Below are 72,089 nucleotides of genomic sequence, written 5' to 3' on the forward strand. Positions count from 1 at the left end.
CAGTCATGCATAACAAAGTTCCATGTTATTTCATAACAAGCCACACACAATTTTTTTAACAACATAACTCTTTAATGTTCAACATAGAGATCCTCAATTGTTATAACAGTTAAACCATAGAATTTTAAGCACCACAACAATCCAACTAGATTTCTAATAATCATCAATAATCCCACTAGTAAATTTGTAAATTACAGAATACGTTAACAATTATAGGTATCCACCTTCCCCTCATATCATGAGAACATTTACACAAATAATCTCAATGTAACTTCACATGAAACCACATTCCTTAATTAACCATGTTGACACACACCCTTTGTTATATAACAACATTTCATATTCAAGTGCAACAAGTATACAAGTAAACAACTTATCTCAATGTTTTTAAGTGACTAGCAACTGAGGGAGGGACTTCAACTCTCCACCCAAACATAGGCCAACTACACTGAAATATGTAGACTTGCAACTCACCACCATGATAAATTCGGAGCCTAAGGAGTTAATTGTTCAAGGGTATTTACACCAACACCATCGACACAATAAATAAGAAAGGAATCCATTTCCCAGGTGGTTTATAAACTTCCTTTAACAGTAAGCACCACAATGGCTCCCAATTCATCCAAATTCAAGTCACAGACCAACAGGGAGAAGATCCCACTGTGTAGTTGGTTTATCAACTATCTCCAGTATTAAGCACCATAGTGGCCTCTTCCCTAATAGAAAATAATCACAGTGAATTCACCCAAAGCTCAATTAGGTATTTTTCAATTCCAAAAGAAAGAATGCATCACATGGGTGGTTTATTAGTTGTTCCTCTAATTTGGCAATGTAGGAGTCAAGAGCCCACTATCCAGTTGGTTTATCAGCTTACTTATAGCAAGCACCATAGTGGTTTATCAGCCCTAATGCAATCACTGGGTGATTTATCGAATCATTTTAGCAAGCACCTGGGTGTCTCAGCCTGACAATGGTTTATCAGCTTACTTCCAGAAAACACCCTAGTTTTTCATTGGCTCTAAGGAAATAATAGGATGATTCAACTCCACTAAACTCTAACTATACAAACAAATCAATAGGAACACACACAAGCATTATCACATGCAGGGAATACCATCGCTAGCACAGAACATAGGCTAGAAGTGATATTCTTCCAGGCAGATTTATGTCCACTACCCTAACTCAAGCTCTGTGTTCTCTTGCATTGCATACCACATAGTTTTTCCCTATGCATATGCTAAAAATTCTCTCTCCATGTCGTTGGTTCTACTCTCTTTTCTCATAGGACCCTTTTTTTCATGCCTTTCTCTTGCGTATTAGTCATGTCAACACAATCCTCGAGAATAGGACTACATTCTTGTCCAACTTTCAAGTAGTCCATAAATTCAATAGGGAGAGAGGTGGTGAAGTAAATGTAGTGCCTTGGGTTTACAAGAAACTCCTCCTCCTTAGACCTCTAAATCTGTTTCCACTTCCCTTAGCCAATCAATGTTTACATTTCCACATTATTTACATATATTACAATTCTTAATAATATTTACAAGAGCGATAACAAAAATTATTTTCATAGGTGGATTAAGAATTTTTTAGGATATTACATCCATTTAGGCATTCAAAAATACAATTTTAGTAATGAAAAATTGCAATTTCACCAATAATTACATCATTGGATTCTAGTAAAAAAATTCTTTAAAAATTCTAGAAAGTTAAAAACATCAATGCTTAAACATATCCATTAAGTGTTTTTGTCTTTCTAAACTTTTAAAGTTTTGCTTCACTCACCTCTTAAGTCTATATGATTGAATACTTAGTCTGTTCTTGCCTTGGAGGACTAACCTTTGGATAAAAAATCATGATCCAAGGGTAGCTAAGCCATCAAAATCACCTAGACGTTTCACCTGTCCTAGGTCGCACCAACCCTTAACATGGCTAGATTTTTTGTACCTATGGGGTTCCAAAGTTGTGACCTTCTTACAAAGAGTTCCTTAACAAAACACCCCCGTGACTGGTCATTCTACATCTTGTGGATTTAATGGGTATTTTTATGTTAGATCTAAGAATTTTGTGATCCATAATGTAGATATAAGTCTTTCGGATTAATCATAGCATTAGGATTTGGTCGATGTTTCAAACCAACTAATGTGGTTAAACTTGAGGACAAGGTGAGAAATCAATCGATCTGAAGGAATAAATACCATGGATGCATCATTGCCTAGAGTTAGTCGTTAGGATTGCAACCAAACTAGACATTGAATATAGATAACCCATAACATAGTAAACATACGAAAAAACAAGAGAAATATCATATATTATGACTACAATCTGAAACTATTATGACCCTTTTCAATCTACTTATAAAATTACAAGTTCTTTTGCATTGCATTTAGTAATGTGCATTGTATTCCTCTTATGGCTTGTCAACTTATTTTGAGGAATTAATCCAAATTGCAACATCGTGTGTGCTTTATTTGTTATATACTTTAATATATCTAAAATATAATGTAGAATAAACCCTTAACTTTAACATGAAATCATTCACACACAAAATGAACACCTAGATACACTACACAATGCTTGTTTTATAATCACTACATCTTGAAGCTCCTCTATTTCAACTTGAATAACATTAACCAAATGTCAATTCTTAATTAAAACAATTTTTAGAAAAGTCAAATACATCCCTTATCTCTTATGTTCATGTATATAATTGAGTTAATTGGGAAAATGTCTCCCCCTTACTTGTGTCATAGTTGAACATCATGAAATATGGTAGTGATAGTAGCTCTAATTTGGGAATCATGAGCTCCACTAGAGACATGTCTCCTCTTAAGTATCAAAATCCTCTTTGAGATGAGTTATTTGTTCTTGGATATTTTAGATGTCTCATTTTGTTATCACATTTTGAGCATCAAACCCGTACAATAATCCCTAAGATTTTGATCAAAGTTACTCTAAATGTGAGATGTGGAAAGTAAAATAATAGAGGATGGAATGATGGTTCCAAATGGGCATTGATTAAGTAGACTTTGAGTAATCCAATTGAGAAATGAAGATCCACATAATGGCTTCCAAGGTGCCACAATGAGTGTATGAAGGGAGGAGCAAGCTTGATGTGATTCACATTGCAAATAATGATATGAAAGAGAGATAGGAAAGAGGATTTCATACCCTATGAGGAGATGGAAATGCTCAATCTCTTTGAAGATATGGAAATGTTAAGCCTAAAAAATATGGTTCCCATCCAAATATATATCATGCTTTATCAAATCCATGTAAACAAGATAAGCATCACAAATCACATCCATGTGAGTACTTCTAGGGTGATATAAATGAAAAGGGGGAATAGATCTAGGTGAAACACATATACGATGAAGGAGGAGAATTGCCAAATTCCAAGTAATAAGATAGGCTTGAAATGCCCAAAGTAATACATAGCTTAGAAAGGAAGGCATGTCCCTTCATTTTAAACTATCAAAATACCCTCCTTAGGCATCATGTCTTGATTTACAAATTTATTTTCTTGGGCATTGAATTCCCTACAAAAATGAAAAAATGAAGAATTTACAAAGGAAAAGCAACCAAAGTCTTGGAAGAATTTTAGCTATGGAGAGGATTTCTTATTATCACTAATATAAAATCCTTTAATTTCATTTGATAGTAATGCATATATTTCCACTTTGTGATCAAGGCCAAAGCTTCTATGATGGCCTTTGCATTCTGCCTCCTTGTAGTGGATTTTGATAAATTCTTAAGGTTGCCTAGAAGTATAATTTCATTTAGGCTTCTAAAATGAAGATGGTTTTGGAGGCATTAAATGAGCGGAATATGAAATTCGGTATTGATATATTGGTGAAAGAAGCAAGCAAACTCTTGTAATAATTCTTGCTATGGAGGGCCCTTTTTTCCTTGTAACTAATAGAAAATCATTTAATTTCATTTGATAATAATGCATATATTTCCTCTTTGAGATCGAGGCCAAAGATTCTAGGACGGTCCTTGCATCCTTCCTTGTTATAGTGGATTTTGATAAATTCTTAAGGTTACTTGATTTAGGCATCTATTATGAAGAGGGTTTTGGAGGCATGCAATGATGGGAATATGAGATTAGGCATCAACACAGTGGTGAAAAGTTTTTTGGAGGCATGTTGTGAGGGAAATATACAATTAGGTGCCAATACATTGATTATTACATGTCACTAGTTAAATGAAGTCATAGTTTAGATTGAAGAAATAGAGTATTCTGTGTTGTATATGGAACAAGTTTGTAATGTCCCTTAATAATAAATAATAAATAATATAATATAATATTAAATAAATAATAAACAATAAATAAAAAATAGTAATAGTAAATAAATAACAAATAATAAATTAATTAATAAATTAATTACATGCTTTAAATAAATATAAATAAGAATAAACAGAAAAATAGTAAAAATCAGTAAAGTTATCAAAAATTAAAGACAAAAGAATAAAACAAGAAAGCAGTAAAGTTGCATGTTGACACATGGAGTGTGTGCATGTGGTTCCCCTTCCAATGTTTGCTCTATTTAATAGATGGTGAGGAAGATGAGAGGCATTCCATCATCCATTCTCTTGGGAAAATAAGTGTTGTGAGACAAAGGATACCCTGGCAGTAGTACGTTTGTTGAGGGCTCGGGGGTGGCCAGTGGTAGCAAGATTTTGTGCAATTGAGCCTACTCATGGGTGGAGAGTCATCCCCAAGACTTTGTTGCCGTTAGCAGAATTCAACTAGCGTTCCACAGGTAAGTTGTCTCTCCTCACATTTCTTTTGAAATTTAATGTTAACTAGTTGATAAATTGTGTGTTGATTATATATCGCTTGATTAATCTAATTAATTACGTGTTGTTATTTCGGGGCTGTTACATATGGTATCACATAGAAAGCGTTCAACCTATAATGGCACCGACTTACAATGTTCCAATGACTTTGCTCTTTATGTAATTTTAACCATTATTTGATACCCTATCTACCATTATTTGATACCCTATCTTTATCATTCAGTGTTATATCATATTCAAATCATTTTGGCCCATTATCATATCCACATCCATGAAATGATATTCTCGGACGAGATCATTCCCGGAGAGCTCAGCTCGAATCTACATTCGTATTATTCCCTCTTGGAAATGGCTCAATAAACGCACTGTAATTTCTGAGTTTTGTTGAGTTTTTCAGTGAGATGTTTTGTCAAACAGCTTATAGATGCATTGTTGTAGGTATATTTTTTTTCTTGCCATTTACTTGAACACAGTTATACAATGACCATAGGAATAGCGTAGAGTATTTAAATCACAAGCATGAAACATATATTGTGCCCAGAAATGGTTCAGCCCCAAAAATACTCATTTATATCAGTCATAGTCATAAGATACCCACTTAGAATATCTTAGAAATTTCCACAAAGAAATCTAAGTTTACTTGTTTGGTTCACTGTGGTATTATATCAAAACAGTTGGTAGACAGTGTATTGTCAATGTTTCTCATCCAAATTGTGATTAAAATAACATGCACAGTACTAAGCATACATAAAAGAGATATTCGAGAACAACTGATATACACCTTGCATCAAATTTAAAAGTGCACACACCACTGAAAGTATACAGTCCAGCAATAGTATGATTTCCGAGGTTCGAAATGATGATTGAGTATCAAATTTATCCAACCTAAAAATCATAGGTTCGGTTGCTCACATTGTTGTCACTGAATGTTCCTGTAATTAGCATTCGAAGTTCTATATTTTTGTTTCATTCATCGCATATAGTCATTTTATTTCAAATTATTAAGTCAAAGGGTTCAATTCTAGCATGTTGTGGTGGCTTAATAAAATCTTATCTGATCATTATCCATTCAGTGTACCTGGCTCAAATTGGAGTTTAATTAAGAAAAATGGTTATAATAGTGGACAGAAATTGGAGTTTAATAAGGGATTCTTAGAGTTGCACGAGATTTGTCATTATAGTATGGGTTTATTATGGAAACTGTTAGGTTTTCTTTAATATCTTTAATATCCCTGTCTATTTTCTTTAATATCTTGTCTTTTGTTTTTGTGACTGTTGCAGAATTTTGTTATTTTTTTAATTGGAAATGGTCAATCATAGAAATATGTTCATGAATTTTACATTACTTTTAATTTAGCCTCTACACTACTTTACCTTGTGCCTGGTAGATCATGTTCTTCAAAATTTACATTGATGGATTTTAATGAGTAGATTGATTGCTTGCTTACTTGGTTTCTTTATCACATCTGGTAGATCATATTCTTCAAAATTTACATTGATGGATTTTAATGAGTAGATTTATTGCTTACTTAGCTAAGACAGATACTTCTATGGAGCATCCAAATCATGTTTTATTGTTTAAACTTCATGATACATCTAAATCATACACTATGATTTCAGTTTAGTTTAATTCACTGTTATGATGTTGAGTATAATGTTACATGAGGTTTCGTGATATAATGGTAGGAGAATAATGATGCACATGTGGTTCTTATAGTGATGATGTATCCTTATGATGATGATGATATGCATAGGCATTATGATGTTATGTCGAGGTATATTGACATATTCATTTACTACGTGATGATAGGTATTTAATGTTGAATACTCATGATGGATATGATATGCATAACGTGGCATAGGAATTATGATGCTATAATATGAGGTTTATTGACATGTGGTTCATTTATTATGTGAAGTCATGATATGTCTTTGATGCAAATATGTTGATGTTATAACTTATGATGGTATTTCTTGAGGTGAAGCATGTCATAGTTGCATACAAATTTATGACATGCATGAGCATGCAGTTCGTTATTATTCATAATGTTGCGATTAACAATGAGGAATGTTCTCATGATGACATGCAAGACTTGGCATGTGGATTATTTTCTATGATACTATGATGGTATAGCTAATGCATTGGTTGCATGTTGAGGTGTGATGATTGACAGGACTCCACAAATGGGCCGAGAGGGCCAGTTTATTTGATGATCTCATGCGAGCCCATACGCATGAGGGAGAATAAGTAACACCATATGGGTTGGGGACAAACTCAATCAACACTACATATGCCAGTGGTTCCTTTGTTTTATATAGCTCTTGAAGGGCTATGGGACCATCTTGAGGAGGCCAAGTGCCTGATATTGAAGGCTAGGTGCCTAGTATTGTATTGGGATGCCGAAGTCTGGTAGGGGTGTAAGGACTTCGATGCCTGGGGTTGTGCGCCTTAGTGAGTTGTGGAGGGAGTGGGCCAACCTTGCGAGATGCCCAGAGACATTGAGCACTATATCGGATGCCTGCCTTGGGGCCCTAGGGGCAGATGAGGTCTGAGTTAGGCACGAGCCTTGGGGCCAGCCTTGGACTAGGATACAGACTGAGGAGGCTTATGCGTGATTCTGAAAGTGGGAAAAAGGATAGAGATTCCTTGGGATTCCCTGGGTGTTGTGAAACTTTCAATGCCTGCTGGTTATACTAGTTCAGCAGAGGGTGTTGGGACTGTTACATGAAGTAATAAATAAGGGCTCGGGGGTGGCCAATTGTAGCAAGATTTTGTGCAATTGAGCCTACGGTTGGGTGGAGAGTCATCCCCAAGACTTTGTTGCAGTTAGCAAAATTCAACTAGCGTTCAACTAGCGTTCCATAGATAAGTTGTCTCTACTCACATTTCTTTTGAAATTTAATGTTAACTAGTTGATAAATTGTGTGTTGATTATATATCGCTTGATTAATCTAATTAATTATGTGTTGTTATTTCAGGGCTGTTACAAAGTTAACAAGAAAATTAATTTCTAGAATTCTATGTCCATAAAATTTGATTAAATTTTAGCACTATATAAATGAAAGGGAAACGTTTTATTAACATTCTTTTATGAAATTCATTATTCTCTTTTAGTGCTAGAAAAATTATTTGTTACTCAAAGGTATTGGCTGGGTATTAACTTAGTAGCATCCTTATATCTACCCTAATCTGCCCCTGCATCATTATGTAGAAACAAAAATTGACCACTTGTAATAACTCATTGGTGTTCCAGGAGGGTTGATTTCGACTCCTACTAGATGCCTCTAGGTATTAGACCATTACCATGTTTCCTTTTTTTCAAGGAAGATGAGCTCTTAACTAAGCATAAGTAGTTTAAAATATTACTCCATTGACAATAAGATGGTTTTAGTTTATCCCATTATTCTGATGAAATCCAGTGTCTTCTAATCTAGTCATTGTTGAGACTACGAAGAATTGGGTCATGTGTTTTCCATAGCACACCTAACACTAGCTCCATACATGAAGCCAAGATACTAGAACCCGATTACAATGTTACCTCTTATCTAGAAGGGTATGAAATATATACTCAATTTGCTCTTATCAATAAAAATAAAACTAATTCTTATATTTTTTCTTTAATAATTGAATAAATATATATCTATTAATTCCCTTGGGAAGTAGTATTTTAACTTCATTTCACACTTCACAATTATTTGAAAAATAGGATATGTTCATATAGGTAGAATGCCTTGAAATCTCACACACAAAAATTAAATTAAGATTAGTACACTAGTGTGAATGTGTACTATTTCCCTCTTTGAGGGTTTAACCACATAAATATTGTTGTACTAAAGAAGCATGGAGTAATAGTAAACCATCTTTAATCCATTTTTTGTGTTTAGGGGTGAAGTATGGATTCACATTTATGATGAGAAAAATGAAAACATTACAACTTAAGAGTGGGAAGTGCATTTTTGTTTAATATTTTAAAGATGTAAAAGGTTACATACCTTTTTAGGTAATTCAACAAAAAATATTACTAGGAGAGATGTCAATTTTAATGAAGGTGTCTCAACTTGCATCATGCTTAATTCCTTCAAGATATCTATTTAAAGAGCATGGAGGGTCAATCCCTAATTATCAATGGCGAGAGATGTTTTGGTAGAATACATTTTCCTTTTGCATTAATATATTGTCTCACATGGCCATGCTTGTTCAATTCATGGCCTACTTTCCATTTTGAGGCTTTTAACCATCTAAATATTAGTGTACTAGTGTTTGATCCATGTATATAAATAATGCTCTTAAGATGTTCGACTTGTGTGAATATACCCTATCTCCCAAACAATAATTTATATAATTAGGTACATGCCACTTATATATCTACTTCCTTTTTTACAAAATAATAAACTTACCTGTCTTAATTTTTACATCATAACATATATTTTAAGTTTTATACAACTTAACTTGGAAAATGAAAAATATTCAATACAAATTGTGTAGAAATTATGATGTAGATTTGCAAATACTCATGAAGTTTTAATCAAAATCACAAGACACAAATCTACTCTACTACTTTGTGGACATTAATTCACAATTTAGAACAAAAATTTCAGACACGCAATAAGAAATCACACACATGCAAATCGTATTTTTCCTAGGGAAATAAATCTACTAAAAACCCCAATGCCTGCTTGCATTAATATGATGAATAGAGATGTATTGCAATTGCTTTTCTCAATTGAACCCACCATACAAGTGAATAACCTATCTCTCTGCTCACTATGAAGCTCTAACCCAGACTTAATCAATTTATGCTTATGCTTGATCCCCTATTTCCTTGTGCCATTCCTTGAGAAATTAGGCCCCTATTATTTAGGAATTTCTCCAAAATGGATTTTGCAATTCCCAAGGTTGATCATCTAACTGCTCTGACTGCATGTAACACTTGTACTCTCAAGACTAGTCTACAACTGATGTTACATTGCCTTAGAATCTCCACCTCAACTGGGTAACTCTATTTCTCTGCATGCACTAGCTATTTTGGGTTGATTGACCAGTTAACTCGATGATCACTGAGTTTTACTGAAGTGCCAATGCACAACTAACCTTCCACTAGTTCCTCTAATAGTTGGAACTAGTTTAACTGAAACAAATTGAGATAACCGACTTTAATTGCTACAAATTAGCAATCACGCATGATTAACTAAACTCTAACTCCTCCAAGTTGAATTTACTAAGTAAAATGAATGACACAAGCCATGTAACACAAGTTAATTGTAGCCAAGTTGTCTATTGATGTGGAAATTCGAATTTTCTCAATTTAATCAAGGAAAAATCAAATTGAGAATTTATTGTTGCACTTTTCAATACTCTCTCTCAGCAAGAAAGGGATTATCAACCACCCCTATCTTGCATCTGTGGAACTCAAACTTCCCTCTTGACAAAACCTTCGTCAAAATGTTAGCATCTTGTTCCTCTATCGGAATGTACTGAAGCACCATTATCTTCCTCTCCACAATCCCGTAAATGGTGATACCAGATATCTATATGCTTGGATCGATTATTGAATATAGGATTCTCAGAGAGCTTGATGCAACTTTGATTATAACAATAGATCATAGTCGGATCTATCATTTGACCAAATAGTCCAACAAGTATCTTTCTCATCTAGATCACATCACATGCTGCTTGACTTGCAACCATGTATATTGTGTCTATAGAGCTGAGCTCCACAAATCTTTGCTTCCTATTGTACTAGGAAACAATTGTTGGCCCAACACTGAAAATTCCACCTGATTTATTTTTTCAGTCCGATGGACTCCCCACCTAATCTGCATTTGTGAATCCACATAGCTTCACTCCCTATGTTTGTCTGTACCATAGTCAAAACCAGATATTTCCTCTGAGGTACCGTAAAACATGCTTAGTTGCCTTCCAAAATAATTTGGTTGGCCTAACTATAGCTTGGTTCAACTGGTTGAATGAATAGCACATATTTGGTTGTGTGTTCACAAGATACATGAGTGAAACCACTGAGCTACTGACAAATTGTAGCATCCACTTCCTCACCTGAAGTGGCATCCTCCTTCCTCTAGTTGGTTTCTAGAGGTGTTTCCATGGGTTTACAACTTTCCATGTGGAATATCTATAGTATCTCATTTTCATACTTACCTTGAGATGAAAATAGTTCTCCATCACCTTTCCATACTTACAACCTGAGGAAGTAGTGCATGAGACCCATGTCCTTCATTTCAAACTCCCTTGCAAGGTCCTCCTTTCAAGATCTGATCAGATGCAATAACCAGTTAAAATCAAATCATAAGCATATAAGATAATAATAAGAAATTTACCTTCTACCAAGATGTGATAGAGGTTTGCATCTGCTTCACTTTCTGTGAAGCCCAAACAGGTCAGATAGATATCGATCGTAGTGTACCAAGCATGAGGTGTTTGTTTGAGACTACATAATGCTTGCTTAAGTCTGCACACATGAAACTCCCAATAAAATGTCTCATAGCCTTCTGGTTTCTCGATGTACACCTCCTCCTCAATAACCCCATTGTGAAATGTTGTTTTTATATCCATATGGTGGATCTTCCACCCCATCTGTGCAGCCAAAGCAAGAATTGATATAATGGATGAGTACCTTTCTACATGAGCAAAGGTATCCTCATCATCAATCCCCTCAACTTGAGAGTATTCCTCGGACACAAATTTGGCCTTATACTTCTCTATGCTTCTATTTGCTGCCTGATTCACCTTGAATATCCATCTCGAACCCACAACTGATTTATTTGTTGGTCTTCGGACCACTTCCAAAACACTGTTCTTTATAATGGACTTGTATTCCTCCACCATTGCATCAACCCATGCAGCTTGCTCTAATGCTTCCTCAAAATAAGATGGCTCAGTCTCTACAAGCTTAGTCATTAGAGCCATGTAGCTAGTGTACCGATCATGTGACCTTCTCTATCTGCTTTTATTTGAAGGAGCACCCACATTCTCCCTCGCATCCTGCACAGGTCTTTTAGCTTCCCTGGTTATTTTTCTGCCTTCCCTAGATGGTTTTTCTTGATTGGTTGTCTCCACTCTCTACTCCTCAATTTGTGGTTTCTCCAAAACTTCTTGAGGTTCCTCCTTTGAAGCTAAAAGCTCCTCTTCTTGTGGGATCTAAAACTCCCTCTCAAGAGAGCACCTCATGGATTTATCCTCATCAACTTTTACATCCTTTTGCACAACTTTCATTCTAAGGGATCGCAACTACACACGGTAGTTGTGGGGAGTTTCTATGTAACCCACAAATACCCCCAATAATGTTGTCAGCTCTAGCATCTTCCTTGATTCTTTGGAAACATGGAAGTAAACAAAGGCTCCAAAAATCCTAAAGTGCAACACATCCAGCTTCCTCCCGAGAAATCCTCCTTCGGCGTAATCATGCCAAGAATCCGATGAGGACTTAAGTTCTACAAATAGACCTCTATGTTGCATGCCTCAGCCCACAAATTCATAGGTAGGTCTTGGTCATGCAACATCGCCCTTATTTCTCCCACAATGCTACGATTATATCTCTCAGCCACTCCATTCTATTGTGGGTTGTGGGGTGTTGTCAACTCTTGTTGAATGCCTTATTTTGCATAGAAATGTTTACATTCATTCGACACATACTCACTTCCATTATCGCTCCTGAGATCCTTCACCTTCTTGCCAATTTGTTTCTCAACCAGTGCCTTGAATTCTACAAACTTGGAGAATGTCTCATCTTTCTTCCGCATGAAGAAGATCCATCACTTTCGTGAGAAGTCATCAATAAAAATGACAAAATATTTGAGCCTTGTAGAGGAGGCTATCAAGAAAGGTTCATAGACATCAGAGTGGATCCTTTCAAGCACTGCATGTGCTTTGTTGTCCCAATCATGAAATGTGGATTTTGTGTACTTCCCAGAAGTACATCCTTTTCATACATCTTGTTTCTCAAGTGCTCCTTCGAGGAGGCCTATGGTTATCTGTTGCATAAGCTTTAGGGCACCAAGATGCAAATGGTCAAGTATTTTATGCCAAAATTCACCGACATCGCATCTTTGCACCTTCTCTGCCTTTGTGCTTAATGAAACACAACCTTCCACATCTAGATTATACAGGTTCTTCACACGAACCCCAATCTGTTTCACATGTCTTGTGGCTATGTGTCCTAGGAATGATTTTCTTTTGCTGAAGATCACATCATAACCACGGTCTTCCAACACTGCAACAAAGATGAGATTTTTGTTTAGGACAGAACGAACATGACATTCTTAAGCCTGAGGGGGGATCCCAACTCCCTTTGAAAGGTGACTGTACCAATCCCGATCACGCTATACCTTCTATCATCCCCCATCTCGATGTGCATCTGCAAATCTTTTTCCTCAATGTCACTGAAAAAATATCTACATCCGGTCATGTGGAACAATGCACCTGAGTCTAAGTGCCACACACTCCCCATCACTGTGTTGGCCATGCATGAAATGAGGGTAAAGTCAAGCTAGAATTGTGAAGCCAAGGATTCACCTGCCACTCCTCCTTAGGTCTTCTTGCTTGCCTTTTTGTGTGGACAATTCATGGCATAATGCCCAAATTCATGACAATGGAAGCATTTAATTTTGGACAAATATTTCTTCTTGCCCCCTTTACTAGATTCTGGTTTGGATTGAGAATTCTTCCCTTTTCCCTTTTTTTCCTTTCTATCCATTGCAAAGTTTTTTTCATCATCGCCCTTGGATGAAGGCTCTTCTTTGTTATTCTGCCTTATTTCCTCCTGTACCAAATCAGACCATAAGCGTTCTCAATTCAGTAGTTTCTCCCTCCATTCACCAAATCTTGATAGCTATGCCAGCTCTTGGGAAGACACAGAAGGGCTAGGATTGTCAAGTTTTATTCAAGAACATTAACACCGACCCCACCAAGTTCATCATATTGAGAAATGGCAACAAGAAATTCTAGTTTAATTTGTCCTCGAATTAAACTAAAAATTAAAATCAAATTCTATTCACATACCAACTTGTAAATAGTTAATTAAGTTTAATTGACTTAATTAGCTTAGGAATTTCGAGTTGGAAGTCTTTCTGTAGTCATGTATTGTTCTCCCTAAATTTTAGGGGTCCAGGATGAGTTTATTTGAGTTGTAATTAGATAATTCAGTTTGACTAAGTTATAGACAGTTAAACTAGTTCTAAATGTTTATGGAACTAGTAGAGGTCTAGTAGTGAGTTGGTGCATTGGTACATCCTCAGTGCTACTCCAGCAAACTGAAAATTCCCTCTTGAGAAACTCATGCATGTCAGTTCATAGAAAGACCCAGTTGAGACTAGAGTGAAGGGAAATGTACTATCATTTGTAGAGTTATACAAGTTGTAGAGATCATGCATGCAATCAGAAGAGGACCTAGATTTGGATTGCGTAGTTATGGAAGAAGGAATTATCAATTAAATATGGGTTATTCCTCACAGGAATTGCACAAGGAAATAGGGGCTCAACAGGCAACATAAATTGGCTAAGTGTTGGTTAGTGCAAGTTTGTGAGGCAGAGAGTTGATCATACTTGTGCGGAATTGTTCTTGTGAGAACAAGATTTGTATTATCACTCAGATTTCTGATTAATGCAATAGATAGTCAAGGTTTTGAGTAGTGGATTTCCCCAGAGAAACAATTGTGTTATGTGTCTTTGATTATCTTCCTCTTGTCGATTATTGTTTTCATCGATCTATTGGTTTCCAATGTTTAAAGAGTAGAGTAGATTCTTGTTGTGTTTTAGTACATTACATGAGTTGTGAATCTACATGAAAATCTACATGGTATTAGAATTATATTTGTAGAAATTTTCTACATGGTATCGGAGCTGAAGACATTATACTAGAGGAGATTTCGAAGTTTTGAGTTTTGGGTTACAAGAGAAATTCAAATTTACAATACATACTTCAGGATCGGCAGACGGTGTTCTACATTTGCAGCTCGAATTCGAGTATGCCTTGGAAGGAAGCTCAAATTATATAGCTTGAAATGAAAAAATGGGGGTTGTGTTATAGGATAATGGCTTGAAGGAATTCGTTGATCAAGACATTCCTAACCCAACAACATCAGATGCACAGAATCTGGCCAAATGGAAGAAGTTTGTGGTGAAGGCTAGGCGGATAATCCTTGAGGGAGTTCGAGACCAAATTGTCTCAAGTCTCCTTGGGAAGGAAACTCTGTATGCTATGTGGAAAGAATTGACGGGCCTATTTTAGAACAGCAGTGACCATAGGAAGTTGGTACTGAAAGACAAACTTCGAAAAATCAAGATGGAGAAAGGTGAGACCATTCCAAAATACTTGACCAAGTTCACTCATTATATTGATGAGCTTGTAAGTGTTGGAATAACCATTGCTAAGGATGATATGGTGAGCCTAGCTCTCGTAGGCCTTCTCAAGAATTGGAATAGTTATCAAGACTCTACCAATGGGAGGGAGAAGCTATTAGATTGGGAACGACTGTGGTTGGATTTGAGGTAGGAGGAGATCAGAAGGAACACCAGAGATGGTTCATCATCAAAAATTGATGATGAGGAAAATTATGCCTTAGCGAATAAGGAAAGGAAAGGGAAAGGGAAGGCATCCCATTCCAAATTAGATTCATTCCATGGAGGTAAGAAGAAATACATGACGAAAGTTAAGTGCTTTCATTGTCACGAGTTGGGCCATTTTGCTACAAATTGTCCGCTCAAGAAGTCCAAGAAGAAGTCCTCAGGAGGAGCAATGGGTGAGACTTTGGCCTCTCAATTCGAATTGGATTTTATTCTCATTTCATGCATGGTGTCATCAATTATGGGTAGCGTATGGTACCTTGATAGTGGAGCTTCATTTCACATGACTAGTGACAAGGAGTTGTTTAGTGACTTGGAGGAGAAAGATCTCCATATGCATATCAAGATGGGTGACGACGGGAGGTATAGTGCTACTAGATTGGGCACGATTACTTTTCATAGGGAGCAGGGTGCTCCTCACACCTTAGAGATGTTATGTATGTACCTGGGTTGAAGAAGAACTTAGTATCGGTCGCCATACTTGAGGATAGAGGCTATGATGTGATTTTATCGAAAGGAAAGGCATTCCTTCGATACATAGTCACGGGTCAAGTAAAGAAGATAGGAATTCGAGTTAAGAATCTCTATAAGCTGTAGGTAGAGGATTGTGTTGCTTTGAGCATGAAAGTAGAGAAAATGCAGAGCCGATGCGTTGGTGAGTTGTGACACAGGTGATTGGGTCACTTGCATCATGGGGCTTTGAAAATCATGTAGCAGATCTCTACTGGTCTTCCCAAAGGTATGCTTGAGTAAGTTGATACATGCAAGGGGTGTACTTTGGGAAAATACACCAAGGCTTCATTTCACGACAGAGACAATCGAGCAGAGGAGATTCTAGAGCGAGTCTATCTAGATGTGTGTGGACCATTCTCGACAGCATCCATGGCCAAACACAGGTATTATGTTATATTTGTTGATGACTTTTCTCTTAAATGCTGGACATTTTTCATGCAGAAAAAGGTTCAAACTTTCACAAAGTTTTGTGAATTTAAATCATTGGTCGAGAAAGAGTTTGGCAATAAGGTTAAGCTTTTAGGAGTGATAACGGTTGTGAGTATGTCTCAAATGAGTTTAAAAACTTTTGTGTAGCAGAAAGCATTAAACGGGAGTTGACGGCACCCCATAACCCACAATAGAATGGGGTGGCTGAGAGGAAGAACAGAAGCATTGTAGGGGCAGCACAAACAATATTGCATGATCAGGGCCTACCACTACACTTGTGGGTTGAGGCATGCAACACAGCGGTTTATGTACAGAACTGTAGCCCGCATCGGATTCTTGGGTTGAAGATACTAGAGGAGACTTATTCAGGTAAGAGATCAGATGTTGGTCACTTTAATATTTTTGGGTCATCAGTATATTGCCATGTGACCAAAGATGCACGAAAGAAGATTGAGCCGACAACAACACAACTATCGAGTGTACTTGCGGACCAATAGGATGACAGTGGTTCGCAGGGATGTCAGATTCGATGAGGAGAAGACCATGCGAGTTTCCCTTGAGAGGGAGCTTGAGCTACATGTGGTTGAGGAGATTTTAGCTCCTAAGGTTGAGGAGCCTTAGATTGATGTGGAGCAGCCACATGCAGAGGATCCAGGAGTGGAGACATCCACTCAAGCAGAGTCTTCCAGAGATGGGAGAAATCACACCAGAGAGGCTGACAGGATATTGCATGATGCACGAAAGAATGTGGGAGCACCCACGTCTCAGCATAGGCAAAGGAGGTGACCTAAGAGGTACACTGGATACATGTCTCTTATGAGAAGATGTGTTGAGACAAAGTCATCTTCCTTTGAGGAGGCAGTGCAGCAATCAGTTTGGGGTGATGCCAAGGTGGAGGAGTATGACTCCATAGTTCGTAGCAGTGTTTGGGATGTGGTCCCATGACCGGAGGACAAGTCAGTGGTGAGCTCTTGATGGCTTTACAAGGTAAAGCAAGCTATAGATGGTAGTGTGAAGAAGCATAAGGCCAGGTTTGTGTTCCATGGATTTTCACAGGTAGAGGGGACTGACTATGATGAGACATTTTCTCCTATTGCAAGGTACTCATCGATCAGATCTATATTGACACTATTAGCGCAGATGGGTTGTAAGATACATTAGATGGATGTAAAGACAACCTTACTTAATGGCATGATTAAGGAAGAGGTGTACATAGAGTAGCCTGAAGGTTTTGAGACCTTCGACTATGAGTCGCATGTGTGTCGGCTCAAGAGGGCATTGTATGGGCTAAAGAAAGCACCCCGTGCTTGGTACATCAAGATCGATATTTATTTCACCAGGTTTGGCTTCACCAAGAGTGAAGCGGATGAAAACTTGTACCACATAGTGGTGGAAGGTAAATTGTTGATCATTGTGTTATATGTCGACGATTTGATTTTGATAAGTGATAATCATCTGATCAAGTCTTGTAAGGAGAACTTTGTAAGAGAGTTTGATATGAAGGACATGGGGCTCATGCATTACTTTATGGGCATTAAAGTATGGAAGGGTGATGGGGAATTGTTTGTGTCGCAGGGAAAGTATGCCAACGAGATACTCAAGAGGTTTCGCATGGAGAGAAGAAAATCCATGGAGACTCCTCTAGTAGGTAATTGGAGGAAGGAGGATGCTACTTCAGGGAAAGTAGTGGAAGCTACTGTTTACAGGAAGCTTGTGGGTTCACTCATGTATTTGGTGAACACACGACCAGATATGTGTTATGCACTTACCCAGCTTAGTCAAGCGATGGTTAGGCCTAGCAAGTTGTATTCAAAGGCGGAAAAGCATGTGTTGAGATACCTCAAGGGCACTACTTAGTATGGATTGTGGTACAGATGGATATAGGGAGTGAAGCTTCAAGGCTTCATCGATGCAGATTGGGCAGAGAATCCATCTGACAGGAAGAGCACATTATGAGGGATCTTTAGTATTGGGTCAACGATAATTTCTTAGTAGATTAGGAAACAAAGATCAGTTGCACTCAGTTCGGAAAACAAAGAGTACATGGTTGCAAGTCAGGCAACATGTGAGGCCATCTGGGTGAGGAAGATTCTGGTTGGTTTGTTTGGTCAGCAGATGGATCCAACTGTGATTTACTATGATAATCAAATTTGTATCAAACTCTCTTAAAATCCATTTTTTCGTGATCAGTCCAAGTATATTGATATCTGATATCATCATCTTAGAGATTGTGTATTGAGATGGATTATTTTGTTGGAGTACATTCCCATGGAGGAGCAAGATGCTGACATTTTGACAAAGGCATTGTCAAGATGTAAATTCGAGTTTCACAGAGACAGGATCGGGGTAGTTGATAATCCATTTCTTGTTGAGAGGGAGTATTGGGAAATGGCAATGAGAAATTCCAGTTTAGTTTGTCCTTGAATTAAACTGAGAATTAAATTGAATTCTATTCTCATAGCAACTTGTAAATAGTTAATTAAGTTTAATTGACTTAATTAGCTTAGGAATTTTGAGTTAGAAGTCTTTCTATAGTCATGTATATGTTCTCCCTAAATTTTAGGGGTCCAGGATGAGTTTATTTGAGTTGTAATTAGATAACTCAGTTTGACTGAGTTATAGACAGTTAAACTAGTTCTAATTGTTTATGGAACTAGTAGAGGTCTAGTAGTAAGTTGGTGCACTGGTGCATCCTTAATGCTACTCTAGCTAACTGAAGATTCCCTCATGAGAAACTCATGCATGTCAGTTCATAGAAAGACCCGGTTGAAACTAGAGTACAGGGACAATGTACTATCAGTTGTAGAGTGATCCGAGTTGTACAGATCATGTATAAAATCAGAAGAGGACCTAGATTTGGATTGCGCAGTTATGGAAGAAGGAATTCCCAATTAAATATGGTATATTCCTCACAAGAATTGTGCAAGGAAATAGGGGCTCATTAGGCAGCAAAAATTGGTTAAGTGTTGGTCAATGCGGGCTTGTGAGGCAGAGAGTTGATCATACTTGTGAGGAATTGTTCTTGTGAGAATAAGCTTTGTATTATCACTCAGATTTCTGATTAATGCAATAGATAGTCGAGGTTTTGAGCAGTGACTTTCCCTAGAGAAACAATTGTGTTATGTGTCTTTGATTATCCTCCTCTTGTCAATTATTGTTTTCATCGATATATTGGTTTTTGTTGTGTAAAGAGTAGAGTATATTCTTGTCTTGTGTTTTAGTACATTACATGAGCTGTGAATATATAGGAAAATCTACACATCACGACATTGTGTGAACTTGCTCGAATATTGCAAAAATGTTTCATTCTTCTACATCTTGATACTTCAAAGTTTATCCTTAAGCACCAACTTTCTGTGGTCACTATTATTCTTGAAAAAATTTGTCAGTGTTTTCCACATTGCGAACAAAGTTTCTTTTCCATGAATATTTGAGACAACGTGATCCTGTACTCCCTCCAAGATTATTCTCCTCGCCTTGGCTACATCTTTCTTCCACTAAGCAAGATTTTGGGCATCAGAATCCGGTGGTTTTGCAACATTTGTCTTGATGTATTCTAGCAATCCATTGTCATCGAATACCGCCTCCATGCGATCCTTCCATGCAACAAAATTAGAGGTGTCTTCCAAGGCATACTCTAACCTTAGTCCATTGAAGGCCATCTTCTCAGCTCTGAAGAAATCCTGTTGCACTGAACTCCAAATTCGAACCTCATGAGAAACAACTTCGAAATTACTGCTCTAATGTGAACCCTGCTCTAATACCATGCAGAAATTTTGATGTAGATTTGCAACTGTTCATGAAGTTTTAATAAAAAACACAAGACACAAATTTACTGTATTGCTTTGCGGACATTAATTCACAATTTAGAACAAAAATTTCAGAGATGCAATAAGAAATCACACACATGCAAATAGTGTTTTTCTTGGGGAAAAAAATTTGCTAAAAACCCCAATGTTTGCTTGCATTAGTTTAATGAATATAGATGTATTGCAATTGCTTTTCTCAACTGAGCACACCCTACAAGTGAATAACCTATCTATCTGCTCACTGAAAAGCTCTGACCCAAACTTAGTCAATTTTTGCCTATGCTTGAACCCCTATTTCCTTGCGCAATTATTTGAGAAATTTGGCCCATATTATTTAGAAATTTCTCCAAAATAGATTGTGTAATTCCCAAGGTTAATCATTTGATTGAATACAACACCTGTACACTCAAGAATAGTCTACAACTGATGTTACTTTGTCTTGGAATCTCCACCTCAACTGGGTAACTCAAATTCTCTGCATGCACTAGCTATTTTGAGTTGATTGTTCAATTAATTAGATGATCACTGAGTTTGACTAAAGTCCCACTGCACAATTGACCTTCCACTAGTTCCTCCAGTAGTTGGAGCTAGTTGAACTGAAAACAACTTGAAATAACTAACTTTGATTGCTACAAATTAGCAATCACACATGCTTAACTGAGCTCTAACTCCAACTCGAATTTACTGAGTAAACTAGGTGACACAATCCATATCGCACAAGTTAATTGCATCCAAGTTGTCTGCTGATGTGGAAATTCAAATTTTCTCAATTTAATCAAGGCAAAATCAAATTGAGAATTTCTTGTTGCATTTTTCAACAAATTGTTGAACTCAATTTAGACTCAAAAAGATTAGTTTAATGGATTAGCTCAATCAATTTGAATGGATAGACTTCAGAAATTAGTTTAATAGATTAGTGCAATCAATTTGAATGGATAGTTAGGTGAGAGGGAGCCTGCAAACGTTTAACAAGGCAACTTGTAAGGGAAAATATTTTGAATACTTCATGTTGACTAGTTTTCCTCTTTTCTTCCTCTCTTCCCATCCTAGGGTTTATTGGTTTTGCCATAAAATCCCCCTATAGTAGCAACAACAACAAGGGATAATGATTTTATTTATTTATTAATTTTATATAACATGCTTTTAGTGAGTTGATTACTTGTTGAGTGTTTATAAATTTGGTGCAAGAGGTTTGTAAAAGTTGAATTAGCATGTTACACAGTTATTTTATGTTGCACGAGTACCGCACCCAGTCATTGGAGAGAAAGTACCCCACGCTCTGGTACTCCTGGGAGCTTGGGAGCTAGTACGAAATGATCCAAAACAGGTGGAAACTTTCGCAGGAGCGTTGGAGCTTTTCGAGAGCTTCTATCTACAAAAATCGTGATTTCCAGAGTGGGTTTCAAGTTGGAGCGTAAATCAGGACCATGTGGGATGGAGCTCCCACACGCTCTTGATCCACGCATACTTGAAAAGCCCAGGAAAAAGTGGGTGTGATTTCTTGGCAACAAACTTGACTCAGATTTGGCAGCAAACCTGACTCAGATTTTCTATATAATTTTATCCCTCATCAACTCTGAATTCATCAGCTATTCTTGTTTTAGTTCGTCATCCTAGGAGTAAGACGTTGTTTTCATTGGTGAGGAGTAAGTAGTGGTGTTCTGGTGACACTATTGGTGAGGACGCAGAGTAAGCAGTTGTGTTCAAGCACTACTGTTGTTCAATGTTCAAGTATTCATGACAACATTGGCTTTGTTAATTACTTTCTCACATCATATGGTATGGAACACGGTTCAGTTAAATATTCTGTTAAATTCTAGAAAGATCAATTCTCACCTTCTTCTAGTTCTTTTTTGCCTGTCGTGCTTTCCCATCCATCTCCCATCTTCTTCCTAATACATACAAAAGTTTCCTGTCTTTTATTTTATTTTTTGTTCTTCTTTTTGTAAGCATATTATCGTCCTTCTCTTGCTTTACTGTATAAGAAATTTAGGAAAATTTTTCTGGAGCCGCACTATCATTAGCTTCACTCATCCAACTCGATTTTCGCAGGACAAGCCAAACATGAAGATGCAAACAAGCTGCCACCGTCAAAACTGACGTTTCCTGCTCTGAAGAACTACCATCTTAATTTGGTTAGCTTCTTCATCCTCATTAGCAATGCTGCTCTTAAAATATCTCGAGTTGAAGTAAAGATGTTTGTCCCTCCTTAATTGCTTTCTAATATTGGAAGATCATTTATCCCTCCTTAATTCCTTGTCCTAACTCAGCTTATTCAAGGAGCTCTCTATCGTCATGTTTTATAGTTCCAACAATGTGGGTTATGTGATTGATGTAGTGATTTGGATAACTGTTAATTAAAAAATTGAATTTATTGTATTTTCATTAGGTAGAAGGTTTATATGTTACTTATGCACAGTAATAGTACAGAGAGTCTTTTTGACAAGTTTTTATTTGAGGAGAGTGGCATGCAGATACCAAAAAATATAATAGTATTTATCTCACGGGGGTTTACCAAAGTACTAGGAATAGTTTTAGACTTCAATTTTAATTTTTTGTAGGTTGACAAGAGACAGATATATGATTCCACACTACCAAAGATTGGTCATGTGTCGAGTCAAAAGTAATTACAAAGATAAAGAAATTATGGAGAAAGACAACATCATTTCAATAGTTCATTCATAACATTTACTGCATCCTGTAATAAGAAATATAACTCACTGTTATCGTCTGCTTTCCATCATTATCTTTTGTCCATGCACCTTAGAAATTTTCAACATGCATTTTTTCAACTATCTAACGTGATTAGGTTGCTATTATGTAGAGGGACAATCTGTGTTGTCTAGCATTTCGAAATACTAAATTAGTGAATGGAAAAGAACATTTGACAACTTAAGCCTAAACATGGAACACTTGGGGTAAGTTTTTTAATTTCATATAAAGTTAGCATGTATAAGTTTCATATTTTATAGCTCATAATAATTTATTTCAATTTTACTGTGTGATATCAATACAAAAAAATTTAAAAATATATCTACGAACATTTTCTATATCATTTTCAAGTTTTCTGTGCCATCCATACAGAAAAATATATCTAAAAACTTTTTGAATTTTCTATATTATGATATAATTATTTGGTAGGATCCATCTGATCTTGATTAAATATTATATTATTTATTTATTATATTAAAATATTTCATTTTTTGGCTAGATTTGTATTGTATCAGCACATTAAAATTTTCCACCTTTATTGAATATTTACATAAACTTAAAGATTAAACTTTAAAGTTATCGCATTAAATTGTGAATAGATTCTATACACAATTTAATAATTCTATAACTTGAAATATAATTTTATTTGATTTTTAATTTCTTAAATCTTGACATGGTTTATTCTAAAAATACTCAACAATGTAGAAATCTTCATAATAAAATAAAAAATTAATAACTAGTTAAAATACTCAATCTTACACTTCAGATATTTGAAATTTCTTGATTATAGTTTTATGAATTGCATAGGGAAAGCATAATTCAATGTACATTGCTTTTAAATTATAATTAAATTATAGCAACTCGTTAAAGTTTCTTAGTTTTCCAATTGAAATTTAATGATGTTTTATGTTAGGGCCAAGGCACATAATCTGGCTGCACTGATCATTGACTAGTTTATTAGTTTATGAGAATATGCAAAATACACATTAGTATTTTGATGTTTTTTTTTGTCATTTATATACATTGTAAAATCTATTTATTTGTTCCACTTCTAATTTTTTTTATATTTTAATATAAATTTTCAGTATTGATACCAATGATAGAGGTTTGGACAATGAATGTGGTAATAAAAACAGCAAGATGAGACCCCCACTACATCCACAAGCTCCTCAAGTTCAACAACAGAACGCAGGCAACAATAGGTACCCACAAGCAATCAAACAACATTTCCAAGAAGCCCTTAATCAAGTTCATGACAAAAATAACACAAAACAAGGCAAAAAAGAGTGGGGTTATGATGAATGGCAATGCACTTTGTGTGACTATGTTTTTAAGGGTAGTTGTACAAGAGTATAACATCATTTTTTGGACATACCTAAATTATGAGTGAAGGGTTGCACATGTAACCTTGAACAAAGAATGGAAATGAGTAAGCTTCACATGAAAGAAAATGGAAACAATGAATGTGGTAATAGCATCGTATCTCTTAATAATAAGAGAGGTAGACATAAAAATTCATCTCAATGCATGAATGAACAAAGTCACATCCAAATTGAGGCTAACCAAGGGATTTTTAGTACTAAAATGACTAATGTTAGTAAATCCATTCAAAAAATGTACAATGTCTTGCGTAGGGATGAAGCAGATGATGTCATAGCAAAAATTTTTTATAGCGAATGGAATTTCATTTAATGTCTTTCGTTCACCATACTATAAAAAATGGTGAAAAAAATCATAGCTACATGGACAAGATATGCACCCCCAAGGTACAACAAAATGAGGACTTCATTATTAAATAGAGGGGTGACAAGAATGCATGGACTTATGGAGAACCTCAAACAATCTTGGGTTCATTCAAGTTGTTCAATTGCCATGGATGATTGAACAGATATTCAACAAAAACATTTGTTGAATGTTATTGTCACATCACCAAAAGGGCCTTATTTTTTAAAAGCAATTGATTGTAGTGGTAAAACTAAGGATGCTACTTTCATGTTTGAAATGTTGAAGGATGCAATTGATGAGGTTGGTCCTTCAAATGTGATACATGTCATCACAGATGAAACACTTGTTTGTAGAGCAGCGAGATTGATGATCCAAAGTCGATATAGGCATATCTTTTGGACTCCTTTTGTGTACATGACCTTAACAATCTCTTAAAAGACATTGGTAAAATACAGTGGATTGCAAAAATAATTTCAGATGCAAGAGGCACAAATGTTCATCTACAACCACCATGCTTCTTTGGCAATTTAAAGGATGTATTCAAAGAAGCATTTTTTAAAACCCGAAGAAATAAGATATGCCACATACATCATTTTGCTTGAGCGCATAGTTGAGGTCTATGCATCTTTACAAGCCACTGTTGTTTATTCAGAGTGGAATGCATGGACTGAATCTAAGTCACCTCAAGTGAAGAAGATAAGATAAATGCTTCTTAATGTAGATTGGTGAGCTTATTGTAGATATGTTGTCTCTTTCACAACTCTAATTATGGAGTTGATCAAGTAAGTTGATTCAAATTCTCCTTCTCTTGGAGAAATATATGAATGTATTGATACCATGGCAGAAAAGGTAAAGCACATCATTCATCAAAGAACCCTTTCTTTGAAGTTTTTCCATGAAATCCACAAGTTGATCGACAAAAGATGCCTTACACTCAATACCTTCCCTTCACATGGTTGCATATGCCCTTTAATCCAAAGTGGTATATGGAAAGACCAAATAGAATTCTTCCTATTGATGATGAAGAGGTAAAACAAGGGTTTCTTGATGTCATAACTAAGATGTATGATGTTGATGAAGCAAGTGTGGTATGGGAGCAATTTATTGATTTTGGTACATTAAACCCTCCTGCATTCAGCGAAGATGCAAAGAGGGACATCAAGCATTATGCTCAGAAGAAACCCCTTAGATGGTGGAGAACGTATGGGGGCCAAGTCCTAGAGCTCTGAAATCTTGCTTCACGCTTGCTATCTCAGGTTGTTAGTTCCTCAACTGTTGAAAGGAATTGGTCTACTTATAGCTCCATACACTCGGTTAAGAGGAATAGACTTACCTCTAAGAGCGCAGAGAAACTTGTTTATGTGCATAGTAGTCTTCGACTTTGTTTAAGGAAGCTACCTGAATATTTAAAAGGACCTATTGCACGATGGGGATGGGATGTTGAAGATGCTGCCCAAACTGACAATGATGATGACAATCCTTTACCAAATGTAGGATTGGTTGGCATACCTTTAGATGACATTGTTGCATCTAATGATGATGATGACTTGTTTATGTGCATAGTAGTCTTCGACTTTGTTCAAGGAAGCTACCTGAGTATCTAGAAGGACCTATTGCACGATGAGATGTGAACAATGAAGATGCTGCCCAAATTGACAATGATGATGACAATCCTTTACCAAATGCAAGACTGGTTGGCATACCTTTAGATGACATTGTTGCATTTGATGATGATGACGATGACGTTGGGCTCAAGCTTTTATGGATCTCCTTGATGCTGAAAATCGTACTAGATGATCATAAGCTTTGTATTTTTGTTGCTATATTTTGGTTATTGGGCATTTTGAACTATGTACTATATAGGTTTTTGCCTTTTTAAGTTTTTTTCTAGTATGAACATCAATATGATTTAGGTGGCTTTTAGTTTTGGTTTTAACTTTTTATGGTTGTCTCTTGAATGATGAATCATTTAAAAATTCAATTTGGTATGTACATTTAATCTTTACACTATCTAAAAAATAAAATAAGTATATATTAAATTTTAATTTTTAATATATTATATTATTGCCGCTTCCAACTTAATGATTCATGTAAATCTAGGCAAAACTTCTAGCCATACCAAATACTTGTTCCCACATACCCAAAATATCCACATACCAGAAACTCATGCAACATTGGTTATTTTGAGTATGCCTAAAAGATTAGTCTAATCCAAGGTATATATGTATATGTGAACATACATTACCATTACAACTCTGCTCTGCTGGTTACTAACATATATTCTGTGAACATGAGTTGCATAACAGCATGTAGTTTCAACCTGAAAAGATTCCATTCCAGATTTTATCTTAGTTTATGCTTGTGGTAGGTGGCTCTGATTCTGTATAATGTGGAGAACCACAGCAGAGAAGAATATCAAGAATAAGCCTCCAAAATCCAAGGAATATAAAGAATCTCATTCAAACAAATGCATCTAGAAATAAGGTAGATCTCAAAGTGAAATAAGGTAGACATCAAAGTAAAATAACTGAACAAGATTTTCACAAAGCTGAATTCATATTTTGTACAGCAGTCAAATTAAATGTGTGATAAAAATCACTCTAAGTCTGGACTTCCATTCATATGTCATGTGTTTCTCCTAAAATAACACGGTGACTATAATACATCCTGATTCCTCAATGTAGGCTGTGTATGGAAATTGGAATCTACAAAGTTTACCATCATTATAACAATATTCATAGTAGATGCATGTAACAGAAATCGCCAAACACAAATTAATCTCAAGTTTTAAACTAAAACTATGCAATCTAAGGGTGAGTAATATGCAGCAGTGAATGATAAGGTCATCAATATCATGTTTATATATAAGATAAGATAAGTATATTAATGACCACAAAATAAATAAATGGAACTGAACGATTGCACTAACATGTGAAGCAGCTGAAGATAGGTCAATAAAAGATTTCTAAATAGTAAAAAGAATGCCAAGTTCGTTTACAAGTCGAATAAGAAATAGTGGAAACTGGAAGCAAGGAGATCTCACAATGAGTACAACAATAAAGCCCTGCCTTGGATAGAAATCGATTGAAACTATCACAAAACATTTTGCACAAGATGCATATGAGACTAACATTATTGTTCTGAAGCGAATAAGCAATGCATAACAAACTTCCACATCTAGAGATTAACCTGTAAACCATCCAAAAATGGAAGGCACTCTGGTGCTTTCAATCCATGCAAGAAGCAAACACACCAGGTGTAACCTAAAGATTTTTGTACTAGAAATGACAGAGTTTAAGAAATCAAGATGCCTATATCTACTCTCAAACTATAAATTTAGTGGATGACACATATATGGAACTAGAGAGAATATCTTCAGCCAAAGCAAACAACAATGAAGAGACATATTAGTGTGAAATGCCTCCTGTCACCAACATAGTTTATCATACTCTATAAACTCTTTAGAAAGGCCATAGCTAAATGATTAAAAGGCCATATTTAAGTTCGTAATGATATTACTGGATAATTGACTGGTGCTTCCGAAACAAAACAATGTCCAGAAAATATGGAAACAATGTTTTATAAAGGATAGCAACAACCCACACTATTTTTAACTCACCTTTGGCGTCCTTGAGAAATTACAGAACTCATAACATTAGTTATGAATTGATTGTAATACACAACAGACAGAATCAATTCCCTTCATTATCCTAGTTGCGGCATTGACAAGAGAAATAAGTATGCTTGAAAAACTAGTCTAAGCAGGTCAGAGTGTAATTGATAGGAATATAAGGATTGGAATATGCGATTTTGAACAGAAAAGCGAAGGGGTAGCCTTATAAATAAATATTCCAGTGAAACAAAAATGAAGCTCAAATGTGCATGAGAAAACTCACTCCTTGCACCCTTAACAGTGATGCTGGTACATACTATTAGTAGAAAATATCAGTTTTACCGTAAAATTAGACAAACTTACTGTATAGTGACAGGTAATACAAAGAACTAGCTCACTTGTACCTGTCATCAAATTAACAAGATAAATCTAAAGCTTTATATATTGCTACCTATAGATATCTTCAATTACCCTTTCGCTGTTGAGATGCATTATCTTAGAATATCGATCTTCAGAAAAATGCTCGACTGCCATAAAAAACCCTAGAGCCTGCATTTCTTCCAGATTGTGGAGTTTTCGGATCCGTTCCAGACTTGACAGAATCATCAGACTGCTGGTTCTCAATGTCCATGGGAAGCTTCATCTTTGCTAATGACTCCGTGAACTGCTGCATGCTCTTCATATACATGTCAACTATCTGCTCCTGCACCACAGTTTGCTCTGGCTCAAGATTCACACTCACAAGAGGAGTTGTGAAAGAAATCCCTGTCTCCCCTTCCGAGGTCTTGGCTTCACTAGTAGAGGCTGCTCCTCCTTTGTCTGAATCCACTGAAGAAGACTTTTCCTGATTCTTAGAAGAAACATTATCATTTAAGGAAGTGCTCTCAGAAGGGCTACTAATTTTTTGAAACCTAGACGACTCCTCACTGGAGCCACTTTTTTGAGCAACAAAATCACGCAGACCCTGGCCTTGAGTACTTGAGCTTGTTGTACCTGCGATTATAATAGTCGATGGGATCTCTGCATCTGGCTCAGCTTGGTAATCAGACACATTATCATCATGAGCAATGGTTGTTGAAGGAAATGGACAATTCGCGACTGTCACATTTGGTGCCATGTCATAGTCATCTTCATCTTCTGTAGCGGGAGATGGACCCAGATGTAAAAATGATGTCCCAGAGAATTCACTTTCATTTGGGTCGGCTATAATTAAATCCCTCTTTAAACCGTTCTCCGGCTTCAGATCATTGGAGGCCATTTTGAAATATTCAGAAACCATGAGATTATTTTCGCTGGCAACTTGCAAGTCTGGAAATTCAATGTCGTTGTAATTGGTAGGTTCGGGATTCTCCACCGCCCCGTCCAGCGAAACAACATCTGAACTTACAGGGGCAGAAGATATGGCCAATTTTGCTTCAGCGATTGACTTACTTTGACATGCTGGTGGTGCTGATCCGTGGTATGCAAGTGTTAATTGAACTATGCCCGCAGGAGAATGAAAAAGGTCAGTTGAAGATATTATAAAATCCTGGGTTGATTTTCCCTTACCCGCCACAGTAGACAGAGGCACTACAACGAACCCCAACAACTGGTCTTCCATATAGTTCCTTGCACGGCTTAGCATCCATAACTCACATTTCAGTGAGGCATCGACTTGATTGTTGATTTTCATCTGCAGGCTCTCGTTAAACACTGGATTCCTTCCGCCTCCGTTCGATATGCGAGTCGACAATGCCCCCTCGGGATTGCAGGTAAGAGACAGCTTAGCATAGACGTCCTGCTTGTCATAGATGCATATATTGTGAATGTCTCTGGCATGATGGACATAAATATCTAGAATGCCCTCAAAGACTTGTGGCTGTCCCTCCCCAACTATTTCCTCTTCACCTGCAGCACTGCTATTTCCATTACTCTTCTGATTTTCAGAATTCAGGCATCCTTCATGTTGTATATTACTAAAAATGGAATGATCTCCGTGATTCGCTGGTCCGTTACTACTAGAATCAAAAGGAACTGAACGCTCTACAGAAGAAGAAAGAAATTTCGCGGGAGCTTGAAAATAAGAGTCCATGATGACTTTCTTGCTACCGTTCACTATGACAAAAATAGGGACAGATGCAGATGAAGTAAGAAAACACGATTTCTATATAACAAAAACAAAAGAAGTAAGTGTGTGCCTGCCGGGACGTAGTAAACCCTCAAATCACTTGAGCTCTTACTGAATTCAATTCCTATCAGGTTGCAGCAGCAGAGAAGCAAAAAAAGAGGTCAGGAAACCAAAGTCTTTTTAACGAAGATGATGCAGACAGTTATAAGAGTTAGCAAATACCACAAGATCTTCAAAGCAAACACACAACCTCCAAATCTTAACTTTGCCCACAATATTCCACGAACTCCAAAGCCTATCCACAACAATCAAAGGAAAGAAAAAGAACACCGATACGAGCTGATCATTCTTTGACAAGTAATTATCCTGAGAAGCCTGAAGGCAGTCGGTAGCACTACAGAAACTTAACAATGTTTTCCGAGCACAGATAGGAGTCAGACCTTTGCCTCTGAGCTCTCTTAAATTGACGAACCCTAGCCTCCACTAAAATTCCCATCAAGGTCCAAATTTCGAGGAATGTCCTCCATACTCTCTCTATCCTCAAATCGAGTATGTCATCCGTTTAAATTATTTGACTCTTAACACCTTCCAGAAATTACCGTTAATGACGGGTGAATTAACACGCTACGACTGATTGCAATAATCTGACCGTGCAGAGCGTTAAAGAAAAGAGTTACACAAGGTTTGTCCGTAGATTACAGAAGTAAACGCTTTAAAACCTCAACGAAATGCAATTTAACTGTCTAAATCTCTCAATTTCACTCATGCACTGTTTAAAGCAATTTAGGATTTCTAATCCTCAATTAAGCGAAAATAAGCTTTCTGACGGCAAAATTGAGTATTTTAAACTAAAAGAATAAAATCCGAAAATACTTAATGCTGAAAAGTAACCATTTTAATCGTTCACATTCCTAAATGAGTCCAAAATACACTGAACCTATCTCAAATTAAAGTATCATTATCTTTGAAAACCAAACACTTTAACCTTTAACATTCACAAATGAGTTAAAAATACAGTGAACCTAGCTTTAGATTAAATTAAAGCATCGTTGTCTTTGAAAACCAAAAGATGTACAGAAAAGCTGGTCGCGTGCAACGCTTTATCAGATAGTCAGGCCGAGTCAAAAACATCAACTACCTCTGGCGTCACATAAGAAAAAAGTCAGAAATAACCAGCGCTGTAAAACGCCAAAATAGGGAACGGATCAAATACAGAAAACCCTACAACCAGTAAATTCAAACATCATATAATTAAAAAAGAAAGACAAACAAGTACTTAAAGTTATTGTTTATACAGACCAGGATCGGTGTCAAACAGATACTGGTAGCACCGGAAGCGCAGTACTATTCCAAAATGATCGTATGTGAGACTTTTTTACCTTCAAGGTGCACGGACCCGCAAGTTGGGACCGCTTTCTAAATCCTCCGGGACTTTAAAAGCTTATCTAGCAGCGTCAGTGGGATTCGATCTCCGGTTATCCGCGTAAAAGTTTCTAGATTCTTCAGCCTTTCTTTTCCTCTGTACGTGGCCTTTTGTCCTGTAGCAGTTGAAAATGATAATGAGCAATCGGGCCCGCGGGCCTGCCAATCACACCTCGCACTGTTCATCTTATTCCCTTGCTGAACCGGTAACCCTTACCGCCTACTCCGGTAGGCCGGCGCGATAATCGATGTAGATACACGCAAGTCGATTAAACCAAAACCAACACTCTGTTGACGTCCGCCAATGAAGCTTCGAGGTGACACGTGGCATATTATGCTGCTCCCACGAAAGCACCCTTGGAAATTAATAAAGAACATTAAAGGTTGAATGAAAATGCGGGAAATCCTGCCCTTGATTTGTTGCCTTTGAGGGATGGGATATAAAGTAGAATGAATGATTCCATCGCCAAGGAAGGGTGGGGGCCGATGCTGTCAAAGATGTGAAGCGTCATTATAGCACAGCGACTCGCCCGAACATTTACAGCACGAAAAAGTAGGCCCTCTACCGACGGCACGAGATCGAATCCTTCTAGGTATGGAATAACTGTGTTCACACCTAGATAAAAATAGAATTATAATATAAATAAAATAATCGTAATGTGTTTTAGGTGTAATTACAATATTTAAATCATGTATTTAGTTTTCAGTATTATATTCTGAACCAAATATACATCCAAGAAACATATTTATTTTGAAAATTCAATATGTAAAATTGACATTTCCTTAATCGAGTATGTCGTTTTTGATATTAGAAAATGTTATTTAGGTTTTACTTTGCAATCTCACATCCATGATATAACCTTTAACCTTTCGCCCACGACTCTTCATGATGTTTCATATAATTTACAACTCAACTTCTATATGTTATTTCTTAGTGGTGTTATATATTTATTTCACTCCCTATGATATTTATTTTCAAATAATTTTGCATTTTTTTTAATTATAGTGAGCAAAGAAAATACATAATTCAGGGGAGGAAAATGATTCTCTTAACATCAAATATGTAAATCCTAGTGACCATCCAATCCAAATTAGGATGACAAAAACGTTAACCAAGTATTCGCTAGACAAAGTGAAAGTTACAAAAGGTCTTTCGTTTTTCTCTTCTGATGATACAGATGAAAAAACAGAGGGTTGTGGACTGAAAATACAATGAGGAACAATAGTGATGTGTCTAGAGACATAAGGGATAAAAGGCTTATAGGAAGCAGAAGGCCCATAAAAAGCTACAAAAACTTATTTAGATCTCAAAATGGCTTGTCCCCAAAAACTGATTTAGATTTCAAAATGGCTCATCCCCTGCAAACTGTTATTTTCAAAATATTAGAAGAAAATCGAACACGGGTCCGAAGTGCATCCATCCTTGGACAATCGATCTGCTTCACCATTTTGGCGTCAATAGATGTGGGAAATGGAAATGGAACTGAACTCTTTGATCAAGGATTTGGTTTTGAGTTTCTAGTTAGTGAGGGACGAAGAGTTGAATGAGCCCCTCTCATTTTCCCATTCAATGACAACTTTAGAGTCTCCAAAAATGGTTATTGTCCTAAGCCCGAGTCAGATAGCACAGTGAAGAACACCCTAGAGGGCAAGGAGCTCGACACGAGTATTAGATCCAGAGCCACCATGCCAATGGAAGTGGTAAGATCGAGCAACATCTATGTGGATGGTCATGCCACATCCACAGAGGACAAAAGAGGAAGCCCCATCAAAGAAGCCAATAGGAAAATTCGCCCAAATGTTGCAAGGAGGAGGAGGAGACTTAGGGATGGAAGATGTAGAGGTAGATAACTCTTGATGAAAAGATAAGAGTTTGCAGCTAGTTCGCCAAATGTCACGCAACACATGCTAAAAAATAAGAGCATTTTGGGTCCACCAAATGCCCTAGATGATGAAGAAAACCAGTGTCTGGATATGTTTGTTATCCACAGTCTGGCTGTCGAGACAGGAGACAATGTCGGAACAATCCCAAGAAGAAGGAGCATCTATCAAAAGGAGAACCCTAGTCCAAACCGAAGTTGCAAAAGGACAGTGGATGAAAAGATGGTTTACATCCTCACCATGTGAATTGCAAAGGTAGCATCGGCCCAGTCCCAAGAAGCCCCTCTTACAAAGGTTCTCCCAAGTCAGAATTCAATTGTGAACCACCAGCCATGAAAAGCATTTCAGTTTCAGAGGGAAGTTCCATTTCCAAGGCAGAGCTAGCGAAGAGTAGAGCAGATTCATTCTAGGAGGCAAGGAAATAAGTTGGTTTGCCTCTTTGACTATAACTTTACCCTGTTGAGATCCACCGAATCAAATTAGAATCTCTTCTACAGGTAAGAGAACAATCCTAGATAGTTTCAAATAGATGATGTAAGTCTTCCATTAAGGGATTAGGGGATCAGGCAACCCAATCGCAACTGCATATTTCCAGTGAGTGAAAAAAGGAGAGGAAAGAGAAGTATTTGCATATGAAAACCTCTATTATGCAAAAAAGTAATGAGAGCAGGGGATAAGAGGTGAGGACCTATCATGCCAACAAGCGAATTCAGTCTGATCTCTGGGATGGAGCTTGAGCCAACGCCCCATCGAAGGTTTCCAAAGTACCAATGTTTAGTCGAGAGAAGACTACGCCAAGAATAAGAAATTTGAAGAGGATCCAGTGCACTAGATCAGAGCCAACTGATGAAATCCTTGTTTTGGAGGTATTTTATGGATATGACACGCTGCTAGAGGCCCACACAGTTCACAACTCTCTAGATTTTTTTTAACAACAGTTCCATGTTGAAAGAGGTTGTATCTTTAAGATCCCAGCCACCTTGATTGACAAGAGAGGTAAGCATTTCCAAACTAACCAAGTGGAATTTACGAGTAGAATTTTGAGCCAGCCCACAAAAACCTAGTCACAATAGAGTTTATCTTGGAAATAACATCCTTGGGCAATTTATGTGGTTGTATACCTTTTGTGTAGTTTCTTAATTTTCCCTATTTATATTATCTTGGTATCAAATTTCCAATGCTTTTGATTTGTGCAACACTATTTTTCTTTTACATTTACTCTTCAAACCATTTTCTACACTACATATGTCATGTGTTCATTCAAGTTTTCTGCTCATTATGTACGCATCATTATTAATTTTAATTGGAATCATGTTGATATTCATCATTGTGATTTTATTTGTTTACAAAGTGATTTTTTCCATACCTATGATTATATTAAATATAATTTATTTTAACTAAAAATGTATAATAAAAAATATATATATTTCTTTTTATCATTTATAGGTAGTTAATTTTACACTTACTTAATTTAGATCTATATAATTCCAAATATATATGATATGTTATGTTATTTTAATATAATTTGTTTCAACTTTCTTATAATGTTTATTAATATATACTTCTTATTTTGGTTTATTATTAAAATCCATTTTCCAAAATTTATAGGTTCATAAAAATATACTTGGAATATTATCACTCTCTCTCATCCTTCCCTTTTGTTTATCATTAAAATCCAATTTCCAAAATTTATAATTTTATGAAAATATATTTGGCATCATATCACGCCCCACCTTATACAGAATATAATATCAATTTATAATTATTTTATTTTTAAAATATATTATTTTAATTTCATCTGTCTTTAAATATTGAAAATAATTTATTAAATAAAATGACAATTGACCTCCTTTTAAATGCTCCGGTCGCACAGTCAAATCCATCTTCTTACTTTATTTTTTACTTCAACTCTCTAAATAATAAATAATAAAAATACCTAATTTTACTTTGTATTATTCAATACTCCAAAACCGTGTTAATAAAAATGCATAAAAAGTCATAAAGATTAATACAAAGCAATTTTAAAAATTAAACTTTCAATTCACAAAACTATATAATATTAACATTCATGGCAACTCCATACAAAGTGCACACTAATTTAATCGTTAGTGTCACATCTATGCATACACCAAAATCTTTTGCAATAACTTTCTTTTCTCCTTTTGACCTTACAGCGATTTTTGAGTTGTTAATTATTTTTTATATGTAGCATTCCATACAAACATATAATAATTTATGCCCGAGTAGGTAATGTACTCCCCATAAAGACTTTTAGGCGGTGGCGCGCAGACCTAAGCATTAGGGGAAAAAGATTCTCAATCATCCATCAATGTACAAAGTCTAAAGCGTGTTAACAAAAGAGGGGCAAAAAGTAAAAGTTACCATTCTAAAGATGAGGAAAACACATTGATGGGAGTAAGAGATAATATCTAGTTAGGGGTGTATGGTTCCTTGGGTACATGGTGAGGTTGCATGGATATCAAATAATAAGTATGATTTTTATTATTGAAAAAACTATAATCTGGCTCGAAATTGTATGGTTATTAAATTTAAATTTAAGGGGCTAGTTTAATTAACTAAGAGTAATTAATAAGTGTTAATTCAATGGTTGTCATTAATATTATGAGATATTTGATAAGTTTTATGATAGTGCATGTTTGTTTGAATCTTTTTAGGTAAGGTGCACTAATGTACGTAAAAGAAGTTATTTGGAACGTTATCAACAAATGTGGGAAAGCATCTATGAACGTTATCAACAAATGTGGGAAAGCATCTATGAACGTTATCAACAAATGTGGGAAAGCATCTATGAGTTTCTGACTGAAATTTTCTTTGAAAAAATAAAGAGCATGAAGTTTTACAATGTAATAATAAAATCTAATTACTATTGCCAATTATGCCAAACACAATGATATCTAGGGAAGGCATAGTTTACAAAGTCATTTAAGGGAATGTGAAGAAGCACGACTATTCACAATCAATGTGTTCAAATCTTGGTTTATATTATATGTTTTTTGTTATTATGAAGACGTAGAGACATCAGATTTGGTGGTTCTTGGTTTTAGTTAAGCTTCCTTGGAAGTGACCTTGTGTTGTAATCCTTCCCCAAGTCATGCACAATACATAGGGTATGCACAACACAACTACAGTCATCTCATGTGTGGTGCTCCTAGAGCTTTAAGGGATCTAAATTATAACTGGATTAATACCCATACATGCTAGCAAATCTAGCTTAAAGGGATTCTTCCCTCATCGTTTATGAGTCAACCAACTTTCATATCATTATCTTGAAAGTATTCCTTTCAAATTTAATCCTAAATTCTACCTCCTACTTGAAAGTACGATACATGCAACATTAATCATGTCAAGGTTTGTACTTCTGTTGACTCTTTGGCAAAGTCTCTTGAACTTGTTCATGAAACATCTAGATGTAGTGTAGAAACTTTATGGCTTGTCCACAAGCAATAACTTATTTCCTTGTTGTTGCCTTATATATTAGACTTAGAATTACTAATGGATCCTTTGGTAGAAATCCAAAACATGTTTTCAAAGATGGTGTGAGTTTTCACCATATAGTGCATAGCTATAACTATGTTGCACATATGGCTTGTTGGAATGTCAAGTTTTAATATGCTTATAATTAAACATGAATAAGAATTAAACAACAATTCAATTTACTACTTATCTATGAGAATATGTTCAAGGAAGGAAGGGAATATCCTTTTCAACATAGTATACATCAATCCTTGTATTGCTTGCCAAAAGTAGTTATTAAAGAATCTAATATTAATGTTAGAAATGATTGATGATGGTAAGCCAAAACGCACCCATGCCTCCTTAAAGAAAAATAGTGTTTCTTTCTACACTGACATTGTCTTCATACATGATATTAGCATAGGCATCTTGTTCAACTAATCCATACCTATCATAAAATAGTCATTACTTGCATTGGTTATTTGCAACTCTATAGGAAAATCCATTGAAACTTACTACCATAGCCTTGTCAATACTAGAAATGGAGTATAATTTCCAAAGTTCATATTCATTGGATTGGATACGCAATAAAGTGAGCAATTCCTCATGGGCTTTGCCACCATCTCTGCCATCTTTAGTCAATAAAAATATCTTAACAAATTGGCAATTGCCTTCTTGATTCCAAAGTATCTTGATATCTTGGAATGGTGTGCCTTTCACAATAATCATAATATATTATCTCATTGAAGAACACAAACACATTCAATTTATACATAAGAACATCATTCAATGGATAATTATGGAGTTATTAATCTAGTGAGATCTACATAGAATTCTACATGGCCACATAGATGCACGCAAAGTATAGACAATGTGCATGACTTTTTCCTTGAAAGCATTGCATCCAAAATATGGAAATTGCACAATCATACTTAATTTGAATATTGGAGGTATTTAAAGGAAATATTCAATCTTATTTTATTTTCCTTTTCAATACTTAATCATAACATTGAACTTTTGCAAATAGGTGATCCATAGCATGCAGTTCATATTCTCAATCTATCTTTGTGTCCTAAGGAACTAGAGGGGATTATGTTGCTATGGGAGATAGTCTCTTTTCCAAGCAAATAATATATCCATCAATTCTAATTTGCACTAATTTGTACATCTCTAAATCATGCACTAAATAATTAGAATTGTGCCTCTAAGACTCTCATATTGGTATGCAAGAAGTATTCAGTGATGCATCAAGATTTTTCTCATGGCATGTCTAAAGGATTTCATGTAAATATCAAGAAATTGGAAAATAACTAATTTGGTAAGTACTAGAGTATTCACAACTCTTTGTTTGATCTCACTAAATGTTTCTTACTACAAATTTATTCGCTTGAAGTTGTCTTGGTTTAGTTTCAATAATTTGAGTGGGAGTGTAACATGTCAAAAATGTATAATAAATTTATAGGCCACCCCATCTGAATATTTAAAGGTCATGAATGTTCTTTAGTGGTGAGGCACTTCCAATGATTGAAACCTACATCTAATCAATGCTTAATCCATCATGGTTCACATAAATTCCAAGATGAATAACTTTTGTTTTTCTACATGTACAAGTCTTCTTCAAATTCACTAGTAGATTCATTTCTATAATGCTACAAATACTTGGACTATGTGTTGTAAGTGATTCTCCAAGATTTGTTGAAAATCGATATGTCATAAAGGTAGACAATTACAATAGATTCAAGATAAAGTTTGGAAATTCCATGTGTTTCCCTCATCAGTGTGGTAGGCATATTAATAAGACAAAAGGCCATCCTTATCCATTCAACCATTCCTTGATGTGAATCGAAGGTGATTTTCCATATATCTTCTGAATTGCTATGAATACAATAGTATTGTACTTCAAACTGATTTTTACTACAATACTTATCTACTTAAAGTTGATATTAGATTATCAACACATAACAATGGATATTATCATTAATAATTACTTTGTTCAAAAGTCAATAATACATGCACATTCTCTGCATACCATCCTTTGGAACAAAGGAAAGAGTTGATCTACATGGGATGATATGGGTCAACTATGACTTTAATATTGAAATTTCTAAATTTGCCTCTTAATTTATTCATTTTCAAATAAAGAAGTCTCACACAACATCTCATTAGTAGAAAAACTCTTTGTTGCAAATCAATTTATTACCCAATCTCATGGTAGGAGGAATCTTGTGAGGTTCTCCACATAACTCAAAATACTTAACCAATATTTTTTACAACTTCTTTAGTGCCTTTGAATTTTCTTGTTATGTGTGGTTTGTGCACAATTTAGCTTCAATATCACTGCACACTCGGTTGGAGAGTGCCTCTCTCTCATCTTCCCAAGGTTGTTAAATAACAAAGAAAACTATCTTGAAAATTTAACGAGTCTTTGCACTTATATGGCTAAAATAAGTGCTAAAGTGATCCAGGTGGATATTGGTGGCCACTCACCTCTTCCACTGTCTCAATGGTTCTCTATCTTCTTGGCATTTTTCTTATGATTTTTGGGTCCCAAACTTTCAAGGCCATTTTCAAGCCCAAAACGCTGTTTTTTGGCAATTCAGGTGGCTAGGGATTGCCTTAACATGTTGTAGTCCTAACTGAAAGTTGTAGTCCTCAAATATTTCTTTTCAATGAGCTATTGTGCACCCAAAATGACTATTGTATGCAAAATTTGTGCCCTCGGGAAGTTGATGTACAACTAACCACCTAGAGGCACATAAACCTTTTGGAGTGTCATCTTCTAGGGTTAGGTTTTTGGACCTCTAGGGTTGTTTCTTTATTTTAAAAGGCCAAGCCTCTTGTAATATATTTTGTGAATGTGTGTAGTCACCATATCTCCCTATTCAGATACAACTACCACCATTCTATCCAATTTGTGTTATACAATATTCTACTATTTCATCTATTAATAGAAGTTGGGTTTTCACCATATTTTTGTAAGCTCTGCTATATTTATATATGTACGTTCCATTTACTTTCCTGCATTCCATTTCATTTCTTGTATAATTGGATCATTAGTATCAGAGAAATATGCTACTTGTTATTTCTCGATGCATTTCCCTTACGAGGTTAGGGTATAGAGAGTTGGATCTTGAGCTAGTTTCACTTGGGAACAATCACTCTCACAAACCAAAGAAGACTCCCATGGCGGAAGAAAAGAGAGATCACGAAGTAGGAGATTCTATCAGGTTGTTGCTCAAGGAAACACTCGTGTAGTAGAGGAATGAGGTGATGGACAATTTCACTTGGATCCTTCAACGATTACTAATAGTGGATGATGCACCTTTAACAAGTGTCAATTTTGGAGGTGTGACACCCTTCAAGGTACAAGTTAACTTTGATATTTCTTTATTTAAAGGAAAAACAGATGCAAATTCTTTGGGGAAATGGTTAAATTTGTTAGAGGGATTTACTCTATCCAAAAAATTTCCAACAATGAGAAGATCACCTTTGCGTTATTGAAATATGTACCCCATTTCAAATATTGGTGGGAAGGTTACTAGGAGAGATACAATGAAGATGATTTTGCGATGTTCAATGCAAGACCAACTTCGGTTGATTTTTCTAATGCCCTTAAGGATGAATTATACCATGTAGGGAACTATGATGACCAATACATGAGATAGAAAACTCTACAACAAGAGAGAGATAAAACAATGCCAGAGTACACCAATAATTTCAATACATTGCACTCAAATCTAGGCATCAGAGGCTCTAAGTAGCACCTGGTCTTGAAGTACCACAATGGCCTACATAGTCACATCCAAATAGAAATGGATCTCTTGGACATCTCCTCACAAGGAGCCACTTATCTATATGCTATCAAATGAGTAGAAATTGAAGTAGTAGAATAAGCGAGAGTTTGGGTTTACAAATCTGCTGCAAAAAAAGCTTGGAAAAGGAAACCCTAACTCACGAAACAAGGGACAAAGCAAGGAGATCCAACCTAAAGAAAACCAGCCCAAGTCACAGGAAAAAACATATGGGACATGGAGACTTTGTATTGATTATAGACCCCTAAACAAAATCATTATCAAGAAAAGGTATCCAATCCCCAAGATTGATGATATTCTTGACCAACTTAAGGATGCCAAGTTCTTTAAAAGATTCATTTGAATTCTGGTTGCCACCAAGTTCCAATTGAACAAAATGATGTATGAAAGCTAACGTTCAAATACAAAGAAGGCCTTTTGAGTGTTTTTCCATGCACTTTGGTTTGACTGATGCTCCAACAACATTCATGAGGATGATGGATGATATCATGCAGCCATTCACAAACTCTTTTGTGTTTTTTTTTGGATGACATCCTCATCTTCAGCAGAACCTGGGCGAAACATTTGCAAACATTCAATAGGTATTGAGCACCTTGTAGCAACACAACTTGTATGCCAATCTGGAGAAATGCTCATTTGGCATGCAAATAATTCAATACTTGGGATACTTTGTGGATGAACATGGGGTGCATGTGAACCTAGCCAAGATCTAATTCATTCGAGATTGGTTAGCCACAATGACTCTAACAGAGCTTTGTAGCTTCTTGGGCCTTGTTGGCTTCTATCAAATGCTGATTTTTGTGTTCTCTTATATCACTTGGCCCTTAAGTCAAGTGAATAAGGGGGGAGCAAAAGCAAAGTTTTCCTAGTTTGAGTCATCACATCATAAATCATTTGAGGATATGAAACATTTCCTTTTCTCCACACCAATCCTCACCATGTTAGACTTGTAATAGCCTTTTGAGATTGAGATAGATACCTTTGAGTATGTTATTGGTGTAGTCCTCAATCAACAAGGAAATCTTGTGGCTTATACCAGTGAAAAACTCTTTGATACCCCACATATGACAAAGATATCTACCCCATTATGCAAGTTTTTCGACAAGAGAGGCATTATATTTTGGGGAAGGAGATGTTCCTCCACACTGAACATAGGCCTTTTCAATCTATGCCGATAGAATGAAAGCTATAGAATGACCACCATAAAAAATGGTCCACATACCTACAACAATTCCATTTGAACATTAAATACAAGAAGGGTAGCACTAATAATGTCATAGGCTATCTCAGTCGACCCCAAATTGTGGTGCTAACCATAATTCTTAACTCTTGTGGGCATGAGACCTATGAAGGTTTGAAACCCTATCATGACAACTATAAGATGAAATTGCATGAAAGAAAGGATGCATATTGTTATCACTCAGATTTTCCTAAAAGTTGTAAGAAGAGGAAAGGGGTTTGAGGTAACCACAAACCAACTTTTGGGCACAGAATCTAGTCAATCTGTACCTAGAGAGGGATCTCTCTTTAAGATTTAGCTTTTTTTTATAAGGTTTTAGGCTAGTTATGAAAGCTTTGGGATTTGATTGAGTTTGGTGGTGAAATTCAATAGCAAAGGGTTGGAACTGAATAGTTTAGGCCATTGGGCTAATGGAGTCAAAAGAAATGGCTCAACTGGATTTGGTTTCTCAGCAAAGGATGGTTTCACAGGGCAAGATAGCTAAAACAGGGATCAAATGATAACTTGATAGGATGGGATGGGCTTAAAAGGGATGAAGGGCAATTAAGAATCCTTCAACATATTTTAAGAGAAAAGAACTTGAATGATCACCAGTAAAGAGCAATTAAGAATTCTTTAATAAATGATCAAAATGATTAAACTAGGAAATAGGAGCAATTAAGAATTCACTGTTTATGCTAGTTTAGAAGAAAACATCAAGAATATAAACGATTGAAAACAGATTGCACTGAAGCACTTTCTGAATTAAGCTTTTTCGTTTAAGTATTCAGATATGAAACATAATTGAAATATTTAAACAAGAGAACAGTAACACATGAGATATAAATACTTATTTGTCTGATGTATTGCACATGAATCCTGTGAAAATTCCTTTGTATTAATTCTTCATCCAGCCAGCCATGCAATATTTGTCCAACAGCACTTTATTCCAAAATAATCAGTTTTATAGCAATGTCTAAGAATCCACCCTCAATACTCTGAATGGGGGTGTATTTATACAAAAAACTTTACAATAAAATATCTCATAACAAAGTGAGATATATTCTGAGATGACTAACTATTCATTACATGAAAATAGAGACAGATGGTCTCGTAGGTAACAGATAGAGGCAAACTAATGGTTTGTTGTCCCTATTCTTGAGAGTGTGCTGGAATAAGGTCCTATAATTTTGCATCATGCTGTCTTTGGTGTAATTCTGTGCTAGCTGCCCTACTTTTCATCTTCTTACTGATACACTTTATCCTGCTCTGATACACTTTACCTGTTTGCTTTCTGTTCATCCTTTTTATCATCATTGACTATACTAAAAAATCAAAATTTACCTTTTATCAAGGATAAATTACAAAATTTCTAGCATTTCTTCCCACCTTTTTGGCTGTGGTATTCTGGTTTTCTGAAGTTTCCTGAGAGTCTCATCAGTCTTAGTATACTTGAAAAAGGTAGGCTGAATTGGAAACAGGTGCTTTATTTCATGTTCTACATAGAATAGGTTCTCTAGGCTATCGTAGAGAACTTTGCCTGTAGGCAGTGCTTTTGATGCTGATGCGCTTGTTGATGAACTTGCCTGCATATTGATTCAATTTGTCCACATAATCTATATGCCTCATTAATTTTTCATTAATAACTAAAGGACTAGGCAGTCCTTTGCTCTGCAAAATACCAAATTTCTCCATAAAAGCATTAATTTCTTGCTGCATGTCATGGCATCTTCTTTCTAAATTTTGCATCAGAGTCCTTTTAGTTAATACCATTTTGATTTCTAGAATAGTACCTATTCTGTCTTCAATGCCCAGTTCTTCAAGTTGGTACTTATTCTTGTTGTTCAAAAAATTTATGACCCTGGTAGCTTCCTAAGGTATCTTTCCTAATTCTGCTCTTGTTCTTTGAATCTCTTCTCGGGCTGCCTTTACCAAATCAATCTGCTCAAAAATTATTTGGATTGATGGCCAAACATCATTTATTGACTGGGTGATGTTGGTCCATAAAATCTTCTTAATGTCTGTCAGAGGCTTGTCAAATGTGAGATCTTTTTCTAATGATTTCACCTTGTTTTCTAATCCTTTGATTTCCCTTGTTTTTTATGCAACATTTATCTTTGAGAGATCATATCTTTTCTCTAAGTTGACATATTGTTCTTTTACCTTTTTCAGCTCTGAAACTTGCAGTTTCATTTCTTCCATTGATTTTATTAGCTCCTCTGTACTCAAATTTGTAGTACTTTCCTGTGTTGTTCCTGCTGTTGCTGTACCTGTGACTACCTCTGTTGTGACTGCTGGAATGTTTGGTGCCAGAGCTATTCCAAGGGTTGAAGGGACTGCAGTTGAGACTACTGGTATCACATTGGGAGGTTGAGAGGTCAACTCTCCCTGCTTGTCCTTCAATGATTTTTCTAGTTCTTGCTCTGTCTCATTCAGTCGTTCATTAAGTTTTAAGAGTAAATCCATCAACTCTTCTTCAGATTTTTGCTTCATGATCTCAACAGTCTGTGGATGCCTTGAAGGAGGCAGCTTTAGCTACTTCCTCAAGGCAGCAATATCTTCATCTTTCTTTTTGATTAAGGCTTCTGTAGCCTTCACATCTTTGGGATCATGTCCCAACCCAATGATCAATTCTTCTAAAGATTTTATTATGTTATCTTTAGCCTGTGAGGAGGCTTTCTCCAGCTGTAGTTGGGCAGTTGTATTATTCAAAGAATTTTCCAGCCTTTGGGCCATCATGGCCTTACCAGTCAATGTAGAATAGATCATTTCTCTTGTTTGTTTGTGCAACTCAATTTGGTCCAAAGGATGAATGTCCTTTGCCATGACCTCAAAATTGGTCCTGAGATAGTCTGCTGCTGATTGAGGCTGCTGCACTTTAGGTTTGAAATAACTCATTATCATTTTACCCTCCTTGATGTCATAGGCTGACATCAATCTGTTTTGATTAGTGGGAGCCATTTTCAAATACTGGTTGTAAACCTGGAGCCTTAATGGATCATTTCTGGCTTTTATTTCTATAAATGTTTTCTTGATATCTAAAGTGTCTTTCCTCAGTGGCCTGAAAGATGATACCTCTGCACTTTGTTGTCTCTCTAGCTCCTGTCTCTATGAGCTAGTAGATGTCCCACCTATTGGGAAAGTTTGATGACTATCTACTCCTTCTTTCCTTTGACTATCAGTAGTCTCTTCAAAAAATTCCTCCTCTGAAAGAGGATTTAACCTTTGCATTTTAGTACCAGGCTGCTCTGAGGGTCCGCTGGCAGGGGTAGCTACTTCCCTGTCTCTCTTTTTATTCCTTTCCTCATTAAGAGGAGTCTGCAAGATTGGAGGTTCTCCCACATTGCTTTGAGTTGGAGGAGTTGGAATTTGGGCCTGTTCCTTAGAAGTTTCATGCTATTTAGACATTGTAGATTGTTCAGTAGCTGGTGTACTGGTCTCTGGTCCCTTTCCCTTGGATGTTTCTGTAGTTGGTGTACTGGTATCCTGTGAATGCTGCTGAGAGGTTCCTATTGTAGAGGCACTAATCCCTGACCTCTGAGAATACTCAAATCATACCTTCCCAAAAGAATCCAGATTCTCAAGATCCCTCATAACATTTTCTATATTGACCTGTTCACTATCAGTTTCTACTAGGGTCCCCTCCCTCCATTCATCCATATTGGCAAATTGTTCAATCTCTGGGATTCTATGGTGTATATATGGTGACAGCCTGTGCTTCATTCTTCTATCACAGATAAAGCTATTAGGGTCATATGGCATCCACCCAAAACTTTTGTGTAACTTAAGGTGATCTTCTAGAATTCTCTCTGCTTCTCTCCATGCTTCCCTAGTGTTGCAGACAAAAGGGCCTAACTGATTTTTTATTCTGAGTTGAGCTTTCTTTTTGGCATTATAAAAATGGACCAAATCTGAATTTATCATTTGTCTGAAATATTCCAATGCAAACAGTCTCATTGGAACATATTTTGGTAACTTGAAAGGGCAGAGCTCACACCCATATATCCTGATTTCTGTATGGCTCTGGTATATGTACCAATCACCTATTTTGTACTGCTTGGAAAGCTATAGGATCCTCTTAATGTCCCCACTGATCCTAGGAGGGGAAACCCTTGTTAATAAGGCAGTTGCTGGATGAACAAACTGATCAATGAACTCATTGTAGGAGTTAGGGGAATCTAAGGATGCATGGAAGATGGGACTCCAAAAAATGACAGACCTTGGGTTGCCTTTGGTATCAAGTTTCATGACAGGGAAAGGAAAGTTTTCTGACTGATAATATAGCATGAGATGATATACGAAGGTGGTATACTTGAAAACTCCTTCATTTTCCAGTCTTAAGAACTGGTCATGAATCTTATTAGCAATATAGGAGGCATAATCATACTTAATAGCAGGGGGCTGTACGGGAGTAAAAATTGACAACAGCACTAGGGTTATGTCATCAACAAACTCACTAGTGTTAAATCCCATAATTAAATATATCATATCAACAATGAGTCTTCCCATATCTGTGAAGAAAGTTTGTAGATAAGGAGGTGGGCCCTTGGGTTGATGTTTCTGTAACATGAAAGTCTCACAAATGTGATTCAGTTCTGAATGAGACAATTGAGTGGATTTCTCAAGTAAATATCCCATGGAAATGGGAGTGAGAGCTTGACTGGAGTGGAATTGCAACATTTCATTGATGGATTGAGAAGTTATTGGGAAGAGGACTGTTTGACTCGGGGACATAACTGCTCTGTGGTTAGGGTCATAATTGGCCTGGCATTAACGAATTATATCAGGGAAAACATGGACTGAGGGGAGAAAATACATGGGAAGGTTAGATTCCCACAGTCCTAGGATGTCAGAGCCATTCAGGTAGTTGTCTCTACTTTGGCAAAAGACTTTAAGGTGGTTTTTATCAGTGGATAAGTCTTTTATCTTGAATTCTTTATCCGCAAGAGGCAGATAGTCTAAATCTTTATGAGGAGCATTCATGGATGCAACATTCAAAGCCACATGGGTTTCCATTTCTGGTTCTTGTGGATTCAGAAAGGGAATTTTAGGTTTTCTTTGAAAAATGGGCAAAATAGAAGGTCTGGGAACTTATATGATGAAACAAAGACTGAATTATAATGAATTTGGGTCTTTTCTTTCAACTTACAGTGGAAAACGAGAACTTGCAGGGTTTTGTTGGGAATTTGGATAAATACCTCTGTTCAGGGGATGAACAGTGAAATAATAGGTATTGGTAGTGGCTAATAGGTTCTGGGCTGCGTCGGTTGCAAGTTTTTGAACAAATTTGCAGTTGAAAACCTTGAACAGTTGACCTCGACGTTCTTTGCATGGGAGCACAGGTTTGCAATACAAAACAGTGAAAATACATAGTTTGTTTATTTGCAAAGTCAAGGGTTGGCGGGGGTTTTTGGATTTCGGGTGGATGACGTCAGCGGGGAGTGACATGACGGTTTTTTTCGTATGCGGGAAGGTGGTAAGCGGTTCGGTATCGCACCGCTTTTGGGGATGGGCGGTAATGAGCCGGGAGCCAACTATTCCATAGGTTTCTTGATGCGTGGCAGAGGCGTTGTGTGAAAAACCACTTTGTGATTGCGCGTTAACGCGCGGTCACAAAGGGTCGTGCGATATTGATAATAACCGTCAGATCTTGAGGACCTGATCGGGCGGCTGACGGGAGGTGCGATTGGATGAGGTTTAACAAGGCAGGCCCAACATAATTAAGAATTAATTTAATTATATTGGGAGCGGAGGGATAGGTCGGGGAGGTTATTAATTAACCATGAGGGTTAATTAATCCTATATTGGCACAGGGGATTAAGGGCTGTTAATTAACCGTGAGGGTTAATTAATCCCGTTTAAAAATGTTCTATGGTTATAGTTAACCCGGGGCAGAATATATAGAATTTCGAGGTTTTTAATATATTTAAATAATACGGGAGAGGGTGAATTTTTATAAGGGAATTACATATTAAATAAGTTAATAGTTAATATGATGATGAAATGTAAAAGCGCCAAGCATAAAACATTAAAGTGTGTATTTAAACTTAGGCTAAGGTAAAAAAGGGGTTTTTATGAGATATTATGTAATTTTCCTAAGTAAAATAGGATTTTACTTAGGAAAAGACTTATGAAGGTGAATGAATGATTTATGAATGGTTTTAAGTACTTAGGCTTTTAAATTATTGGGCCGAGGGTCCGGTCCCTCCAGAAGTCAGAGAAATGCTCTAAGCCCCTCCAATTTAGCAAATGCCTTAGTCCTTAGGGGAAATTAGTGAATAATTAGGGAAAATGAGAAGGGGGGTTAATTATTCTGACTTTTCTTTGCTTGAGATGCTTTCAAGGGGGGTTAAGTGATCTATGTTTTCTTGTTAAAACAACATTCAAAAGTTATCTACAGTGCGATACTCTTTGTGTTATTTCCATATTTTCTCACACTCACCCTCCTACAATAAATTAATTCCATCACCAAGACTTCCTACCTTGTCCATGTAGAATACTCCCTCCCTTTTTTCATCCTACCACTGGACAAATAATAAATTTTACATGACTACATGCCCAATGGGTTTGTCTCCTTTCTTACTAGCAAACCTTTGAAAATCATACCCTATTGAGCATTTAATACCTAGCCTAACATCATAATAGCTGAACATCCTAAACAGAGAGAGCCCTCTCTAAAGTTATAAGGGCTAGATTCTAGCTTACAAGAGGTTTTGTGGTTACCTCTGGAATTTATCTCCTCAGCCTAGGGAAATTTACAAAGTGCTAACACCAACTAACCACCTCAGCACCCACAAACCTTTTGCCACATTCCATCTTCTAGGGTTAGGTTTTTGGGCCTCTAGGGTTGTTTCTTTATGTCAAAATCCATTCTTTCAGCCTCTTGTGAAAGCTTTTGTGAATTGGCATAACTGCCATCTCTCTCTGTTCAGAGATAACTATCACCATTATATCTAGTTTGTGTTCTACAATATTCCGTTATTTCATTTATTAATATAAGTTGGGTTTTCACCAAATTGTTGTAATTCTATTATATTTCTCTGTGTTTGTTCCCTTTACTTTTCTGCATTTCATCTAATTCCTTGTACGACCCAGATCATAAAGGTATTATATCTCTTAGTGTTTTCATTGAGTCATCTTGGCCATCTTTCAAACAAGGAAATTTTTAAGAATGGAAATTTATCTAAAAGTTTAGTAAGTTTGTTGAATCTTACTAGTCCCTAATATACAAAATATAAAATATTTGGTGATACTTATGTAAAAATATTCAAACCTCTAATAATTTTATATAGCCTTTATAAAATTTTGGAGATTTTTAAATTAAATATTTTTATACTATAAAATTTGGGCGAATCATTTTTAGAAAAAGTTGAAATTGATGAATCCTCTTTTTGGAAAAAGCACAAAAAATAGCCCACCTGCGAATAGTAACCCCTAAAATTTTCCTCGCTTTCAAAAATCAATGTTCATTTAAACACATAACATCTCAATCTCATATAAAGTTTACTAAAAATAACACCACATATATCCAAAAGAACAATATCAAACTCTAGGCATTCAATATAATCAATTGAGAGGGTGAATCATGTAAATATATTTTCATCTGCAAGTCCTTGTTTTTCCAAGACAATCCAATGAGTAGAGTTCAAGATGTGCAACGATATGTATGCTATGCTTTTCCACTACCACTTTTAAGATCAGATTTCATTGCATATATTGTAGTGACAAGCTCATTCTTAATTTGGATTTTGATAAAGATAATTTTTTCAAGCTCTGCACATCCTCTTTGCATGTTTTCCATCCCATAAATACTTTTGGTTGTGATGCTAGACATGATAATCTCTTTTTATTTGTGTTCTTTTGCACTTAAGTCTCGCCCTTAGATATTTGGCCCTTTTTCTAAATGTAGCCTCCAAAATTCATCCATATAATGTTTTATTCACTTTCAATATTTGCATAATAGAATATCCTTGTTTTACAAACCATGTCACTTATGTGACATTGATTGATTTAGTAAAGATACCATATATATGAATCTAGGTGTCACTCATAAGTCCTCCATACTCATTCTCTTGCGTGCCAGATATCAAATTGAGTTGTTGGCATATTAGGTTACTGAGTTCATTTGATGACGTGACATTTATGACATGTCATACCATAAACTGGATCACTAACGTGGCATGAGTCAATAACATATTATCCTTGATGCCGAGTTCATTTGATTTTCAACTACCAAGATAACTAGACGTCAGATTACCTCATTTCTTAATTATATCCCTCTACGATATATATATATATATATATATATACATATATACAAGAATATATACATTATTAAATTAAATAAGTTGTTCATATAAAGTTGTAACTAAAACATCGAATTGGAACTAATGATAACATGATAAAAAATAAAATGAAAAAACAGTATATATAAATCATGAAATTAAAGAACTTGTTAAGTTAATAATGGATATATAATAAAATATGCCATTAAAGAAATAACATTTTATTCAATAAATATATATATGTGAAAATTTGCACTAAAATTAATAAAAAATTTAAGTTATATTTTTGTCATAGAGTGATGTTTGAAGTTTATTATAAATTTAATCATACTATTTGATTGTCTCCTTTGAGAGTATCATTACATCATATTTTAGATTTATTTTCTTCATGTTGGGGGGTTTGTAGGGGGGCTACGAGGCTTGGGGCAGCACCGAACCACAAATGGTGTGCGGACTTACCCATGGTTTTGTATATGGGTTTTGCACATGGTTTTGGGCATAATGGTTTTTTGTCCATGTTATTTTGTAGATTCGGTCAAGGGAACTACGGTTATGTTCTAATATAGGGTTATGGATTAGGGTTTATGAGTGCTTCTGCATGTATATATATGTATTGTAAGATTGAAAGGAATATGATGAAAAATCAATATGGTAGTCTCGATTTTGGGATCCAGGGGAAAATCTATGTGTATATTTGTTTTATATTCTTGTCATTGTTTATTTTTATGTTTTAAGAATTCATTTGCAGGTAATTTTTGTATAGGGTTAAAACTTACATTTGGTATCATAGTTGTTTCGGCTTCAAGGAGATGGCTTTGCTGCTGAGGGATTTGCTTGGGCTTGTAGTAGACCCTGTTATAGTGAGAGATTTGTGAGATTGATTCTTGCGGTGAAAGAAAATGGTGAATAGCGGAAATATAGAAATCAAAAAATGCGATGGACAAATTTTTGAGTTGTGGAAGCTCAAGATGGAGGATCTCTTGGTGGATAAATATCAGTGGATCGCGGTAGATCTAGGTACTAAACCAACGACAATTTCAACAAAAGATTGGGTGAAGTTGGGTCAAAAGGCAAAGAGCACAAAACTGTTGTGTATCTCAGATTCAATATTGTTGAAAGTAACAAGGGAAGCTACGAAGAAGGCTTTGTGAGACAAGTTAGGGACTTTGTACCATTCTAAGTCTCCGCTGAACAAATTGTTCTCGCGGAAAAAGATGTATAACCTGAGGATGAAGGATGGAGACTCGGTAATAAAGCATCTAAACACCTTTACTACTGTGGTAAGCCCATTGTTATCTGTTGATATAAAAGTTTCATACGAAGATAAGTGCATCAATTTGTTGTGTTCTCTACCAGATTCGTGGGATAGTCTGGTTGTTGCTATCGGTAGCAATACAACTACCTTGAAGTTTGATGAAATAGTCTCATCCTTGTTGTTGGAGTAGATGAGATGGAAAAATATGGAGAGCTAGAATGGATATTATTTGTTTGTGAGAGGACGATCTCAGAACAGAAACATAAATAAGTCCTCGAGTGGGAGATCTAAATCTAGAGGGAGATGTAAATCTCCGGGAAAACCTGTAAAGGTGTGCTGGAAATGTGGAAAATAAGGGCACTACATAAATGATTGTAAATCCAAAACTCCTGATAAAGGAAAGGGATCTGATGATGCTCCTTCTACAAAGGTGAAAACCACCTCAGATGAAGGTGGGGATGTGTACTTGGCTTCTTCTTCAAGTACACATTTAGATCATGAAGCATGGTTAATTGACTCAGGTGCATCCTTTCACTTTACTCCCTATAGGGAGTGGTTCTGTGAGTATGAGAAATATTAGGGTGGTGATGTCTTCCTAGGGGATGACAGGAATGCCAAAATCACCAGACGTGAAAATGTCAAGTTGAAGTTCCAAGGTTGATGGATTAAAACACTTCTCGATGTTCTGCATATTCATGTATTGGCCAAAAATCTGATTTTTGTTAGTAAGATGGATGATGTAGGTGTAAAAATAGTGTTCGAGAAAGATATCTGCAAGATGGTTTAGGGAGCACTAATATCGATGTGGGGAGTTCATATTGGAACATTGTACAAGCTTATAGGTAGTGCTGTTATTGATGGGTGTAACAAGTTTGTGCTTCCTGGAAGTGGAGCAGAAAATCTAGTGGTCTTTGGAGAAAAGACTATGCTATGGAATCAAAGGCTTGGACATATTGGAGAGAAGGGCTTTCAGTTACTGCATGGTAATGGTATGGTAGAAAGTATGTCTAATTTCTCTCTAGATTTCGATTTCTATGAACATTATGTATATGGGAAGTAGAATCGGGTGAGTTTCCCCTCAAGTGCTAATAGGTCGAAAGGGATATTAGAGCTTGTGCACAATGATGTGTTTGGACCTATGTCAGTTCCATCACTGGTTAAGTCTGTGTACTATGTATTATTTATAGATGACTTCTTGGGGAATATATGGATATATTTCGTCAGGAAGAAATATGATGTCTTTGACAGGTTTAAAGAATATAAGGCTCCGGTAGAAAATCAAACAAAGAAGATTAAGGTGTTGAGGACAGATAATGGTGGAGAGTTTTGCAAGAAGCAATTTGAAGAGTTTTGTAATAAGTTTGGTATAGCACAACAAAAGACTACTCCATACACATATGAGAAAAATGGAGTTGCAGAAAGAATGAACAAGACGTTGATGGGAAGGCAAGAAGCATGCTTAGTGGCGTTGGATTAGGGCAGGAATTCTGGGTAGAGGCAGTGGATACTACATGTTACCTGGTTAACAAATCACCTTCATCAACATTGGAGGATAAGACTCCACATGAGATATGGAATGGTAAGAAATCCTCTCTTTCACATCTGAGTAAATTTGGTTGTGATGAATATGTATACGTTCCAAAGGAGAAAACAACCAAGTTGGATAGTAAATATGAAAAGTGCATTTTTATTTGATAGAAAGATGGTTTAAAAGGTTTTAAGTTTTGGAAACCAGAAACAAGGAAGGTTGTATACAACTGAGATGTGGTGTTTAGAGAAGTGAAGGATGTTATTAAACAAGAATTCCTAGCAAAGGAACCTAAAAAGATAGAGTTTGAACTGAAGTAGGAAGAATCACATTGTACAACAGAACATGAATCAGAGGAGGAAGAGCCACGAACTCTAGTTCTAAGAAGACCAATTCGAGAGAGAAGGCAACTGGAGAGGCATATTCCATATGCTTTCTTCTCAAATTTTGCTTTATCTATTACTGATGATGATCCCAGAACTGTCAGGTAGGTAATGGATTCAGAGGATGGGAAAGTTTGGAAAGAGACCATGGTTGATGGAATGGCATCTTTGGACAAAAATGAGGCTTAGGATTTGGTGGAGATGTCGACTGGAAGGAAACACATTGGTAACAAATAGGTGTTTAAGAAGAACATGAATGCAGAAGGCAAGGTGGAGAAATACAAAGCTTGGTTGGTAGCAAAAGGTTATTCCCATGTGTCGAGAATTGATTTTGGCAATTGTTGGATAAGGTCCCTTGGGGTCAATTTTGTAATCATTTTTGTTAATTATGTAAATTCTTCGCATTTTGAGGAGCAGAGCACGAAGGTCGTAGAAGTCAAAAATGGCTTTAGGAAGGTCAAAGCCCCTTAGTTTGTTAAAAGTTAAGATGTTTTGTGACTCGCCCATGGTTCGCAAACCATGGTATTGTAATGAGAAGCTATATAAAGGAGTCATAGGAAGTCAGTTAGTCATTGAATATCTATGTATGGGCAAGTGATCTAAGTCAAAAATTTTGTTTTCTATACTAAGGCGAAGGGGAAGGCTCCTGCAACTGTGTGCATGAAGACCTTGGTAAGTCCGTAGTTGAGTGCGCGAGCCCCTGCAGCTGTGTGCGTAGGGAAGAAAGAGTCTGTAACAGAAGGATTGATCATAATAAATACTATTTTGGAGCCATATTTGTGTATATGTGACTTTCTGTTTACTTATGCATTTTATGTGTATTTGCTCTGTTTTCTGTAATTATCTAAAGAAACACTTAATTGGTGCATGAAAGTAATAGATCTGCTAGTTTACTTAATGATATGAATGTTTAAGGCAATCGACGCAGGGTTAGAAGTTGTTATTTGTAAGTTATCTTAATTTCCGCATTTCAAGGGTTAGGGTTTGCGAAGGTCAGGATAAAGCCCTAGAAGTAACATAAACCCATCACACAGACCTTTGGATGCAGAAACCTGGTTTTGTCATCCCCCAATACTTCTTCGGGTGAGACTGCAGCCTGTGCTATGCAAGTTTTTTCCGAAAGGGCCAACAGTGAAGGGTTTTGTTGGTTGGCGCAGCTAACTCTGAACCTGGGTCCAGACCCCCTTAAGCCAACAATGATATTTTTTCTTCTGTTGCCAAGTTAGCTTCTAGTACATTACTTTTATCTGTTGTTATTTTTTATTTTGAGGTAGAATAGATCAATGTGAAGACAACATTTCTTCTCGAGATCTCGAAGAAGAGATCTACATGAAGCAACCAGAAGGCTTTGCGGTGAAAGGTAAGAAAGAACTAGTATGCATGTTAAAAAATTCTCTGTATGGGTTAAAACAATCACCAAGGATGTGGTATCAAAATTTTTATACATATATACGAGGACTTGGCTTCACAAGAAGCAAAGCGGATTACTATGTGTGTTTTAAATTAATTGGTGACTATGTTATTTATTTGGTCTTGTATGCGGATGATATGTTTTTGATTGGAAATGACAAAAAAATTATCTAGGATTTGAAGACGCAATTGTCCTCCAAATTCAACATGAAGGATCTTGAACCTGCAAACTATATTTTGGGCATGGAAATTAAATGAGATCGGGCAAAGAGGAAGATCTGGTTAAACTAGAGGAAATATGTCGAGACAATATTGCAAAGATTTAATATGCAAGATGGTAAACTAGTGAAGGTTCCTATTCCTATAGGTGTAAAGTTATTCGCTGAATACTGTCCCAAGACACAAGAAGACGAAGAGGACATGTCCCGTGTTCCATATGCAAGGGCAGTTGGTAGTCTGATGTATGTAATGATCTGTACCAGACCAGACATTGCACATGCAGTGGGAGTATTGAGCAGGTTTATGTCAAAACAAGGGAAGGAGAATTAAACAACAATGAAGTAGGTTTTCAAGTATTTGTGTGGCACTAGTGATTATGGTCTGTGCTACCAAGGAAGACCAAGATTGGAAAAATTTTTGGACATGAGTGACTTTGTTGATGTAGACTAGGTTAGAGATATAGATCAGAGAAGATCTACAAGTGGGTATGTGTTTAACCTATTTGTAGGAGCAGTCAGTTGGATGATGAAGAGACAATCTGTAGTGGCTATTTCAACTACAGAGGCTAAATATATGGTAGCCACTCATGCAAGCAAAGAAACAGTTTGGTTGTAGAGATTGCGTTCAACTATGGGGTTGGTACAACGAGCTATAAGGATATACTATGACAGCCAAAGAGCAATTTTCTTGGAAAATAACCCTGCTTATCATTCAAAAACAAAGCACATTGATGTTCAATATCCCTTTGTGAGGGATATGGTTTAGGAGAAAAAGGTGTTGTTGGTAAAGGTGGACACTTTGAAGAATGTTGTACATGCATTGATGAAGTTTGTGAGCACTAAGAAGATTTCTTGGTGTAGAGAAACAATGGACATTGCAGGCCTGAACCAATGACTGATCTCTCCTGTGATCCCCTGTGTGGGAAAAAAATCAAAAGTGGGAGAATGTTGGGTGTGAGTTATATTCTTTCCATGACTATCTTCCAGCGCATATCCAATAATAGTTGGGCGGACCTACCCATGGTTTTGTGCATGGGTTTTTCACATGGTTTTGGGCATGATGGTTTTTTTCCCATGGTATTTTGTAGATCCGGTCAATGGAACTACAATTATATTCTAATCCAGGGTTATGGATTGGGGCTTATAAATGCTTCAACATATATATATATATATATATATATATATATATATATATATATATATATATATATATATATATATATATATATATATGTTGTAAGGTTGAAAGGAATATATTGAAAAATCAATCTGATAGTCTCGGTTTTGGGATCCAGGGGAAAATCTCTATGTATATTTGTTTTGTGTTCTTGCCATTGTTTATTTTTTTTTTTAAGAATTCGTTTGTAGGTAATTTATGTACAGGGTTAAAACCTACACCCCATAATTGGGAACGCCCAAGTACCATGCTATTCTTATCTTTAGAAGATATACTGTCAGGCTTATTTACAATGAAATTTTGATAGGGTTCCTATCCAAGCTCAGTTTCTTTCAAATAAAATCATTGTTGTGTTTAACTCACAAAAATCATCTTTAAACTTTTCCCATCATACTGTTTGCAAGTTTTGACAGTTTTACTTATACAATGTTTTGTACATGTATCAACAAGCCATATAAATTTATTTTTCTTCTAAGCATTTTTCTTTGAGCCATTAAATTTTCTAGATAAAACCTTCCCATCACTTCACTTTTGGTTGAACAAATTCCAAGTTGGAATTTGTTTAGGCGTAATTCCAAAAAATCATTTGCATATAGTTACAATTTGATCCAATTTTGACTTATATTTAAATTAATTGTCTTGGTCAACAAATTTAGGTCCTTCCGTTTTACTTTGGGAAGTTGATTAACAAATTAAAAATTCCTCCAATTATATATCAACAACTCATTCTTGTGTGAAACTTCTCAAAGTAAGGGTTGTTCTCACATATTACATGACACATTTTCTATAAATTTTCAAGGATTTATGAAAGGCTTATTATGTTCTTTTTAATCTTTCACTAATTCAATGGTTATAGTAACATATTAGTAACTAACCAGATTAGAGATAGTGTAACATATTATTTAAAAATAATAATATAATATTTACATTAACAAATTAAAAAGTCGTAATGATAAACATAAATAAAATACTTCAATTTCCATGTAACAACCCTAGTTAAAAATCCATATAATAAAGTTAATAAAGGAAAAATAATAACCAAGGTCATGGGACACTTATTCAAGGCTGAATGTTGGGCAAAACATCTTAGTGGGTGTTCATTTGGTTTACTATGGCTAAGGGGTAATTGGCAAATGCAATGGCAAAGGATTTGGAAAGATAAAGTGGAATTAATTGACATTTTATTTATGAAAATAATGGAAATTAGGAGAAAAGGAAGGTGAAAAGTCATAGGTTGCATGTGAGGAGTAAAATGAAGGAAAATAATAGAAAATGAAGAAAATAGAGGCATCATTAATAAAAAGGCTTATAAGGATCAATTCACAACCTTTTGTGAGTTCAGTTTTGGAGCTCTCTCTCTATTCTCTCTATTCTCTCATACTCTCATACGCTTAGAGTATTCTTGGAGAACTCTAGCATTGGAGGAAATAAGGAAAAGGAAGGACAAGAAAGCAAGAGGAAGCAAGGATCAAGCAAGGAAGAGAAAGATTCAAGCAGTGACATCAATATTACTTCTAGTATCGAGTTGCATGTATGATTTCCTTATTGGTTTTGGAATGCATGGTACATGCATGTGTATTTGGTTCTCTTGCTATCATTGGCATGGGTTTTGCTAGGTGTGACAGTGGTTTTTCAACCTTGTTGTGCCATTTCCAGATAGCCATCGTGTGATGGGGTTCTCTTTTTTGGTTGAGTTGGATTGCTAGATGGTTTTTGAAACTGAGTGGGGTGGTATTAGGGGAGAAACACAAAGCCTAGGAATCTCTGGACTGGTTATGGTGGGATTGCAACAAACACTGATTATGTAGGCCCTCGTTAGACCTAAAAATCATCGACTGGTGAATGTCGGGATATACAGTAAATCTTAGAGGGTGGACCCTTGTTGGGCCTAGGAATCCTCGAATGATGAATGGAGGGATATATGGTAAATCCTAGAGGTGGAGAGGGACAAATTACTCACGATTTAGGTGGAGAGATTCCTAGACATCCATGCTTTTTTAGGGCCTAGTAATCCAGTGGGATTGTGGTCAATCCTGGTTGTATTGAGGAGCATTTTGGGACTAGGAAACCCTTGGTGGATATATGGTAAAGCCCGAGGAAGCCCTTATTGGTTATGTTATGAGTCCCACATTCATGTTTGGAATATGACATGGGGGTGATTGGTTGAAAGAAATATTTGGTTCAACCCAATCTATGGTCGAGTGGTACATGGAAGTCCCTAGCTTGGTTGAATTTTGCATATGTTAATAATAACTCTATTGCTCTTGTGTTTTATGTGTAAATTTACTTGTTAATGTGTGGCTTTAATGGTTGTTCTATTATTTTATTCTGCTGGTTATATGGTGGTTATAAGCATGGTTCATGACAGACCTTGGTTATGGCTCTCATAATGATTTGATTAGTATAAGAAATGTGAATAAATATATGATAATTCAACTATTGTGATAAGGCATCAATTCTTCTTGATGATTCTTAGATAAGTATGAGACCCATATCATCAGATATGTGGTTATGACTTGTATATTACATGTTTGTGATATGTTTGATGAAATTCTTGTCATGGCTAGTAGGGGTCAGGTCAAGTCCTTGTACCAATTTTTACATTAGTATATTTAATTGTTGTTAGTTATCATTTTTGGAAGTTTCATGAGTAGAGGCATGAGACCTAGCTTTGAAAAGGTGGCAAAAAAATTGGAGTCACTAACTCAAAATTGTTTGAAGAAGGCCACAGTCGCATGCATGCCTTGCTGTGGGAGCAACTAACGTGTCTTAGTCGCATGCATGGCTTGTCATGGGAGAGACTGGGGGTCTAGCTCAACAAAATGACAAGTTGTATCAAGGGTTGGGCACCTTGAAGGGTTGGTTGTCTCTTGAAGGTTTTGTAGCTCCTGAGAAAGGTCAGATTGGTTTTGTTTTATCGGTTCCACTTCCTTAACTGTACATGGGGAGTTGAATTACACCATAGTAACTCTTCGTCACATGTTTACTCCAGTGGACTAGTTAAGTTGGGTACATATGGGAGAAGGGTGTTACAGAGTGGCATCAGAAAATGGTTCACCCCTTGGATTGGATGGGCAGAATGTGTTGGTCATATATACATGTCGATTGCATATGTGTTCTTTATGCTTGTGGTCTATGTATTTGTTGTGTAGCATGGTTGTTGTTGTGTCACCATGTGAAATTAGATGGTGTTGTTGTTGGATGTATTTGTCATGAGTGCATGTTGGTTATGCACTTGTTATGCATGTCAGTTTCTATACGTCATTATGCATACATTGACATGGTTATAGTTGTCGTGCATGAGGTCATGGTATGTGGTTGGTATAGTCATGCATGGTAATTAGATGATGGTTGAGATGTTGTTTATATAATGCTATGATTATTTTTATACATGTATTGCACTAATTTGGTTGATATTGCAAACGATATGTCCCCACCTGAACTATACTAAGGTATATTTATTATGTTATGATTTGGTTTACGCTAACACGATATACTTGCAAGAAGAAGATTAAATATGACTAGTAATATGGTAGACTACTGATCTAGGTGGACATTGGTGGCCACCCACCTATTCCACTTGGACCCCCACCATTGTTTCTTTTAGTTTTTAGTTTCCTTATTTGTAGCACAATTTACTATTTTTGGTAGTTTTTCGGGTCCTGAACTTCCGAAGCCATTTTGAGGCTCTAAATGACGTTTTCTGGGAAAACTAGGATCAACATGGGTCATTAATTGATGTTGGGTACTCAAAAGTTGTAGTCCTCAGATATATCTTTCTAGCGAGGTATTGTGTGTGTCAAATGGAGATCGCATGCCAAAGTTACGACCCTGGGAAGTTGATATACCAATTTACCCAAACGGGGCCCATAGTTTGGCACTTCATCTCCTAGGGTTAGGTTTTTGGATGTTTAGGGTTTTCCATTGTTTCTCAATAATAAATAGGCCTTCGAGCCTCATTGTAAAACAGTTCATAGGCATGTAGCCGCCACATATCTTCTCAGAGATAAGCTACCATTGCCCGAAATAGTCTTATTTCCATTCTGTTTGTAAGCATATTTTAGTATTTGATATTAATGAAATGAAGTGTTATTTCTACTGCATCTTTGTATTTATGGTTATATCTGTGATTTTTTGCGTTCCTGTTTAAATCCAGATCAACTACAATTCACGAGAATCTCCCTATGGATCAGATGAGCAATATGGTGGTGGGAACTTTGCTGACTTAGCAGACACATCGAGAATTTTGAAGGCATAAAAAAGAAGTTGCAAAGAAGATAGTGACAGAATCATTCGGGCTTAGGAGAAACAAGAAAAGGTTAATGCAGTAATCCTTCAGAGTTTTTAAAACTTGCAGAGACAGGGACCACTTAGGATCATCCATGGGCAGGAGGATAAGACTAATGGGGCATATGGTAGTAGATCTCATGGTGGGAACATGTCGAATAGGGATGACACAATCAGATATGGCAGGTTCTTGGATACACCGGATAGGAGAGGTGATGAACACAATTTCTATTCTAGTTCTAGTTCTGACGAGTACCATGGTCATCACCATTATCATCCTTATTGGAGAAGTGACGGGGGATATTTTCTAGATGAGTTCAAGAAAGCCAAGTCACATACCTTTGATGGAGATTTGAAGATATCGAAAGATGCAGAGGCAATATTACTGGGGATGAAGAAGTTCTTTGAGATGCATGATTACACAGAGAACATGAAGGCCAAAATATCTATCTTTAGCCTCAAAGGGAAAGCATACATATGGTGGGACAATGTGAAGCAGGTTAGAGACATCAGGATAGAGGAGTCGAGTTGGCATTAATTCAAGAGACTTTTTAGGAATATATATTTGTCAGAGAGGTAATACAACAACAAAGCCAAGGAATTCTATGAGCTAAAGAAGGGATTGATGACGAATAAGGAGTATACGACCAAGTTCCTGGACTTGTTGAGGTGTGTATTGTATCTTAAGGATGAAAAAGACAAAATTTAGATATTTGTTAGTGGATTTCCATTAGCATTTAGAGGTCGGATTGAGTATGATGAGCCTTGGTCGCTTGAGGAATTCATTTGCAAATTGAAGCACTATTATGAGCAATCAAAGCGAAAGAAAAAATCTCAACAAGTTTGGAAAGGGAAAGACAAGGCTAAAGGTAAATGGTATCCAAAGCGAACAAGACCTCAAGATGAAGGTGAGAAAGAAAATGTTGCACCTTACAAGAAGTTTAATGGACCTCATCCTAGAGAACAACAAGATAAAGGTGATGGTAAAGGACGGTTGCAGTGTTGGACATATGGTAAGGCGCATCTCAAGAGAGATTATCCTTAGAATCGAGGTGGTAGGCCTCAGATTTACAGTGAAAAGGACGTGAAGACAGTTTTGGGAAGAGAATTCCATGAATTTATGTAGTGCTGGATAATAGGCAGGTGGATCTCCAAGCATCTATTTTCGAGATGGACATTAAGCTTTGTGATCAAGTTGTTTCTATTTTGATTGACCCTTGATCTAATTATAGCTATGTAAGTATTGACCTAGTGGATAAGTGTGGTTTGAATAAAGAAGTGCATGAATAATCTTGGTTAGTGCAGTTGGATACAGGTACAAAGAATAAAGTTCATCATTGGGTAAGAGCTTGTGCATTTGAGTGGAATGGTATGTCTACCTGAACACATTTGAATGTACTGCCATTGGGATCATATAGTATGATTTTGGGCATGGACTAGTTGTATCTTCATAGGACTAAGGTGGACTGATATGACAAAGCTATTGAATGCTTGGATGAAAATGGAGAACAAATAATCTTGCAAGATAAGAAGAAAGCTACATCAGTTAGAATGGTGACAGCTATGCAGGCAAAGCACAGTCACAGGAAAGGGTGTGTGTTATTTGCAGTGCATATTTCTAATGATAAAGGTAAGGATGTTGAGGATGCATAAGTTATGAATAGGTACCCAATATTGCAGCAGTTTTAGGATCTGTTTCTGGAATAGATTTCAGAGTTTCCGCCTCATAGAGAAGTGTACTTCTCTATTGAGTTGGTACCAGGGGGGCAACATCAGCATCAAAGGCACTATACAAGATGAGAACACCAGAGTTATTAGAGTTGAAGTTGCAGTTGAAGGAAATTATTGACAAGGAATAAATTAGGCCAAGTGTATTTCCTTGGGGTGCACCAGTCGTTTTTCGTGAAGAAGGAGGATTGTAATCTCAGGTTATGCATTGATTACAGGTAGTTTAACAAGGTGACCATCAAGAATAGGTATCCATTGCCAAGGATTGATGAATTGTTCGACCAGTTGAAGGGAGCAACAATTTTCTTGAAGATTTATTTGATATTATGATATCATTAGGTACGCATTGAAGAAGAGGACATCTACAAGACTGCTTTCCGGACCAGGTATGGGCATTAAGAGTTTGTTGTAGTTCCATTTGGTTTAACTAATGTTCCAACGACTTTTATGTGCTTGATGAATAGTGTATTGCGTCCTTATTTGGACAAGTTAGTCATTATATTCATTGATGATATATTGATATATTATAAGAATGAGGAAGAGCATTCCGAAAACTTAGTAGTAGTGTTGATATTGCTAAGGGAGCATCAACTACATGATAAGCTCAGTAAATGAAGTTTCTTTCAGATAGACACTGCTTGGGACCTATTGTTTCCAAGGAAGGTATAACAATAGATCCAAAGAAGATAAGAGCTATCATGGAGTGGGAAGTTCCTAGAAATGTGGATGAGGTAAGATCATTTATGGGACTAGCAGGTTATTATAGGAGGTTCATCATGAACTTCTCTCGGATTACATATCTTATTACGTCACTGCATAGGTGAGGTAAGAAATTCGAATGGATCGAGGAATGTGCAATAAGTTTTGGGCAATTGAAGCAATTGTTGACAAATGCTCTATTCTTAAAGATTACAAATCCAAAGAAAGAGTTTGCAGTGTGTACAAATGTCTGCAAGAGAGGATGTGGTGGAGTCTTAACACAGAAAGGACAAGTAGTGTGCAATGAGTCACGAAAGTTGAATGAACACGAGTATAATTATCTGACACATGATTGTGAGTTGGAAGCGATCATCCATGCATTGAATATGAGGCACTATCTTCTTGGCAAGAGGTTTGTATTGATGAGCGATCATAGTGGATTGAGGTATCTGTTTGACCGACCGAATCTAAATGTTGGGAAAGCTAGGTGGTTATCCATAGTTAGCGAGTTTGACTTTGAAATTAGGTACATTAAAGGGAAAGAGAATAGGGTTGCATATGCTCTTAGCATAAGAGTGTAGGTGAATCATATAGCAACTATGAGTTTATACGAGACAGATCTACAGGATCAAATCTTACAAGCAAAACAATAGGATGACAGGGACATGGAGCTTAGGCACAAGTTACAATATGGTACAGGTGAATAGGATGTGGACTATCATCATACAACAGATGATTTGATCATATTTAGGGACAAGATCTATGTGCCGAATAACGGTGAGCTCAAGAAGAATGTCTTGCGAGAATTCCATGCAAAAACGTATTCAGGGCACCCAGGATATTAAAAGACATTGACAATGATGAATAAGTTATATTATTGGCTGAATTCGAAGAAGGAAGTGGCAGAATTTGTGGCTAGATGCTTGGATTGTCAATAGGTAAAAGAAAAATGTAAGCACCCAAGTGGATTACGACAACCAATTTTGATTCCAGAGTGGAAATGGGAGGTCATTTCCATGGATTTCATCATAGGTTTTCCAAGGACATCTAGACAACATGATTCCATCATGGTTGTGGTGGACAGGTTGACAAAGGTAGCACACTTCATTCAAGTGAATTCTACCTATTTAGCTATTGATTTAGCATAGGTTTTCTTTAGAGATTTAGTGAGGTTGCATGGTGTTCCAAAGAAGATTGTATCAGACAAGGATTCTAAGTTCACTTCTAGATTCTGGAAGGAGTTTTTTGCAGGTTTAGGCACAAAGTTGGCCTTCAACACAACTTATCATCCAAAGAAAGATGGGCATACAGAGAGGGTTAACAGGATATTGGAGGACATGTTGAGGATGTACATGATGCATCAACAAAGGATATGGGAGGAGTATCTTCCATTGGTTGAGTTTTCTTACAACAATGGGTATCAGGAGTCACTGAGGACAAGTCCATTCGAGGAACTGTATGGGCGAAGTTGTAATACTCCCATTAGTTGGAGTGATCCAGTGAATAAGGTGTTGATAGGATCAAACATATTAGCATAGATGGAACATGAAATGTAGGTAGTCAAGAATAATCAGAAGGAAACACAAGACAAACATAAAAGTTATGTAGATCAGAATAGGATGTTTAAGGAGTTTCACGTTGGGGAATAGTTGTACTTGCACATCAAACCCAAGAAGAGCTCCTTGAGGGTTAGATCATGTGCCAAGATGGCACCACAGTTTTGTGGACCTTTAAATATTCTTAAGAGGATTGTACCAGCAGCCTATCAACTATCATTGCCTCTGACAATGAAAGTCCATGATGTTTTCCATGTGTCCTTTCTTAAGAAGTATGTTAAGGTTGTTGATAATGTGATTGACCTGTCTGTATTGCAGGTTGAGCCAGATGGATAATTCTAGTTGGAACCTCAATGTATTTTGTAGAGAAAGATGCTTATGCTCCAAAACCAAGAAATCAAAAAGGTTAAAGTGTAGTGGAAGCACTTTGGGCCTGATGAAGCTACATGGGAGATGGTGGATTAGATGCGGGCTATGTATCCTTCTCTATTCGTTAATTGAGTGAATGTTTTTGGCATATGTTTTTGTTAGGTCCCTATAATACTAGTGATTACCCCATTACTATTGTAGTTGTATCCCTTATTAATATTGTTGTGCCCCTATTGTCCCCATATTGTTATTACTGTGCCCCATAGAATCCCTCTATTGTTATTTTTGTGTCTTTATATTATTATTGTTAGGTCGGCTGGGTTATATTGTGACTCCTTAGACTCCTATATATAGAAAGGAGGTTTTGTCATTTGAATCATCAAAGAATCATTCATTTGTGTAATTTAAAGGAGGTTTCCCCCTCGAAGAGGCTGAATTCTAAGGCGTTGATTTATCTTTTCTATCTTTTTGTGAGCTGGTTTCATAACATTTGGTATCAAAGCTTTGGATTCTAGGGTTTCGCTGCTCCAAATAGGCCATCGTGGCATTTTCGCTATAAATTTTTTTCTATGATGTTTTAGAAGCGAAAAAAAAACCCATTTGAGACGAAATCGCATTGAACCTTGGATCCAAATTTCAAATATTTTTTCACAATATTTGCGGAGATATGATCTGAGGAAGTTGGTCTTTTTGCAGACTCCTGAATTACATTCCAAATAGGTGACCTAGGGATTTTCCACATAACTTTCTCTCTGAGCATCGGATTGAAATTTCGTAAGAAGGTACAGGAAGAGGACGGACTGCAGTTTCTTGTATATATTTTTTAGAGCCAAAGGTCGAAACAGGGACACGTGGCACGTCATACAAGTTCGCTCTACTGAGCTAGTCTATAATCAGGTCACTGTGGGAGATTTGGCATAACTCTTTCTTGGAGAATACAATTGGGATCAGACTGGTGAAATTGGAAAGAGGACACAGAGGGCTACTGTAGATCGCAATTTCAAAACTGGATGATCCAAAATTACAGATATACATCAAAGGCAATATCGAGCTCCTACAAAGTGAAAAAAGGTGTGTAGATTTTTTTAAATTTTTGCTTAAGCTTGGTTTGAAAAATTATTTTGAAGGAATTCAAAGGGCATAATAGAGCATTATTATCGGTAATTGATGCCCCGAGGAAAGAAAATGAAAACACCTAGTAAGCAACCTGAAAGCTCTAGCATGACTTATGAAGAAGAGGAAGAAATGCTACATGATATATCAAAATTACAAGACCAAGTGCAACAAATTTCACTCTCACAAAAGCTAATAGAAGCTAAGATAAATGGCATGGAATCTAATATAAAGGGCATGGAAGCTAAGATGAATGGCGTGGAAGCTAAGATTGACGATTTGAAGATAGATATGAAGACAAATTTGACAAATTTTCTACAAGAAATACTTAATAATGGTGAAAGGGTAGTAAAAGAAACTCATGATGCTAACAAAATAAATGTTAATCATGATTTCATAGGCTCTAATTTTGGATCAAAGACACACCATAGTCCAAAAATCGATATGAGGAAGTTTGATGGCAAGGATCCCACAACATGGATATTACAGATGGAGCAATTTTTCGATCTCAATAATGTGCAAAACACACAAAAGGTACGTATTGCAACTTTATATTTGGAACCAAATCAGTTTGTATGGTATCAATGGCTTTGCTCTCGTAAACAAATTATCACTTGGGCAATTTTTATGGAAGAATTGATAGCACATTATGAGGTTACAAAAAGAAACACTTTTTTTAGCCAATTGATAAGTCTCAAACAAAAGGGTTCAATAATGGAGCACATTGAGGAGTTCCAAAAATTGAACATAAGGGTAAAAAATATTCCAAAGGAGCATAGGATTGATGTGTTCATAGGGACTTTAAAGGATAATATCCAACATGATGTTCGTCTTTGGGAACCTGATTCATTAGAGAAGGCATTCAGGTTAGCAAGAAAAATGGAAAGCAAAATTATGGCAACCAGGAAGCATACCACTCACAACTATAAAGATGGAAGTGTTGTTGCCCCTAGTCTTCCACAACCTATAAGGTTGAAACCAAAACAATTGGAAGAAAAAAGAGCAAAAGGGCTTTGTTACAGTTGTGATAGCAAATATACTAAAGGTCATAAGTGTGCTGAGAAGAAATTATTCTACATAGATTGTGAAGAGGAAGAAGAAAAGGAGCAAGAAATGTCAAAAGAAGAGGATATACTCCATGAACAAAGCCTAGATAAAGAAGAAATAAATCCGACCATATCTTGTAATGCATTGGCTGGAATTACCACTCCTCAAACTATCAAGATAGAAGGACAAATCAAGAAGAAAAAGGTAATAGTGTTGATTGATTCAAGAAGTACCCACAATTTTATTCATTGTAAAGTAGCAAAAGAATTGAATTGCTTCCTATATCCAGCACCAGAGTGTCAAGTGATGATTGCAAATGGAGGAATAATAAATTTCTTTAGAAAATGCCATATTAGCAAGCTATCCATGGGAAAATATGTATTGACTAGCCCAATGCTTTCCATTCCAATGGGAGGTGTTGATGTTGTACTAGGAGTCCAATGGCTACAATCCTTGGGTACAATAGCTTTTAATTTTCAAGAACTTTTCATGAAATTTTCAGCGGAAGGAAAGGAAGTTGAATTAAGGGGTATTGCAGGGAAACCGGGAAAGATAATCAGCTCTAACGGTATGACAAAGCTTCTAAAAAAGGAACAAAGAGGTGTAATTGCACAATTATGTTCGCTAGATGTTTCCACATCGAAATCATCTATTTCTCCATATCCCCAAAAAGTCTTGGACAATCATTCCAAGGTATTTGAGACTCCCAAAGGTCTCCCACCTATTCGTGATCATGATCATGCTATTCATCTGATTCCTGGAAGTGTTCCTCCAAACATTAGGCCGTACAAATATCCCTATGCCCAAAAGAGTGAAATTGAACGTATGGTTACAGAAATGCTAGAGGCTGGTATAATTCAACCTAGTCAAAGTTTTTTCTCTGCTCCAGTAGTATTGGTGCACAAGAAGGATGGATCATGGCGCATGTGTCCAGATTATAGGGAGCTCAACAAGCTCACTATTAAAGATAAGTTTCCCATTCCTGTCATTGATGAATTACTGGATGAATTGCATGGATCAATTGACTTCACCAAGTTGGATATTCATTCAGGATATCATCAAATCAGAATGAAGACTGAAGACATTCCAAAAAAAACATTTAGAACTCACGAGGGTCATTATGAATTTTTGGTCATGCCTTTTGGCCTTACCAATGCACCTTCTACATTTCAAGGTTTGATGAATTCCATTTTCAAACCCTTCCTTAGAAAATTTGTGTTAGTATTTTTGGATGATATACTAATCTACAGCAAGTCGTGGAAGGATCATGTTGAACATGTTGACAGGGTGATACAACTATTGGAGGAGAAACAATTATACGCAAAAAATCCAAATGTTTCTTTGGAGTACAAGAGGTGGAATATCTGGGTCATATTGTATCTCATGAAGGAGTTAAGGTAGACCCTAGAAAAATTAAAGCCATTACGGAATGGAAAATCCCCACATCCATAAAGCATCTGCGAGGATTTCTGGGGTTAACAGGGTATTATTGCAAGTTTGTTAAGAATTATGGGAGAATAGCAGCACCTCTAACAACATTATTGAAGAAAGATGCATTTTCATGGACTCCAGAAGCAGCAAAGGCCTTCAAACATCTTAAAGAGGCAAAATCTTTATTGTGGAATGTGATGCTTCAGGAAATGGAATTGGTGTTGTTTTAATGCAAGATGAAAGACCCATTGCTTTTGAAAGTCGTCCAATCAAGGGAAAGTTTTTACACAAAGCTATTTATGAGAAGGAAATGTTGGCAATACTACATGCACTTAAGAATTGGCGACCCTACCTAATGGGAAGACACTTCAAGGTAAAAACGGATCATGATAGCCTTAAATACTTTTTAGAACAAAGATTATCCTCTGAAGAGCAACAAAAGTGGGTCACAAAGATGTTGGGTTATGACTTTGAAATCATCTACAAAAAAGGGAAGCAAAATGTAGTGGCAGATGCACTCTCAAGAAAGGATGAGGACGTGGAAGCATTGTTGTGCGCCATTTCTATTATCCAACCAGATTAGATAAACGAAGCAAGGGAGGAATGGAAGAATGATGAAGAAGTGTGGGCACTTATTCGAAAGTTACAACAAGATTCTAGTACATCTGATACATTTAGTTGGAAAAATGATTCGTTATGGTACAAAGATCGCTTATACCTCTGTAAGAATTCCCAACTCAAACAAAAGATTCTTATGGAATTGCACACTTTTCCCTTAGGAGGGCACTCAGGATTTTTAAAAACTTACCATAGGGTTAAGAAGGAATTTTTTTGGGATGGCCTTAAATCGGATATTCAAAAGTTTGTGGCGGAATGTTTGGATTGCCAACAAAATAAAGTTGAAACAATTAAGACCCCGGGTCTATTACAACCTTTATCCATTCCAAGCCAATGTTGGGAGGAGGTTTCAATGGGTTTTATCACAAGTTTACCCAAATCTGAGGGAAAGAGTGTCATCATGGTGGTAGTTGACAAACTTACCAAGTATGCACACTTTGTGCATTATCACATCCGTTTAAAGCTAGTACAGTTTCTACTGCATTTATGGAAACAGTTCAAAAGCTACATGGAAACCCAAAGATTATTGTAAGTGACAGAGATCCCATTTTCACTGGAAAGTTTTGGACAGAATTATTTTCTTGTCTCGGTACTCAGTTAACTCATAGCTCATCTTATCATCCTCAATCTGATAGGCAAACTGAGATAGTAAACAAATGTTTGTAAGGATATCTTTGTTGCTTTGTATCTGATAAACAAACACAACGGGTCAAATCGTTGCCTTTGGCTGAATGGTGGTATAACACTTCCTTCCATACAGCAACAAAAATGATCCCATTTATGGCACTTTATGGATATCATCCACCATCCATCACATCATATTTAAGAGAAAATTCTAAGGTTCAAGCGGTGGAACATCACATCGAGCATCAACAAAAAGTACTCCAACTCTTAAAGAATAACCTCGTGTTGGCGCAGAATAGAATGAAACAACAAGCATATCAACATCGCAGTGAAAGAAGTTTTGATGTAGGTGATTGGGTATTCCTACGGCTACAACCATATAAACAAATGTCCCTCAAGCAAGCTAAGAAGGATAATAAATTATCACCAAAGTATTATGGTCTATACAAGGTGTTGTAAAAGATTGGTACTATGGCATACAAATTGGAGCTTCCTGCAGCTTCTCTAGTGCACCCAGTTTTCCATGTTTCATGTTTAAATAAGGTTATAGGCGACAAGCTCCTAGTTCAAGCAGTATTTCCAAAACTTGATGAGGAAGGAAAAATTATATTGGAACCGGAAGCAGTCACAGAAACAAGAACTCGAAAGTTACAAAATTGATCAATTTTGGAGTATCTCATCAACTGGAAGAACTTATCCGTCGAAGATTCCACATGGGAGGATGAGAATTTTATACATAAACATCTAGAACTACTCAAGCATTGAGGACAACACTTTTTTGAAGGAGAGGGGCATGTTAGGTCCCTATAATACTAGTGATTACCCCATTACTATTGTAGTTGTATCCCTTATTAATATTGTTGTGCCCCTATTGTCCCCATATTGTTATTATTGTGCCCCACAGAATCCCTCTATTGTTATTTTTGTGCCTTTATATTATTATTGTTAGGTCGGCTCGGTTATATTGTGACTCCTTAGACTCCTATATATAGAAAGGAGGTTTTGTCATTTGAATCATCAAAGAATCATTCATTTGTGTAATGTAAAGGAGGTTGCCCCCTCGAAGAGGCTGAATTCTAAGGCATTGATCTATCTTTTCTATATTTTTGTGAGCTGGTTTCATAATAGTTTTGGTGTGATGTTTTTGTATATGTATATGGATGTAACTATCACCATGCGATGTGTTATAAAGCTCCAATAAGCGATATAGGTGTCATGTCGTTATGGTTATCATGTTGTTGTGTTACTCATGTTGGTTTTCTTCTCAGCAGGATGATCATTGTAAACTCTGCATCGAGCTAAGTTATAAAGCTAAATGGGTAGTATGTTTTTCTTACAACATTCTTGTTGGTTATAGGTGTAATTGAATGCCGAGGACGGTGTTCCCCCAAGGGGGAGGGTTTTGTAACAACCCTGGTTAAAAATCCATGTAATAAAGTTAATAAAGGCAAAATAATAACCAAGGTCATGGGACACTTATTCCAAGATTAATGTTGGGAAAAACATCCTAGTGGGTGTTCATTTGGTTTAATATGGCTAAGAGAAAATTGGAAAAGGCAATGTGAAGGATTTGGAAAGAAAAGTGGCATTAATTGGCATTTTATTTATGAAAATAATGGAAATTAGGAAAAAAGGAAGGTGAAAGGTCACATGTTTCATGTAAGGAGGAAAATGAATGAAAATAATGGAAAATGAAGAAAATAGAGGCCTCATTAATAAAAAAATCTTTTGAGGATCAGTTCACAACCTTTTGTCAGTTCAGTTTTGGAGCTCTCTCTCTATTCTCTCTACTCTCTCATATTCTCATACACTTAGAGTATTCTTGGAGCACTCTAGCATTGGAGGAAATAAGGCAAAGGAAGGACAAGAAAGTAAGAGGAAGTAAGGATCAATAAAGGACAAGTGGGATTCAAGCATATTACTTGCAAGTATCAAGTTGCATGTATGATTTCCTTGCTATTTTTGGCATTCATGGTACATGCATGTGTGTATTTGGTTCTCTTTTTGTCATTATCATGGGTTTTTCCAGGCGTGACATTGGTTTTAACCCTTGCCATGCCATTTCTGGATAGCCATGGTGTGATGGGGTTCTCTTGTTTTGGTTGAGTTGGATTTTTGGATGGTTTTCGAAACTGAGTGAGGTGGTGTCATGGGAGAAACACAAGTGTTATGTGGAATCTACGACTGTGGATAGAAGTATCTTCCATAGACCAGGTGGACTAACCTAGAACAACAAAAAGACAAAGGCACTAATGTTTTCCTTAAA

General features: G+C 36.4%; 1 protein-coding gene across 1 annotated transcript; it reads right to left on the reverse strand.

Annotated features, from left to right (window-relative positions):
* Positions 1–28,375: 28,375 nt before the first annotated feature.
* On the reverse strand, positions 28,376–30,935 carry LOC149201803 (uncharacterized). Its single transcript, XM_089403020.1, has 2 exons — positions 30,510–30,935; positions 28,376–30,274 (listed from the first exon to the last, which is right to left on the reverse strand). Exon 2 carries the CDS (start codon positions 30,249–30,251, stop codon positions 28,692–28,694), a length of 1,560 nt encoding a protein of 519 aa, XP_089259146.1. The 5' UTR covers positions 30,252–30,274; positions 30,510–30,935; the 3' UTR covers positions 28,376–28,691.
* Between the last annotated feature and the right edge of the window lie 41,154 nt (positions 30,936–72,089).

Source organism: Pinus tabuliformis, chromosome 2_1, assembly GCF_031772625.1.
Source record: "Pinus tabuliformis cultivar Carrire ecotype Pingquan chromosome 2_1, CPIR1, whole genome shotgun sequence".
Lineage (NCBI taxonomy): Eukaryota > Viridiplantae > Streptophyta > Pinopsida > Pinales > Pinaceae > Pinus > Pinus tabuliformis.

Coding starts and splice junctions, on each gene's coding strand:
- LOC149201803 (XM_089403020.1), bottom strand. CDS start 30,251: ATGGACTCTTATTTTCAAGCTCCCGCGAAATTTCTTTCTTCTTCTGTA.